Here is a 72,089-nt window from a genome sequence, read left to right as displayed (position 1 = left end):
AGGTTTGGCCATGTTCCCATTGGAAGGCTCAAGACAACACCAGTCAAGACTTTCATCTCCCCCTCCTCCTTCATCAGTTGGGTGCAGGGCCACATCCACCTGCATGAGGAAAGCCTCTGTGCTCACATTGGTCTGAGCCAAACACAAATCAGCATCTCTCCTAGAACATCATCTCACTGCAGGAGCAAAACCTGGAATTTCAAACCAACAGTAAGCGTACAGGGGAAGCAGGGGATAGGCCAAGTCCAGTTAAAGCCCTCTACCCTCATTGATGCAATCAGCAGAACTGGCTGCAGGCAAGCTCAGGAAAAGAAATGCAGAAGCATTTCAAGACAAAGCTCAATTACAAAGGCAACAAAATGGGAGAAGCTGGAAAAGCCTGTCTGCAGAGCCCTTGTACAGCCCTGTGTGCATTGTATTGAACAGCTTGCCTGTACTGACTTTTGGGATAGACAATATTAATTTTTTTTCTTTTGAACCTAACAACTCTATTAATTAATTTATATTTTATTGTTTAAAAAACTGCAAATTGCTTTAAACAGATCTGTTGTGAATTTTTTGTTGTATCCTTAACCAATAATTGAATAAGGAACGGGGCCATGTAAGGAGGAGGGGGAGAAACAGGGAATTACAGGAACAGATTAAAGAGATAGATGGGATACTGTGATTACCAGTAACCTCAGGTCTCCGATCAATGTCACATACTCCACATGGACGAAGGAAATAGAGGAATAGCAACACCATTTGTAAAACAAAGGGAAAAAAGCAGACTGGGCTGGAATGATGTTCAGGTTTTGAACCGGCCCTCTGCTGACAAAAGCTCAAGGTTAGGGTTAGAAAAAGGTCTTTTTACTGCACCCATGTTTCCAATATGGGGAGAAAAGCTCTACTCATTCCCATGCGTTGGAGAGAAAAGCAGACTAAACCTGATGATGCTTTCTGAAGCAAAGCTCAGTAACATAGCACCATCTAGTGCCAGCCGCGGAAAGCAGAGAGGAGAAACAGGCATTTCCCGAGAGAGCTGTGCTCCTTAAAGCCAGACCCTCCCTTCACATCATTTTAAACACGCGACTTCATGACAAACAGACGGGCCAAGGAAAGTCGTGGCTGAGGAACTGGAGGATGAGGCTGTGACAAGAGAAGAAGAAGAAAACTTGGGGCTATTTACAAGTTTTTTAAAAAGTAAAGGGCAAAAGTTGTAATGAGGCTGTATGAAACTTGTCTCAGGAAAAGGACTTGCATCACTGAATCTTCAGGACACTGTTTTTGAAGGAAAACTTAGATTTTTCAAAGGTGGTGCTCGGGTCATCTTTGGAGTTTGGCACCTCCGTGCTATGTAAATCGTTTGTTAGACTCACTCCCAAGCAGACCACTAAGTGATGATAAACCAAAATTATGTTTAAGATTCTTTCCACATAGAACATAAGAGAAAATTTCTGTAGGTAGAACTGTTTAAGGGGACATGCCCTTACCAGCACACGTGGCCCGAAATCCTGTCCTCCTCACTGGAGTGCAGTGAGTGTTAACACTGATTTGAATAGGACTATGATTTTTCCATTCTTCCTACATCCCATTATGGCAAGTGCCAGATGCTGATATAACTTATCCAAAGCCTCCCATCCTATGTATTGCACTTCACTAAATTCACAGGTGTACCAACTAATTAAACCTATTGGAGCTATAGGCAGCCTTAGAGAGCAGATCATAGGAAGAAAATTTACTTCTTTTCATACATGGCTTAAGTATTGCCAGCTGACTGCTGTACTTCACCTAAGTGAAGCAGAATCTTCAGAGAAGCATATTATCTACTCTATGCACAGAAATCATTACATAGCTATAAACTTGGAAAATGCAGACTTCTCCTGACAGCAAAATTCTGTTGTCTCTAAATAAGAGGACTGGGGCTCAAGGAGATAATACTTACTTCAGTCACTGAACTAAAAAGTTTGTTTTCTTGTAAGCAGCAGAATAAGGGCTGCTGAACCAGCTGGAATAGGATTTATTCCTCTGCTTATAGAGCATGCTTCCAGTATGGCTCCTAGCTCTGTCAGACCTTGGGCACCAAAAAAAAACCATTATTGATGCTAATACTTATAGTAATACTAAATTTTAAGGAAAAAAATAAACTATAATAACCAGAGACCAATAAAATGCCAGTTTTTCTTTTGCCATAGGTGAAATATATTAACAGGAGTGGAAAGCATCAGTTCTTCTTTCTTTATCTCTTATCTTTGATGGTAAAAGACTATAACAAGAAAACAAGGGAAAAAATCTAATGTGGAACTAAAGCAACATTTACCACATCATCTGATCATTGTACTTGCATGATATTTCCATTTCTCTAATCTTTAATCTTCTTGTATGTAGATTGAAAGACCTGCAGGGTAAGACTCCTTCTACATGTCAGTTAGCATCTAGCACAGTGAGATCATGATCCTCCCTCTGGCCTCTAGAAACTCATTAAATTAAAATATACAAATTATAATGGTCTACAGAATAGACTCACCAAACCATGTGGACAATACACTACTTAGTTTCTCAGCACCACCAGGTACTTTGCCAGCTTGCAGAATCGAGAGCCCTAAATAAGGTGCTTGGCTTTCACTGGCCTGGGCAGAAGCAATTAGAGTGTGAATGATGGGCCAGTGCTACCACAAAACCAGGAATTCACATGTTAGTCAGGAGGTGTTAATGAGACCCTGCAGCCCCCTCACCTCCCCAGTAAACCTGCAGCTACTTCAGATGTCTGACAAGGCATGAGTGCATGTTACCCCAGAGCATACCTACTTTGCAAGCAGGCGCAGATTTGCCCTGTGTTTATGTCTGCTCAAGCAGTGCTGTTGCTAAATCTTAAACTGAGTCTAAACAAGTGAGTCCTGAGCCCGGGTACTGCTTAAGCAGAGCAGGGCTGTTCCATAGCCCTGCAGCTTCTGCCTTGCTCAGGGCACACACGGATCTGCAAGTAGGTGTGAAGTGACTGATGAGAAATGAAAAACAGAGAACTGCACTTGTTACACCAGAAAACAGCTGTAAGGAGCACTCCTCTCTGCTCCAAATGCACAACCTTCCACTCTCTCCCCAGTAAAGCAGCTAACCAAGCCCTTTCTGATGTACCCCTGTGTCCTCACCTGCAGCCAAGAGATTTGGGTACAGCCTCACCCACACTCCTCTGGAGTTCAGGCATGCATGCCTCACATCACAGGTGTGTAGCATTTAGGGTCAGGAGGTTGTCAATACCACCAGGTTTTTAAGGAACACTTAGCTATTCCTTGGGCCAGAAAAGGGAAAAACCTCCATCTACATATTTAAAGCCTCAACTTGAAAGAGAGGAACAAATTCCTCTTCCAATGAATACTTAGATGTTTAACTGTAAAGGTTTGTGAATATTAATCATTGTGTTTAAAGCCAACTACAAGATCATTAAAGCCTTTCTAAATATGAATTTCCCATATAAGCATAGACTACTGTGGTAAGAACTTTGGTAGCCATCAAAAGGATAGACAAGCTGAGGACATACAGATACAAGGCCTCCACAAAATAATCTGTCTTTTCAAACAGTTTACATTCTAAGAAAGATTAAGAAACTGATTAGAGAACGAATGAACAGTCATACAGTGCAAGCTGTGCTCAACATGCATTGCAGAGTCAGAATTTAAGCTGTTTTCAAACCAGACACAGGAGTGTAGTTTGCCTTTTAAGTCTCTAGAACGTGTTGCCTTTCTCTAAGGGCAAGATATTGCCACTCCTGTTTTATGAGCACACCAGCTCATTCAGCTATCAAACACACCACTTTCACACAGGAACTGAAATTTGCCTTTTTCACACATTAGTATGAGGTTACAAAAAGACACCTCATAGAACAAATTAACAGAATTAGAAGTAATAATAAAACAATCAAATAATCATAATAATTCTATTATTATGCCACTTGGTCTGCCACAAAAACTCTGGGATGCAGAAAGATGTGAGCCAGTAGACATTGCCCAAGGAGTACTCCTCCCTGTTGTGCTCCCATCAGGGCTACAGTGGAAAAGGAAACCCTGCAAGCCAGCAGCAAGCAAGCTGGCAAAAGACAAAGTAGACTCCAGATTAAGAGGGTATCAGCCAAAGAAAACAGTACATGGTTCTAGCACTCCTGACTACCTGACAGTCCTCTATGACAACTACACAAACTCCTTCCAGGAGGACAGGATGATCAATTACTCAGGAGAGGCTTTTGCACTGACATCCTAATTCCAACAGAGATACTGAACTGCTCTTCCTAGATTCACAATAAGAGGTTTGAATACATGTGTTGACTGTTTACATTTTACAGCAAGAATCATTGCTTCTAAAACACAGATAACTCATAGAAAGGAGGGTGTTGTAGTTCACTGAAAGACTGACGGGACAGATAGCTGGGCAGCACACACCGCTGTGACCAGCCCTTCTCCAGCTACAGGATGAGAAACATAAAGGCACCCATACTCCTTCAGGCCTTTGCCATGTCTGGTTTCTTTGATTCCATGGATGATGTTTCAGAGCTGATCTGTGCTGAACAGCTACTCAAATACCTCAGGAGCTTTTGCAGCATTCAGGCTACACATAGGAGAAATGTGTATTTGAAGAAACGAAGCAACAGCTACTAGCAGGTGGTCCAGCAAATTGGATACTTTAATCTCAGCAACCATCTACTCCAGACTGACAGGTCTCCTTCCTTGGTTCTTCTGAGCAGTGGGGAACACCAGCTGCAGGATTCTGTTGAACTGAGATAGTACAAGCTGCTGACTAAATGTCAAAGAAGTTGTTATTTTAGAGGTCAGAGACCACTTCAGAAACTTCCAATGAAGGTACACCAGCAACAAGGACAAAGAAACTGCAAAAAACAGGGTTTTCTCTAAAGAGTGCTCAGTAAGAGGTTGTGTAGAAGAGCTGATGGCAGAAAGCAATTCTCAGTGAAAGATGGTCAGGAATACTAAGGGTGGTAGGGAGACAAAGCATAAGGAAACAGCACAGTAATGTTTAATTAGTCTGGAAAGTATTTAGGGTAAAAAAACAGAATAGAAACTCAGGTATATGGACATGCCAGCAATATCATTTTACCTGGGTTATAAATCATTATTCATGGTTTGCTAATGTCAAGAAAGCAAACTAGTAATAGTACTAGACTGGATAATCAAAGTCAACAGTCAGTTAAGGTGATATTAATTGTATTTGATGGATGAGAAGGGGCGGGAGAGTGAATAGCTGGCAGAGGGAAAATGTAAAATTTGATGCCTGCTAAATGAGGCATGATGAATAATGGTTTTTCTTGTCAAAACCACTGCTAGTTTCCCCTCAAGCTGTGTGCAGGTATTCAGGAACACGTGTCTAGTTTTAACCAGGGGTCTGATCCTTCTCCTAATAAAAGCAACAGAAATTATTATAACTGATACAAACAGGAGCTGAAAAAGACCAAGATAATGTCCTACAGCCACAAGCTGAAATTCCATCCAATTTCACAAAACATACATTCAAAGCAAAGCAAAAATAATCCAGGGAGGGTACCTATTATCTCGCATGAACAGCCAGCAGTTGTTGACAGGACTTAATAGCATTTCCCATGAAATTGGGCTTAATCTGTTTTTTGTTGAAAACTATTTCTTTCCATGTATTTATTAAGAGTAAGTAGAATCTATGACAAGATACTCCCTAACCAAAGCATTAAAAGTGGGTCTCAGCTGAATAAAATAATACAGCAGCAATGCAAGTCATTCAGATCTTAGGATAAGACTCTTCAGATAATTAAAATCACTGGTTTGTGTTTATCTTACTTGCTACATCTTTCCAGAAATTGTTCAGCTGTTAGTCTACTCTATTAATCTAAGCTGTTGTCCTGCTGCAATGTGCATGAGGCTGAACTGCACTTCTTTGGGGGGAAAGCAGTAACAGTTACATGGGTCGGCAGCATGTCTGATGTGTTCTAAACCTGCTCTCAGTTTTTATTTAATTTTAGAGAACCAGGACATTTCCTATTATTATAATAAAATGAATTTGTGGTAGGGCAACTAATAAATCATTACTCTCCTTAGTCTTGTTATGCAGAAGACAACTCTGTCCAATTATTTGGACAAGAGCCCTGGGGGTTATGTACACAGAGACTTACACCACATAACAAACCAATAAAGACACCTGAAGTCAGGAGCTGAGCAGAGATACACTATAAAAGCAGCAATGCCTGAATTCTCTCTAAACTCCCTTTCAGGTGGTTTTTCTGTATCATTCTGATGCAAACTGATGCTAGATGTTTAACAGCAGGCTGCAGAAATAATTTAGGCACAGAATAAACAAAGCAATTCCTCGGGATGGACTGTTCTGCAAGCAGAGCCACAGTCCCTTCAAGATCCCACTGAATCCAGCGAAGAAAATGCTGAGCAGCAAGGGCTGTGTAGTAAAAATAATGCAGGAAAACTATGTGGTCACCACATCAAAAATTTTAAGACAAAGATAAAAAAGAGCCTCAGCCAGTAATTCCATCGCAGAGCTTCTTCCATCTCACCCAAAGCATCTATTAATGGCCACCTCAAATGACTCTGAAACAAATGGATTCAGTGATAGTTGCTGGTGCCAGGTGCACAGAAGGAAATTAATGTTTTGAGAAATACAGAACGGGGACTTCCAGCTCACTAAATCACAGGATTGGAAGTGAGGCCACTTCACCACAGTTCAGACACAAATTCAGATTTCCCCAAATTTGGAGGGACAGAGAGCGCAAGTTCTAATTTAGACCCATCTTTAACTGGAGTTAATCTTTAGCTCATGAGCTTAAGGGTCTGTTTATGAGTCATTCTAATAGCACCTAGATGGTGTGTATACATTGCCACTGAGATCAGTGAGCAGGCCTGAAGACCTCATGGAGCTAATCCAACCGTTGCAGACAATAGAAAGAACAAACAAAGGTCACACTGGAAACAAAAAGGGACTTAAGTACACAGCAGAACTTAAATCCAGCATCTGCCTGCAATGTAAATTCAGGGGTGCCATCAGTCATGTGTTAGTGTTAACGAACTGATCTCAGGCAACCTAAGTTTGACAGCTTACCTCTCACTGTCTTTGCAGCCCTCTGACTACCCAGGCCTTTCTAGTCAGGAGAGCTCTGCTGCGCTGCTGAAGTACTCAGGAGCCCATCTCTGCTGGGTTTTTCTTGCTGCAGACATGGCTCCAGACTCTCCCTGCGCAGGTCTTGTAACCACAACTCCTTCCTCAGGCACGCACATGTCTTCGTGACTCAGGCACCCGTACAGTCACAAGCACCACCTAAATACTTCATCTTCTCCCTCCCTCAGACACAGCCTGCATAGCACCTGCTGAGATGCTCCAGCATTCACCCCACCATCAGGTGGGGTAGCAACAGTAGGTTTGCAGATGATCTGGAAGGACCTACCTCCTGTCCACCAATTACTGGGACAGATGTCAGATCAAGCTCTTGCCTGGGTGTGTGCCAGAGGAAGAGTCTGGCTTTCTGGGCAATGTTTGAGCAACAGAATAGTCAGAAGCATGTGTGGACCCACTGTCTGTAGATTGCTGCTCAGACCACACTGTCATGCATAATTCAGAGAGAAGACACTGCATGCTATTAAAGCCTTTTCTGTAACAAAGCCCGTGATGTGGAAAGTACAAGCAAACAGTTACTCATACTTACTACCCAGGTAGTAAATAATTTGTGGGTTTGATATTCTCCTCTTCTGAGGATGTTTTTGCATTGTGTCAGTCTCTTTTTTTTCCCCCTAACATATTCTACTCTTTTTTAAATCACAATGCTGTGGAAGTAAAAGCACCAGCATACCAGTGACACAAACAAACTCCACATAAGCTTGCAAGCAGATTCCTACAAATACTCCTTCAGTCCAGCCTGAAATACCCCTGCTGATCCTATGCAAAAACTTCCAGTTTTATACAACTGCCTGCTGTTGATGTGACCTTTCAAAGATGTGAGAGTTGAAGTAAATTACAGAATAGTTCAGTATGCCTCAGACAGGCACTAGGAAGAAAGCACAGACATGTGTATTGTTCAGGAGAGAGTAAAGCATTATTATATATGTGCCTTGCTGGAAACCAGCCCTTCATTTCTCTCTAACAACAGGGTCTCCTATTCTGTGCTCATTTCTGCAAGGAGCATACATTGGTTTGTTTGATAACTTCAGTGTAAGCAACAAACAAAAGAGGGAACTTTCACTTTTTCTTTGTTTTTGCCCTTTTCCCCCACAGCCTTGTGCATACATGTGAGATTTCTTCCTTCTATTGCCTAAATCGATTTTAGCATGATGCATCTTGGCATGATGCCTCTTAAACAAAGAGATGCTGAGGTTGACAGGGACCCTTTGCAGGTGATCTAGCCAACCCCCTGCTCTTCTGCAGACTTCTAATCTCTGTGATACAAGCATGCAAAAGCAGAACATGGGCAGGAGGCATTCACCCGTGCACTCTTCAAAGACTCAAAAGCCTTTCTATCCCATTAATTTTTCCTTGGATTGCCTTTTATTTATTTTTCCCACCAGACAAAAAAAAAGAAGTGTCCTTGTGGGGTACTGTGAGAAACAGGGAATGGGCCATTGCGGAAAATTCCCAGAACCACCAGGTAGGGATTGCATCTCTTTCAAAGGCAGATGCAAATGAAGCGTTAGTAAATTCAAACATCTGTTAGCACAGTCTATTGTCAATGGTAAAACCATCTAGAAGGCCGTGCTTCCACTAGGTGTCATCCCCCAGAAACTGCCACCTTTGAAGTAACTTTCTCTGTAAATGGAAACACGCCATTTGCAGCTCCCCCTCCTTCCCTTAGGGTGCTTTGATACAGCCTGTAAAACCAGCCCCCACCTAAGAGATATCCTTTACATCTGCTGGCACAAGTGTGAGCTGAGGCTCTCTGCTGTGGGGGTGTTTGGTGGGGTAAAGAAAGGAGAGTGCTCATCTGTGAAGTTTTGGAGACAACTGATGGATATTTTTCTTTTCCAGCCAAGCAAAACCTCATTAAACTGACCCGCAAACACCGCACCCGTCTGCGATAAAAAAGGAGAGAGGTGGGCAACATCACTATAAGCTGCATCTGAAAAACGGGCTGGTACAGACGGGGTGAGGCCAGGCTCTGAGACTTTCCACTCACACACAGCAGAGGGCTGTGTTGTGCTTAACAGAGCCAGGACTGACACTCAGGAAGCAGACTTACTGCAAAAAATACAACCCAAGCCCGAGCAGAAACAAATCCCATGGTCACTGTAGGATGAGGAAGAGTCAGGAAGGACCAGTATGAGCTCCTCATCTTCCCTCCTCAGAGCGCCAGAGGTGCTGCCATCACTTCTGCTCCATCCCAGTAACTCGCAGTGTAATGGGATCTTTTGGCCATGCAACCCATCTTCCCCCAAACAAGCTTCTCTCTCATTTGGTCTTGACCAGCTTTAAATCTAAACATTAATTTATTTTGCTACACACATTTATTCCAGGAGAGAGTGGTTGCTTTGCTGCTATGTATAAATCAATTGTTCATTCTTTACTGGAGAAGTACACGCAGTTCTGCTTGCTCCATCACAAAAGGGATGCATCAGCAATGGGAGAGTTTCTGGGACAAATGTTATGGATCATTAGAAACCCAGGAAAAGTATAGAGCCAGCACAATGAAACAGGGCTGTTATCTAAGAAAGAAGATGGGTACTTCAATATAGCCTTTAAAACAACACAGATACTGTGTACCTGATAAGGCACAAAATATTTTATTTCAGTGATATAACATGGGATATTCTAAGGTATACAGTATGCACTGTTGCTATAACAACATGCCAAGAGTGCTAGTGCCATAGCATTAAAACTGCAGATATTTGTGATGGAGTTTGATTCATAAGCAAGGAGACAAAAGCCTAGAAGGCTGTAGTAAGCAGAAGCCTGAGGTCAAATCACATGCTTTTGCTTTTGGGGAAAGAGAGGGAAAATAAAGATCTGCAGGATTCAAATGAAGGAAAACCAGCATTAGATGGTTCTAATGACCACTCAGCCTGAACAACTGCCTAGCATCAACACTGCTTCTCCATAATAGATTCAGTTTTGCTGCAATGACAAAAAATGGTCCATGTCAATACAAGGAAGAGCTCTCTTTCACCTCTTGTATGACTAAGCAATGAGGCTAACCTACCATCTAAGGTGCCTATTTAATGACGAGCTCTTCTGTTCCTGGCTTATCTTGGGAAAGATGAGTTTGTTCTCATTTTGCTCACAGTGGTGTGTCAATACTCTGGAGAAATGACAAGTATTGCAGTCTAGATTAATTTATTGATGAGCAACTGACTCATGTATTTTTGACAAGTAATAGTTTTGGTGTCTCCTGGAGTTTTATCAAGGGAAATCTTTCCTAGCAATAACACATGAGGCAGAACATCAACAGAGAGGAGCTCAGTCTTTATGGCACCTACCACTGAGCAGGCTCAGTACCCCATTGCTATTTTCATTCAGCCACCCAAGTGCTGAGTGACTTTGCACAGGAACCATTTGTATAGGAACCTATTTCAAGAAGAAATTGACCAATCAGGATTAGTCTCAGAGGTACAGCAACTGAACATTGGGCAACTCAGCCTGCTCCCAAATGAGTCACCAAAATCTCATCAGGGTAAATGCCAAGATACACCAGCCACAAGTCACAGCTGTCATGCTCCATTTTAAAAGATTTGTATCCTTATGAACTGTTAGTGGGATCGAAACAGAAGCATGATGATGCTAACCTTGAAACACTGTAATTAACCATTTCCACCATCATTTAGATGGCTCTGTCATGTAGCACTGTTTCAGATGACTGAATTATCTCCTGGACCAGAAAGGAGACAATTTATATATATATGGGAAAGAGCAAGAACTATCAGAAACTTAGCACCTCATCTAAGCAATATATTTTACATCTCAAGAGTTATATGAGATAAATCTAATTTAAAGGTTGTGGGTTACTGTCTCATTTTGTGTTTTCCTGTACTCCCCGTACAACCTAGGGATGGGGATTGCTCTGAATATAAACAATCTAAGTGAAGTAGATGTGTGAGAAACTGCAAAAAAGATTATACATATTTTTCCATCACCTGAAAAAACAGTGGATCTCATTCAGGAGATACAAATCAACAACCAAAGCCAAACTGAGGAAAGCATTGCCTGTTTTTTCAGACAAATATGGTCAATTCATGCAGCCTGATAAACACAGTGTTGTACTAACACAAATTATCTAATCTGGCTGTCACACAGTTTGCAGCTTTGTAATCATTCGTAACTCAGTTCATTGTCACTTTTCAATGCATGTTAATTGGCTGTAGATTATTGCATTGTATTTTATATACCTGGCTTTGTTGCAATTTCAATTAACACTGCTGACATTGTATTTTCATTATTGCTATTATGCTGACAAGGAACAAGTTTTCTATTGGCCTCCAGAACATCAGCTTTATGATAGGCTGTGAGGTTCCCCATTACTGAGATAACTGTCCCTCAATATTGAGTTCAGAAAACAGCAAACACCTAAAACCATGGAGTTTGGCCAGTACAGATTCAACCTTCTCCTTGCAATGCTGAGAGCTAACTGTATGTGCATGATGTGAGCACTGCATCCAGGCCACTCATGTGCGGCATCAGCACCCATCCCCAGGGATAGCAGAACAGACCTACAAGAGGTGGGCACTCTCTAAGCACAGTATCACCCACATCTGCTTCCGTTCTCCATGACCATCATAAAATCCAGGAGGTGCACAAGGATGTTATGAAATCACCATCACTGGTGATCTTTCAGGTTAAACAGACTTCAGGTCAGCAGATGATGCTTGCTGATCTACGCTGCAGCTGGTCCTGCACTTGGGTAGAAGATGAGTAAGGCAATGTCCAGTCTCATTGTTTCTATGGATCTCAGATTTTGCTATCCTAGCATTGACTTGACTTTCCCCCCTCCCTATTCATCAAAACAAACATCTTGTTTAGTTAAAAACTCACAGATGTGCAAAGAAGTGAGTGCTGCATTCCCTTCACAGCAGTCTGACCGGTTTTGACCATTAGTACACTGATCATTACACTGTTTCAGAGAATATGAGTAAATTTCCACACTTGTGAGCAGAGGGAAACAGAAAAGGGGCACTGCACTGGCCATTGTGCTCAAAAATCACCTCACCACCAAAAGCACTCACCACAGGGTGGAACAGTATCACATACCAGTCTGCTCTGTCCAAATACGTGGCTGGATTGCCCAAGAGTAGCTGGAATGCTTAAGATCAAGAAGACAGGTAAAATACCTGCTAGATTAGACATAAAACTACAGTGCAATTAGAGGTGTGGTAGGTGCATACCCTAACCAGACAGAGGCTTTTTCACCTACTGACACAGCAGCAGAGGTGCTCGGGGCCACTGGTCCTGGACACCCTGTCCACAGCCAGGTCCCTCCATATACACTGCCAGGAAGGCAGCACTGCCATCGGCCCCTAGCAGGGAGCCCTGTAAAACACCAAGCACCAGTCTGACCACAGTAATCCCAAAGGATCAGAAAGCCATAGCTGGTATAACTTTGCTTTAAAGATGGGCCCAGAGAACCCAAGATTGCTGCACAGTTGGGCTGTTAAGACCAAAGAAAACAGACACTAGCACAGCATTAACTGGGTACTGCTGTCATTGTGCTCTGCATAACAGGTATGACAGCAAATGAACCTACAAGAGCCTTCCATATGGAATGGGAGGCATCTCAGCTGTACAAGTCATTTGGTCTTTGTATTTCAAAGGCAACCACCGCTAGTGGCCAACAAAAAAGTGAAAACACATGCTTCTACCAGGTTTCACCACAGAGCCATGATTTACATGTGCTTTTGAAATCTACAAAAGCAGGTATTTGTTCCTTCCCCATACCAAATGCTTCTGATAACAAGAATCAACAACCTGTCTGTACAAGCCTTCCCTGACAATGAGGGGAAATTTCCATTAGCATACAAACCTGCGGGCTGGAGTAAGCACGAGGTCATCATCAGGAGTAATTTTATGGCAGACGAAGCCAGAGCAACATACTGGACTGTGGCTCACCAGCGGAGCTCCTGGGTAATCTGTAACTAGCACTCCACGTTTCTTTTCAAACCTATCTATCTACAGCTGCTGTATGGAAACAACCTCAGCAAATAAGTACAACACAAGTGTAAACCTAGATGTAGAGAAAACTCAAAGAGAGCTGGCTAAGCAAACAGGAAGAGTTGCTATTGCACAGGATATGTTAAAATTCAAACTAAATAAAATCAGTAGGGTAATAAATGCAGACACTATATTATCCATAACCTAAAATGCAGATGTCCTTGCCTCAAAAGCCTTAAGAAAGAGATAACCAGCCAAAAGCTAAGAAAATGGGATGAACCACGAAACAGACTTGTAGTATAACCAGAAAGGGCATAAATTTAAAATGGCACATGAACTGAAAGGGAAAAGACAGAGCAAAGAGGGACAACAGCAGAAGAAAAACAGGAGGACAACAGAAAAGAACAGTCTTGTCATCTTCCTAAACTCATTTTGTTTATTAAAGATTTTGACTGTGTGCAGAGCCTGTGCTTGGGTGTGCCTTGTTTGGCACTGAATTGCAATATAAACAAACTCCAGCTGCGATGCATGGAAGGTCTAGGAACAGTGGGGAGCTTAATGTCTCTAATGCCTGCTCCTAAAATGAGGCATGGGAGGCTCCAGATAAACTTTGGCATGTAACCCATTTCTGAGGGGAATTAGGAACTGGATAAATAACAATTTGTCACTGCTGTGCTCTGGATCTATTTGCAAAATGGAGGTGGTGATGAGATCAGAGCATTTCCTTCTGTGCTGTGCCCAGGCAGTCATCCTTATGCCTTCTTTTTAACTGCAAGAGCTACGGTAGATCAAAAAGAGGTGAGAGACGTGAAGGAATACTGTGTTTAACTTACCTTCAGGCCTACCCTTTTAAGCATTGCAGCTATGTCCAGATTTGACTTGAAACAAAAGCCACCTAAAGTATGGGTTTGTCCCACTGTAACATAGTAAGTTTTTTCCATGCAGATAAGCTTTCCAAAACAAAAAGTAAGTGTCTGGAAGTCAACTTTAAGTAAAGATAAACAATACTATGTTTTCAAAGCTTTCATTAAACCCACAAGCTGGAAAACAATCATAACCTTTCTGGTCTCTCTGCATCACAAGAAGGAAGCACACAGGGACCACACTCCTCCACTGTGGGGAAGCCGAGTACATTTGTGGGCACAAGCTGTCCCCACTCAGCTCCACTGCCTGAGAGCACAGAGCTTTATTTGACTCCATATTTGCCTGCTGAGGTTTTCAGAGGCAGAGATAAAAGCACAATTAAGGACGGCATATAAAACCTCTGTGCCTGAACTCACAGTCCAGAAGTGAGGATTTTTACTCTTCATCTCAGTACTACTCCTTACCTTATGTACTTCTATGCTGTTGTTTTGTTACCTAGGCTCTCATTAGTGCTTACTTACCCAAGTTTGACCACAAGTACTTACATCCATAACAAAAAGATGTCTAACCAGCCACCCTGGTATGCAGCATACCTCTCACCCTTCACAAACGTCAGGAAAACATCACTACAGGTCTGGCTCTGAGGCCAAGGGCTGGGAGCTGCAGAGGCTAGCACAGACACTGAACCATGCTTCCCAGTCTCCAAAGATTAGTTGGAGCCAGTTCTGGAAAACAAATGGGAGTTGAGGCTGATGAGGAACAGCGAGCGAGGTGGTGGTGGCAATGACTCAGATAAGAAGTAATGTCTTAAAGACAAAGGATTATTTCAGCTTCTTGAGTATAAGAAGAAACTTAAGATACCCAGAACACAGCAAAGTTGCTTTCTTTCACAGGCGTCTGGTAGGATATATCATAGTAGTACGCTCACAGAGTGCAAAAATTACTTATCAACAACAGAAACAACAACAAAATACACACACACTCTGAGATAAGCCAGTGTAAATCAGAAAGTCAGTGCCCCAGTTCCCAAAGCAAAGCATGATGCTGTGGACACCTACACACCCTCTAACACAGACTGATGGGAACAGGCCTGGCTCTTGCCCAGCATATCCAGTTAACCCATCTCCTCAGCTGCCCATTTTCCAGGCAGGCCACAGCCTTCAGAAGCAGATTCTGGGAAGCAGGAGTCAGTAATCATAGAATCATAGAACAGTTAGGGTTGGAAAGGACCTTAAGATCATCTAGTTCCAACGCCCTGCCACGGGCAGGGACACCTCACACTAAAATGCCTCATGCACAGCTCCATCTCCCTTCAGAAACACTTTGTGAACCAGAATTTGGTTTAATCCAGTTTCCTGCTGTCTTCAGCCACAGATGGTCATTGCAACTATCTACCTACTGGCTTCTAATAAAAACAACAATTAATAATCAATATTTTGTGCTACTGGTGCAATTATGAGCTTCCACTGAGTAACATGTGAACATCCAATACCAGGCAATCCCATCTTTCAGGTTATTGCCAGGTTTTCAAGACACTATCATATAAAATGGTCCTTACTTCAAGTCAGGATTGAATCATCCTATCATCCTACCAAAAGCAGGTTAAATTAAGATGTATGGATGTTCATCACCTCCAATCACTCACCAATTATGATAGAGGTTAATTCTGAAATTAAGCTTTTAATTTTCTTAATTTAATTTTGTTAATTTTTTAAATTTTGTTTCTATCTCCAAAATATAATGCATTAGGAAAATAGTTTTGGGTTTTTTTCTCCTCTTTTTTTAAGAAATACTTGGATTTCCACAGGCCAATAAGAGCCAAGAAATACATATGACAGATATGTTCACATGAAGTATCCACATTTATTCCATCCTTTAGAAATGCCTGTTCCTTGGAGTAAAGTTTTGAATACTCTTCAGCTTGAGGTTCCAGCTTTAACCCAACCTGGAACACAGTTAATATCAGCAGACAGAAAGGAGGCATGAAACTCATCCCTGGCAGTACTAAAAGCCAGGTTGGACAGGGCCTTGGGTGACATGAGCTAGCGGGATGCATCCCTGCCATGGCAGGGGAGTTGGAATCACTACATCTTAAGGTCTTTTCCAACCCAAACCATTCTGTAATTTTATTATCGGATTACCCCCTTTTCAGCCCTTCATTACATCAAAAGAGACTGTGTTTAGCACCCGTATATGTCTGCAGGAATTGAAAATTTTTGATGTTTTTCCTTCTGTTATCCCTGGTTACCTTTCACTTCCTCAGCTGCTGCCAAATTTCCCATTAAAAAGAGTGGGAATTGATCTGCAGAAGATGGTAAGCAGTGGAAACCTTTCTCCCTAATTTTGCAGAGCACGGTCCAGTCTCATCCATCACATTCTGGTGCTGATGAGTGATGATAACACCATCAGTGGTGTAGCATAGAGTTCGTAGTGCAATAAATGTGCAACCTGAGGATGAGGTAGGGTTTCATATGGCTTTGAGAGGTCTGAAACAGCATCATAAAGCTAATGGAAATGAGTCCTACTTGAACATCTCTCAAGGGAAGGCAAAGAGCTTTTTCCACCCAAATGTCTTAAGCACAGCCTAAAGTACAGTCTAAACTGTGAGAGGGTTTTTAGGCAGTCTGCCCGAGATACACTCATTACAAAGTGCAGCAAATGGACTTTCATCATAAAATGTATTTTAATTTTATTCTTCACTGAAGTTCAATGTAGTTCAATGTACCTAACTGCCCTAAATAAGAAGTAAAAAAATCTCACATGGATCTGCTCTGTGCTGCCACAGACTGAACTATACCCCATACTGTAGTCAGCTCGGGCTGTCTGCAGTTCACAGTCCCATGCAGAACAGAGCTGTTCAGCCAAGGATTTTGCATCAGCAGGTCCCTGTTGATTTGCCTTGAGGACAGAGATCTCTCATTTCAGAGCCTTCAAACAGACATCACACATTACCAGCACCAACTTCATTTTACAGAAGTATTTACTCTGAGTGCAAGGAAACACAGGTTTTTCGCAGCTATTCAGATACACTGGGTTTAGTTGGCTTAATGTTTGAATTTTAAGTACCCACTTACAGAGGGAGAACAAATAAATGGTAAATACACTACACTCACCACACAGTACAGCAAGGTTGCATGATCTCTCCTAACAGTTCAGACACACCGAGGTGAAATCACAACATTTGGCACATCAGTGACACCAATCCCGCTGACTTGAGTGTGGCTGGGATTGCCCAGCATTTTGGCCAGGCTGATTAGTACTGTAACACCAGGGTCACCTAATCCCTGCACTATCTTTCTGAGGACAACTGAGGAGGAAAGGATGAGCATTGGCTCAAGACAAGCAGAGGTCTGTCCTCCACTCACAGCTTGTTGCTATGTTATCACCATTAAGGTGTGGGGCTCATGAGGTCCAAACCAGGATGCTCCTCACCACAGCACCACAGAGTCCGCAGCCAAGGCACTGGACCTGCTGCAAGTGCACACTAAGTGAAAAGAGGAAGGAGCCAAGTGAAGGCAATGGGCTTCACCATTTCTTAGGAGCAGCTGAAGTGATAGGCTGTACCACTGCCAGCTTCATCAGTTTCAAAACGAGCTACATTTTCCCCAGTGAGAATCCAAACAAAATCTTCTAAAGTCAAAGAAGCATCACAAAATTATCATCTGCTGCTAGAATATGTACATCCTACACTCTTGTTCCTCTCTCATTACTCTGTTTCCCTTGAGTCACCAAGAAGGGGCTTTCAACAGTGAGCATCAGAAAACCACCCAGCGTTTCTGTACAAGTTGTTGGCTTTTTCAGATTCAGCCTTCCCAGCCTCAGTGTGCAAAGCTCTGCTCTCCATTTCAAAGACCAGCTCTATTGACATGCTGTGACCCTCAACTCCCTTCAGCTTCATTACCTGTATCAGGTAGCCTTGGATAGATACACTTGCATTAAATAACACTGAACTGCCTCACTTATTCAGGCTGAGATGAGCCCTACAGAGAATGTGTTTAGCTCAGGGTTTCGATCAGCATGCCCTGCTGCCCTCCCTGCAGCCAGCCCTCCTTATCTTTCACCACCACTTTCCATCCCCAGTTCTCCCCTGCTCCACAAAGAACACATCCAGCCTCTGGAGCCTTCAACCTCAGCTCTGCCCTCTCCCAGCTTCACCAACCACAAATGCTGCACACTTCTTACAGCTGCCAAGAAGGACAACATTTTGGGAAAGAAGAGTATTTTCTGCAGGTGGAGTGGGTATTACTATCTCTTCCCAAACATACTCACAGTCACTCTTTATTCCTCCTCAGACATTGCATACAAGGTGTTTGCTAAGATGCCTAAGAAGCATTCCTGGGGTGGGAGGAAGGGTGCCAATCAGCCAACCAACGGCTGCAGTGCTGACAGCCAGAAATGATCAAGATTTGTAATTGATTAGGCCACATGACCTTCTTTGCTACACATTCAGTGGCCTTATGACACATGTCCTCACTTCCTTAACAACTGATCTGCACCTCTTCCCTTCTACATCTACTCCTCCCATCCCTTGGTACAGGTCAATGTTGCATACAGGAGAGGAGCAAGGAGGTACACATCCACAGGCCATCGGGTTTGCCCTATCACATACATGTGAATGGGCAGTATTTCTTCTGGAAGGACAGGTAAGATAAAAAGAATAAAAGATTCTGCCCTTTACTTTGAGAATGCTGTGAGGTCTGGACCACATCAGGAGTTAATCTCAAAAAACACTTCATCAACCTCAGACAAAAAACAGGGAAGTGTACAGAAAACAATCTAGGTCACATTACTAAAGATGAGTATAAGACAGAGAATAGCAGGAGTGCCTAGGGACAAAATCAGGAATGGCAAGATAAAGTGAGATGTTCACTAGAAAGGGACATTAACACAAATTCTTCAGCAGCTAGAAGAGCAGGAAATTCAGAACAGAAATTCAGAAAAGAAAAATATCCAAAACTGGCACAAGTTCAAGAGAATTTTTAACCCAAAGCCCCAGTAAGAAGAATAGGTTGTGATAATTTGGCCATCCTTTGCATATTTGTTCATATAACGTTCTTTATCCTAGAATAATTAAAAAACCCAACCAACCAAACAACCACAACCAGAGGAATTAATCCCAGAGGTGTTGATGGTCATCTTGAAGAACTCACAGACAATTTCTGACAGACAAAATCTACTGCACCTTTAACCAATGGAGGAAAAACAGGAGCTGGAAATCAAAAACCTGCTATGTTGAATTACCAGAATATTTACCAGAATCAAGCATACCATCTGCAAACCCACCAAAGGTACTAAAGCAGATGAATGCTAGGGAATGAATCACACCACACCAATCTGATTTCCTTTCACAACAGAACAACAGGCCTGTGGACAGGGAAGAAGCAATCGATGTCAAAACTTGATTTCAGTAAAGGCCTTTAATGTCACCTAACATGACAATCTTGTAAGCAAGGTGCAGAAACAAAAATTAGATCAAACCACCATAGGATGGCTGCAAAAGTCATCAGACACTGTTCCTAAGGGGTAATTAGCCACAGTTTTCTGTCAAAAAGGAGAGATGCATTGAGGTGGATATTTCATGGATAACTGCATCATTTCCAACTACATTCAGTGTTTGCACCCAGAATTTGGACAATGGAATAAAACTTATTAAATCTGCACATGAGAAAGTAGGGAGAACTGCAAGTATCCTAGATGGCAAACAGAACTCAAGCTGGAAAAACACTTAGGAAAAGGAGACAAATGGAGCAGGAGCTTACATCAAGCATTACATTTTCATAGCAACATCCAACTTTGGGATAGGAGATGTCTGATGAGGTATAGCCCTAAGAGGATGGGAAAGCAATAGATATCCAGCGGAAGGCAAGTCAATATAATTCCACTGTGAAAAGGCAAATATCAGACAGGGATGTACAAACAGGATTATTTCATGTGTCTTTCAGGATGCAATTTTTCCACTTTAGTTGGCACTGATAAGGCCTCAGATGAGATAACATCCAGTTTCAGAAAAGACTTGAGGCACCTTAGCTTATAGGAGATTGTTAATTCTCTGCCTCATCCCTCCAGCCTTGAAGTATCTAAAAGCCTGCTGCAAATAGAAAAGGAACAATCAGTCATCTTTGCACACAGTGGACAGGACAGGTAGCAACAGGCTTAGATGGGAGCAGACCTGTGGTTAGAAATGAGGAAAATCTTCATAATCAGAAGGGTAACAGCCCCACCCTACAAACAGATTGCCTAGTTTGTTCCTTTATTTGTACAAGCATATGATGCATGCAAAAAGCATCTTGAAAAGACATGTAAGGACAAGAACAACCAGATCTTTTGGCTCCCAAAACTGGAGATGACCCATTGATCACAAAGACTGCCTTCTTTTCAAGGCCAAGCACTGGTTTTTGCTCTATCAGTTCCCAAAATGAACCTGTAATTCAAACAGAGCTTTGCAAAAGCACACAGCTGGGAACAGCTGGGGAGTTAGCCACTTCCAGACAGATGGATGACATTTAATTTTCACTAGTGCAAACTCCCTGCTCACTAACAGCACTCTCGGTAAAGAGTTATTCTTGGGGGGTGGCTGTTGCTTGATGGCTTTGTGGGAAGGTTGATTTGACTACAAACCTTAAACTTACAGCTTGTTTAAAAGCATAGCAGTTGTTTGATGTTTGTAATCCACTTGATATTCTGGCTTGTTATACCAGTACATCAAGCTGGTATGACAAACAGGCTAATTAAATGGAGAGCAGAGACTATTTTCACAAGCTTCACCCATACCACAGAGGTAAGCTCTAATTCTTTCAGTGCTGTCACTCAAGTCACTGAGTATTGAGTTATTGCCAGGGGGGTTGCAGGGATCAGGTAGTTACCCTGATACATCAGTTGTCAGTGGGAAACCTGTCTCATTCCCAGAGTGAAATATTCAGTCTTTCAGCTGTAAAACAAAGTTGGAAGCATTTGGGGCCAAACACATAGGGTGGATCAAGGGATACCTAGCCTGGACATGTGTTAATAATGATGTAGCAGTCTTCCTGATGCTCTCCTAAATTCATTTGGATGTGAAAGCAAGGACCGGAAGCTGGGTTCCCCTAGTTGTGTCACCATACTACTGCATTTTAGCTACCTAAGTAAAGCTGGTGTTAACCTCAGCTACCAAGGGTATCCACATCCCGTACCAGTTGGAACAGACATACTGACAAGAGAAATTAAGATCCCCATTTTGTCAGTATCTCAGAGCCCTTATAGTCCAAAGAAGCTAAAAATTACTTTAGACAAGAGTAAAAGCTCCCTTCCACTCTTTTCAACTACCACAAAAGGACATCAAATAAAGGTCTAGTCTCTGACTGAAGGCACGTAAGTGGCACTTTTTAGTGTTCTGACACCTACAAAGAAAAAAGTTCTTTACAAAGTGGGGGCTTTTCTTGAGGAAGATCCGGGACTGGAAGACAACAAAGCATTCCTTTTTAACAATTCTTCTTAACCACACATTGTGAATTCACAAAACAACATCGACAGCAATTCTATAATAACCAAAAGGAAGGAAAACAAATTACTCCACAAAAACTGACTGCAAAACCAGGCTTGTTTTCTCTGGTTTACAGTTTCAGGCCTTTCATAAGAGCAACCAGCTCCCATAAATAAGCTATCTTCAAGTTCTATGGGGAACAGCCTCAAACTAAATTAGTGGAAATTAGATTCTTCTCTCTGTTCTCTTTCAGAAACAATACTTTACTGAGAATGGAGATGAGACATTTGGATTTCTTAACAGCAGACATTCATGACTATGACATACTAAGTTTCAAGTATAAAAGTCCCCAGCTGTGGATATGGACAAGTCAATGTTTAAGCCCAGAAGACAACTTGGAACATGCATTGCAGGGGTGGGGAAGGTCATTTTAACAATGTACTAACAACAAGGCATGAGGAAATCCATGAGACACCTATTCTGAAAACAGCTCATCAGAAGGTAAATAATTCTGCTCAGTTCATAACCTGTTCAGTTTTATAGGAAACAGATTTCAAAATATTGCAGCACATGCTCCTCCTGATTCTTTTTCTAATTTCAAGCTCAGAAAAGCACTCTGTGTTCTTTAGTGTTTTCAGTCTCATTAACTATAATCTTGCTGTAAAGATCATCTTGGGACCACCTCACCATCGTCAGCTCACACATTACCTGTACTTTGTCATTCTGAGAGTTCCTAATACTTCAGGTTCTGTGTAATTCTCCTAATGCCTACTGCTTCAGTTGTTATTATGATCCATGTAAATGTTTTGGTATCACTCCTTCACCTGACTTCTTCATTAGTCTTTAAGGAACAACAGAAAAGCTGGTTCAAAACTGATTTCTAGAGATCACCTACTCCAACCTCCCACTGAAAGCAGGACTGCTGCCAGCAGTAGTTCCAATCAGGTTAGTCATGGCTTTATCTAGCCAAGTCTTGAAAACCTTCAAGGACAGAGGTTTCACAACTGCTCTAAGAAACTTGTTCCTGACTCCTAACCATCTTTGTAGCCTCTTCTGGATAGTTTCTCACCATGCTTCTGGAACAAAAGAGCCCCAGACCAGACACAGTATTGCAGCTACACCCTCAAAAGCATGAAGAGGATAATCATTTCCCTTGATCTGGTGGCCATGTTTTCCTATGCAAACAGACTGATGTATTTGTGTTGTAAACTCACTGTTGACTCACATTCAGCACATGTGACTGTAACTCCAAGGATCTCTCTCAACAAAGTGAAGATCTTCTCTTCATCAAACTGCATGAGGTTTCTATCAGCTGAATCTTGAACCCTGGCTCTATCTTTCAGCATATTAATTCCCTTCCTTATAGAGGAATGCTGTAATAATCAGGGTCTTGATATTAGTACAGATGATGTTTAGTAAAGATACTAAACATCAAACACAGTATCACCTTATAGAGTATTCCACTTTTAGCCACCTTACAAATGAACAGTGAGCAACTGATTTCAGCCCAGTGGTCCAGCCAGTTCAAGCCACCAGTCTCTTCACTTTACTCATACCTCCTCTGGTCCAAATGAAAACACTCTGTGAGATTGTGTCAAAAGCCATTCTAAAGTCAAGGTACACAAACATCCACCACTGCCCTCATCCACATAAGTCGTCATTTAATCATATAAGGCCATCTGGTTGTCTAAGCAATCCTTTTACACATCTCCTCTACAGCCTGTCCTTCTTCACACTTGTGTGCTCTTCTTCAGCCTTCTAGCTCACTAACAAGCACCTTGCTTACATAAGTAAGCCTTTTGCTTATACTCAGGGCTTTCTCTCCAAATGTTAGTTTTGAGCCAGTAACATAAGCAAAAGAATAAGCTGACAGGAGTCTGACACTTGTACTTGTTGTGGTTTAAGCTTCTCCCTCCCCATCTCTCCAGGAGCTGAACCCAGGACAGTACTCAAAATCAGACCTAGCATGCCTTTGGTAACTCTGCAGATGATCTAACAAAACAATCCTGTTATGCCAGCAAGAATATTATGCAAAAACGTCTTCCAGCATTTTGTAACCTTACCAGTATGTATTAAATAGCAACACTGGAAAATGTATTCTGAGGCATCAATTTCTTGCTATTTGAAATACACAAAGCAAGAATAACTTGAAGGAAAAACAAAGAGCAGACAACAGCTAAACATTAAAGAAGCAGGAGAGGAACACAAACTTTGACCAGAGGTTTTTTGCTTTAAATTCTTATCTGATCATACTTACTTTTTCTCCCAAGGTAGCAAGCAAACAAACTTCATAGAAAAGGCAAATATAGATCAATCATTGCTAAGACAATTTTTTCCCCAAAGAATTCTTTTGGGAGCTACGTAGTACATCTTCTCGTCATTGTGAAATATGGGCCTGAGATACACTGTCCATCTCAGATTACAGGAAGCATAAAATGCAAGCTATGACAAGACAATTCCACCTGCAGATGGGGGCAGGAATAAAAACCAGAGGTGGCAGACATGATGTTATAATTGTATGAATATTAGTGAAACGTGATCTTCTATTGGTTCCAACCATCAGATTTATCTTAGAGCAAGGAGCTCATACAGAAACATGCAGGTTTATGAAGATTTACATCCATGTACTGTCAGTTTTAATGAGAAAGCAACCAGCTACGACTATAAAGTGAATTTTGGGGCTTCTTTATTAAAGAGGTTATCCAGATAATAACAGGATTAGATAAAATACTATGGGTTTTAGTTGTTTTTCTTTCTTGTGGGAAGATAGTAATAAGCTGTTTATTAATCATACACTTCATTTCTAAGCATTAAAGACTAGAAGTTTTTGTTACTATTTATTTCAAGCAATAAAGACTAGAGGAGCCATCTATGAAATCAGTCACCTTTTTACTGTTAAAAACACCCTCAACATTATATAGCCTACTGAAACTTACTGCTGTGACAAGATTGGTACTGTACACAGCACACACCCTTAAAGGTTAAGAAAGTTGGAACAAAAAACCAAAAAGAGAGTCTTTCTTAAACCTATAAAAGTACATTTCAGCCAGTAATAGGCTGTGACAGAAAATCACTAACACAAAGGATGGCTGTTCCCTGCACAGGCACACTGCCTTTTTCCAAGATTCTCACATTTGGTGTGTAGCTGCAACTGGTAAATCCTATATCCAATTTAGTGATTACTGCTCTATGATTATCTGTCTGCAACTGGCATGTCCTATATCCAATTTAGTGATTACTGCTCCACAATTATCTGTCTAGCTTAAGACAGGTGTCAAGGCTGCAGGGTTTTCCATCAGTTTATTTCATCAAAACATCCGTTATGTAACACAAGATATAACAGTAAAGCCTTTAGGATGATTACTTAGTCCCTAATCCCAAACACCATCACTCCAAACCTCTAAATAAGTATATAAATCACTGTCACATCCTATCAGTGCTAGCAGGTACCTTTTTGGCATAAAGGTTCTCCAACCTAGATAAAAACCCATGGGTCCACACATTCCAACCACACAGCCTAAATATGCAGTTGTATTACCAGGGTAGTATTATCCCCTCTTAAAACAACTCTTTTAGCATGGTAACCATTATGTTTATATGAAATACTTTCTTTTGTCTAGTAAGTTTCAGGGCTTAGCACAGGGATCAGCTTCAGATTTTGTCCTGGGTTCAGCAGTAGCAGTCATTTTTCTCCTTCTCTGTAGCTGGTGCAGTGCTGTGTTTTTGAATTTCAGCCTAGAAACAGCGATGATAACACCAATGTTTTTAGTTGCTGCTAAGGAATGTTTAGTCTGACCAAGGACTTTCGGAGTCTCATGCTCTGCCAGGAACGAGGGGAAGCCGGCAGGAAGCAGAGACAGGACACCTGACCCAAACTAGCCAAAGAGGTATTTCATGCCACAACACGTCATGCCCACTATATAAACTGGGGGGAGTTACCCGGAAGGGTTCGATCACTGCTCGGGTTGGGCTAGGTATCAGTCAGTGGGTGGTGAGCAGTTGTATTCTCTCCCCTTGTCATTTCCCTTACCATTATTATTATTGGTGGTAGCAGCAGTAGTTTGTGCTATACTTTAGTTACCAGACTGTCCTTATCTCCAGGCCTGGGAGTTACATTCTTTCTATTCTCCTCCCCATCCTTCTGGGAGCTGCAAGGGGAGGAAGGGGGGGAATGAGAGAGCAGCTGCGTGGTTCTGAATTACCGGCTGGGCTTAAACCATGACAGATTTGAAAACAAAGCTACACTTTCTGTTTAAAGAAATAACTCCTACATTTTTCAAAACATTAGAAAAAAATTTTATAAAGTTTTGAGTTTCACAGAAACCAGAGGCTTTGTAAAAGAGTTTCCATCCCTCAGTTCACCCTGTCACTTGCTCAAACAAAATTTTCATTTCTAGTCTGTCTTTGGTATCAATTGCTCTTGTATGCACCTTCCCTTTGATTTTATATAATGACCCAATTTTAGATAGAATCTCTGTAACTCTTTTAAAAACTCCCGAAGAATGAAGAATGTCATTAAGATAGGGTCTTATCCACACAAGAAAGTAGAATCTGTACCAGACTTCAAAATGTCAAGCAGTTACATGCTTGTGGGATTACAAATCTTAGCAACAGCAAGGGAACAGGTTAAGTATAAAACAGGAGTCTGATACTTGATAGGTCTCCCTCCAAAATAAAGCATGTCTCTGTACATTCATATTATAACATCTAAACACCTGATCCATAAACAAATGCAACTTATAAATTGTACATATATATCATCATTTTATCCACTATTAAAACAAGCAGTGCCACCTACAAAATAAAGTGCTAGCCAGTGCCTTAGTTTGGTTTTGGGGTTGCTGGTTATTTTTTTTCTTTTAACACAACAAGAAGTCCACCAACAAAAAGATAAATGTTGTTATGTGTACATGCTGGATGGCTCATGGAATCCACAAGAGCACTGCAGAGGCAGAGCAGCAACACAAGCTCGGCACAGTCTGACTTTCAGCCAATGCCGCCTACCAGCTTTTATATATTGTGTTAAACATTTAGTTATAAGGTATTGCATAACATAATTCCCTGTTTTACTTAACTGTAAGTACTTGCAACATTTGAGAAAGACACCTGCTGCCATTGCAAAACTGTTGTGAAGAAAAAGCTCAACCTTAACGATGCTTTAGAAATCAGATCAGCGTTTGAATCACGTTTACATCAAGGTTTGTTCAACTCTTCTACAGGTAAACTCTCAAGGAAAGCACATATTGGTAATTTCTGTCTTCAATCATGTGAAGACTGTTTAGATGGGTTGAGGATGTTGTGATGACAGGTTACAAAAAGCAGATGGGTTTCTGCTGAAATTCCACACTGCGATCGAGATCAGATCTAGAATTTAATCTGTCCCTGTTACACAGAGAGGAAGTTGGATCCAGTTCTGGACTATGATGCCAGATTTTCTCCTTAAACCATTACACAGACACAAAGCACAGAAGACAGCAGCTCTTGTGCTCAGTGATGACTGCTGTCTAAGCCTGACCTAGCAGATCAAAAGGAGAAAACAATGCCAGCCACTCAGAAAGCTTCATGATTTTATCTTAAAAAACCAAACCAAACCAACAAACAAAAACCAAACACTGGTGTCAGGGTAACAGGTCAGCAAGAGGGGAAGAAACTGTTTTCCTACAATAGCAGTTGCAGAAACCATGGGCAAATTAGCAGGTGAAAGGAACTCTTGGCACCGAAAACATTTACTGGGGTCCCAAGTCCAGAGTATGCTGCTCTGGCATTTCAAAGGGTAGCTGCTGTCTCAACAGCTTTATGCACAGCCCACTAACCCCATGGTATCAGATATCTTCCAAGTTTTGTCTCTTCACCTCAGTAAAACCTCTATTTGTCATTAGCCAACAGCAGATACCCCTTCTTCAGTATTTATAATGCACACTTCATTACTGTATCTGAATGAAACAGGGCAACACTTTGCACCATACCAGCTACACCAATTTGCACTACTACAGTGCACATCTATAACATAAGACACATCATGACAATGTCATGCGCCTTCCACACCTATTTCTTTTTAATATTCAGTATTAACACAAATGCACAAATGGCTTTCTTGCTAGATTTTGACAAGAGTCTCACTTCAGGATTCTCTGGTGATTTCCTTCACAGGGGAGTTAAGAAACCAGAAAACAAAACAAAACAGTAACACAGGCTGTCTCTAAACTAATTACAACATAATAATTTCTGACAAGAAATAAACTGGTTTTACATATTTGTGTGCATATACATGTATTTTTTTTGTGTGTGTGTGTGTATATGTCTATAACTGATCCAGGACACACATACATACACAGATCCTGGATCTGTTTCCATCTCCAGACTGACTTTCTGCAATACTATGCCTCAGTTTCCTCTTTTGGTTAATGTAGCCCCTACTGCCAAGGTTTTTAATGATTACTTCTCCAGCACCCAGCCCTGATGCCAGCCAAGGTGCCCCTGCAGAGCTGGCTCTGGAAGGCATGGGGGTCAGACCCTATGTGGGGGTCCCTGCCAGGGCAACCAGCACAGCAAGTCATCCCACTGAGCAGGTGTCCCAGCCACACCTGCCAGCCCCAGGCAGGGGCCTGCTGATGGAGCTGGTACAATTAGTCATGCTGTTAACACAGTTAGTGTATTTCTGATCACTCAATCTAAACTCTTAAGAGCTATTGCTGTTAAAAGACTAGTATAAAGCCACTTGCAGAGTGCTTGACTTTTTCCCTCATTTCTCACAATTATTTTTTTTAACTTTATATAAATTACTAATGGCTCAGTTATTATCACCCTCTTTAAACAGAAGCATAATTGACCAGCTACCTCCACCAAATGGTATTTAAGCTGCCTTCCACCTCCAGTTTGCTCAGAAAATGCTCACATTTCTATCATATGGTAGATATGATCCCCCAGCCAACATGACAATAAAGCAGACTGCAGTGGGAAAACAATTTGGCAGCCTTGATTAATCTATTATTCAAATTTAATGATTAATTAATCCCTATCAACAAAATTACCTGAAAAAAAGATAACTTACTCTGCTTCATAATTATTACTCCTTGAACCATCTCTTCACTAAGTCAACTTTAGGGAAAGGACACGCTGCAGAAACTTTCTTCTAGAAATTCAAACTCCAGTAACATACAGTATTTTATTAATGAAAATATTCCATCTTTAACAAAGTATCCAGAATCTAAAAGAACAGCCCAAAACTATGAGATTCTTGGTTTATAATTAAAAATAGAAGTGCTGAAAAAGACTACACTGAAATTAACAAATTGAATTCAAGTATGATATCGAACAAGCCCACTCCAACATAACACAATTGGAGGTTATGGTTTCTCTTTTTTCCCCTCTCAACAAAAAAGCAAATGGCTGGTAAGTCAGTATATCAAAGCCCTTTTATAAAACCTTTCACTATTAAAAGTTATGTTTACTATTTCTAATACCACCACACAGAAGGGCTTCCCCACATACACCTAAAACCCTTTCTCAGCAGTAGATGCATATCAGTCACAGTGAGAGTTCAAAAGAAATAAACATCACAGTACCAGTTTGATCCACGGACAGCAGGAATTTATGCTACATTAGTTCAAAAAGAGTATGTTAACCTATCATTATCTCCATATATGCTTAAAATACTCACATACAAAACCGAACACACACACACACACACAAAAGCCACCACCCCAAAAACCTACTATGTTTAGATATCCAGCTATGTAATATGCGAAGGCACTTACTGGGAGCTGGGAGACTGCTACCAACTTTGGTAAAGCTAGGGCTCACCTAAAGAAGCTTACAGTTCCCAAGATGATAATGGAGTTTTTAATCAAATACATACAAAGTTCTTAAATACAGGGGGAACCCACTCTTTTCTCTTAAGTACGCACTTGAGAAAATTAAATACACCTAAAAGACAGTATCTTTATAGAACAATTTAGTTGTACAACTTGCATATAACTCCTGATTTCAATAAATCATGTTGTATAAAACATATAACAGTACCTATTATTACTGGGCCATTAAAAAAAATCATCACAATTCTTTGCTCAAGTATCTTTTATCCCTTCTTGGAAAGTTCTGAAAAAAAGCAAGCAGCATGCAGAAACACATTAACTTCTCCAAGAAAGCTCTGCATCAAAGCTCTGCTTTTAAACTTTTATTTTTTTTAAACAACAACAAAAAAACCCTGCACTTAGGAAAGTTGCCACCATCTTACAATTCAGAATACAAAACTGAAAAAAATCCCTATTAAAAAAAAGACAGGACTTCAGCCAAGTATTCAGCTACTTATTGCTGTAGTTGTAACTCAAGTCCATTTAAGCCCCTATGTTTTGGTCATTTGTAGCGAGAACATGTTTGGAACACTAGCAGCAATAGAAAACCCCTTTCAAAACTAGACAAAGTTACACTGTTGAGTGAACATTAGCAGAAACCATAACCACGGGGACATAATAAAGCATCCTGTAAAAGTACAATTGAATTGGTAGCTAGAAAAACAGGGTTGATTTAAAGGGATATCCCAAAGCCATATGTGGGCCTATGTCAGTAAAGAAAAGTACTTTCCCCGCCACTAGATAAAACCCCAGACCACAGCACTACTCCAAACATAACGAATACGGTTTTCATCCTGCCTCAATGCCTCATCTCCCCTCCCTCCTCCAACAGGTAACACACAGAAACTTGAAGTAATTACTAATTCCAAATGTAGGTGATACTCACAAATATACTGTTGAACTAAGTTTGGACAGCAAACAGTACACCTGAGTTCAGTCGTACAAACTAACTTCTGTAAATAGTGTTAGACGAATATATTCATGTCTCTAATATGAATCTAGATGTCTCTTTTTTACAAAACGCATTAATAGAAATATCCAGGCAAATACATACCATACAATAGCAAAAGCTTTAAGCCCCATTTAATAAGATGACTTTCGGATTAAAAATAGAAGGCAATTAAGATTTACTCAAAATTACAATTAAGAAAAGCTTTCACAGTGCAATATTGAAACTGTCACAAAGTTAAGAAAATACTGATATCAAAGTACAATCACAATGTTAAAGTAGACAAAACTACTATACAAGGGCCTATCCTGTAAAACTAAAAGGAATGAACACAACACAGGGGACATCTCACGTCCCTGCTCTACATATCTTGTTTGCTAGTCTTCAGAGTCATAATTGTGTCTTTCTGACGTAAGTAGAAGTCTTGTTAAAAGTAAGATCTTCATTCTTCTTCTTCGCAGACCAGATTTCAAAGCCCGATTACTTCTTGAAAATATGCTCTTCATCACTGCACAATTTCGAAGTAGTGCAATATTGCCATGATGTGCTGAGGCATGAACACATAGGCTGTGTACAGTGCCATTCCAATGATGGAAACGAGCATGGAATCTGAATTACAGCTGAGGAAAAGAGCATTTGAAATAGAAAGTGCATTAGACATCACACAGCATTAAAACTTTCCTGGTAACCACCTTACAACACTACATGGCTAAATCAGATGGGGTCAACTGTATTTAGCAATTAAAGACTGGAAGAACCACCTGAACACCAAAAAACAGAACACTGGTTTCAGCAATGAGCTGAATTACAGAATGATGCCTTGCAAGTTATCCACTGCCTTGTCAGGGACACAAGAGGATAGGACAAAGTATGGGAAGCGTGATGGAAGAACAGAAAATGGGCACTGAGAATATACAACTTCTTACATGCATCTTCCTGGGCGCTAAGCAAGTCTTGCAAAAGCCAGTGCCATTCAGCCAAGCAGAAAAAAACGTCAACCACTGGAAAAAAATAGCCCAACAAACCAAACAAAACCCACAATAATAGGAGTAGCTGTACTGAGTAAGAGGTTTTATTTGTGCATGTCCTATTCATTTTTAAGCACACAGCATTAGAGACCAACCTCAGCTTCTCAGAACAGAATGACCTAATAAATTTAATTCATGATGCACAGAGCACATCTGGTATTAAAGTTGTACTGTTAGCATAATGAAGTCAGGAAACCTCACATCCACTCCTAGCTGCCAGTGCCCCCCAGACTCTGTCACTACATTATTTGGTTCATTTCTCCACCCACATGTTGTACTCAGACCCTTTCTCTTGGGCAAGCACCTCAATTTATGTGCTGTTTGGAGGCATTTAGGAAAAAGAAACCACAGGACAAGTGAAAAGTATGAGTAACATTGTGACATGCACTTACTTCACTCACAAAGCCTCAGCATGGCTTCAAGTCATATGCTTAAGTAAACAGAGACTCATTAGAAGATCACACTGCAAAACAAGCTTCACATGAAGCTAAACAATTTTAGGATGACTACTTTATTAGCGGAACTCCTAACAGGGACCTCCTGTAAAACGCACATAGAGAAGTCAGACAACAGCTTATAATGTGTACGTACAACTGGATCTTTGTCCAGCTTTATCTACAGAATTTATGGCATCAGATTACTGAAAGATTATGCCATACAAAGTTTAAGGTTACATAATTCAAAAGTACTTGAAATTAACAATAACCTGATGATTTCATCCAACTACCTGCATTCAGTAAACTTAAGACAGGAACACTATAAAAAGCACTGGAGATTAACAAGCATGATAACACTGGACAGCAGTACTCGGTTTCCACAGGTGAAACCAGAGAAGCTCCACATCTTTGAGAAATCAAGTCACCACAGCACACATGTAACATGCTCTGTGACCGACTTCCCTGTGGCAGAGCAGAGGTATTAGTTGTGCTTATTAGAGCATACTAGCTGCTTGGTGTGTTTTTAGTCCCAGAAGATTATACAATACGAGATGCTAAAACGAAGGTCAACTCATAAATCCCTGTTTCCGTATCAGCGCTCACTCCTGATTCTGAAGCACGAGCAGCAGTGAGGCACACAGCAACAGAGCCACACACCATTAGTTCCCAAGGCCACTGCGTCCGCGCTGCACTCGTACAAACCTGGCCCTCCGACAGCGAAAGCATCCTGTGTGAGGGCACAAAACTGCTTTGCTGACCCGGGACGGCAAGTGATACTTGTGCCACTCACATTTGTAAGCTAAGTAGAAATTACTTCACTGCAACACGAGCATTTTATACTAGTCAACATGCACACACACTTTAATTTACCTAAATACTTTGCACAAGTTAAAATGCTCCATGGCTAACACAAAGAAAAAAACAACAAAACCCAAACACGTTACTAATGTAACTGCAGGGAAAGCAAAGATAAAGCTTCCTCGGTGACAAAGACACTGCACAAAGATTGCTGGAAGGTAAGATCCCCCACCCAAACAATCATGCACAGTCAGTCTATAAATACTAGAAAAGAGAGGAAGTTATCTCCATTTCTACTGCATTTACAAAGTAAAAAAAACAAAACCAAAAACTAAATCACACAACTGTAGCTTGAGCAACCACTTTTATAGAGTAAATGCAAGTTCCTTTACGAAATTGTCCAGCATCTCAGTAAAAACAGCTTCTCACTACTATTTATACCCTTATCTTTGTTGATGGTTTGGTTAATTACCCTCTTTGCCTTTCAACATTAATTGGGGATGGCTCGGGGTCATCCATATCAGACATCATTTCAAGTCAAGATCAAAACAACCACATTTAAGACAAAAATATTTGTGATGCCTTAACAACAGCCGGGAGAAGCCAACCTGTAAGCAGTCTTTAAACACATGCCTGCATGTAGGCATCTATCAAGTTCTTCCACTCCAAAAGAACCAAGCAAACTTACCAGTTGGAGAATTAAATACTCATCTAACACAAGCCATGTGATAAAGTGACATAAGCTTAAACATAAGCTTACAAGGTTTTGCAACGTGCATGTTTACTTTCCAATAAGCGAAAATACAAAATAATTAATAAAAGACAGCAGTGCTTAACGGAAAGCTTGAGATTTCAGTGCAGAAGACGCGAAAAAGTGCTACCATAACCCTAGAGAAGGAGAATTAAAGAACTTCGAGATATAAACCTATGCTCGGCGACAGGATGAGGAGCACCAGCATAATGATTACCCCCCAACGTTAGCCTGTGACCGTGAGGAGCCCTGCCTGCCAAGAGGGGACAAGCGCGGGTGCCGGGCGGAGGCTGCCGCTCCTCTGCTGGCGCCTCAGGCCAGCTGCCCCCGCCCGGCGCAGCACGGCCCCGCTCCCCTCCCGCCGACCCGCGGGCCCCAGAGAGCCCCGCCAGCGGCCAGCCGCCCTCAGCAGGGCCACGGCCCTGCCGCTCCTCCGGCACCGCACCCGCCAGTGGCCTCAAGGGGAGGGGACGGGAAGAAAGGAGAGGGCAGCCCCCGGCGAAAGGATACTGAAGACGGTGCGCTCCCAGGGCTCCAGCATGTACAGCGCGGTGATCAGCAGGTACTGGTAGTACAGCCACGACATCTGCTTCCACGCCGAGCCCAGCGCCATGGCGCGCCTCGCCCTAACCCCGCCCGCCAGCGGCCGTGCGCCGGGCCCAGGCCGAGCGGAGACGGGGCGGTGGCAGCCCGAGACCCGCCCCCAGCGCCGCGCCCCGCCCCGCGCCCGGCAGCCCCCTGAAATGGAGGCGCGGAGGCGGTGGGAGGGGACGCGTTGGCTCTGCGCTGGGGAGCGGCAGTGCGCGGAGCTGAGACCCGGCCTCCTTAACTCACACGGCTGCCGCGGAGGCCGAGCGGTCTGCCTCTGAGCCAGGCCTAGGAGACGGTGCTGCAGGCGGTTGTCCTCATCCTGTGTAATCTGATGTGCTGGGCAGTACCGAAAGCCCGGAGATTGTGCTCAGTGGGGCACAGAACGCTCAGCAGGAGTCTTCATTGGGCAACCCCCCCCCAAAAAACATGGCTGAGATAAATGAGACCATAACATCAGCCAACTCGAACCAGGTTAATCCCTTAGGAGCAGGAACAATAAGGATGCCACAGATCACCTGTTAGCTGTAACTGTTGCTAACTTGGGGCTTCCCTAGGGCACCTGGGCCAGAAAGAGGGTGTGGGATGTCCTGCCCTGGCTGCTGATCAACTTGATATGGAGAAATTCCCAGAGCCTGGCCTGGGACCGCATGATTAGAAAGCCTGTTGGCAGCCTATACTCACACTCTAGTTTGGAAGGCAGGAGATGGAAGCCCGCTGGAAAGCAGTATACACAACCTTCAGTCTCCATGACTAAGCACAGCAGGAGGCAGCAGGGCTGGCCCCCATGAAGGCCCTCATGCACCAGACATGCACATTGCAGATTAGAAACTGGTATCGATACTCACCCCGCATAGTAAATGTTTGTGATTATGTCACTGTGCCGTGTGATTCTGTTCTTGCAGCCACCCCATCCCTACCTTCAGCTGAGCCATAAGTGCAATGAGTAACAAGGAAACAGTCACAGGAGGATGCACACAGGAATTACTTACAGTTGCAAAATACAACCACGGTACTAGCAGATAACTGAAAACGTATTTTGTGTGGCAGAATCCGAAAAAGGATTTAATTCAACCAGAAGACATTTAGACACACTTTACCTATTCAGACTTACTTCAGCACAAGAAAAGAGAGCATTCACACAATAAATACCCTGCAGCAACTGGCTACAGGCATCACTGTCCCTATCCAAGACTGCTGCTGCTTGTTGCAAGTGCTGCTGGAGAAGTCTCGCGTTAGTGTTGCTGCTTGAAAATACAGTAATCGTGAAAGCCTCATTTCTGTATAAACAAGTACAAAGTTCAAGGGCAGGTGGGGTATTCAGCACAACTAAAGCATTACACCCATTCAAAGCTGCAAGAACATTATCCACATGGGTGGGGCAAATGGGCCCCAGTCCTGCCTGCTCCTGCTTCCTAACTAGAAGCTCTGCAATTCAAGTGATAAGCAAGAAGCAACAGCAAGAAAGGGATGAGAGGAAAGGCAGTATCTAGAGGCATGCCAGCTTCAAAATCTGCCCTAACCCACCAGGCCCCTTATGCCTTTTCAGTATGGCACATACTCACAAGACAGATTTGCTAGTTAGCCTCTTAAGACAGTATACTTTCCCCTCCTTTGCCTGCTCCATTCTACCCCTGCTTAGAGACTGCCATCACATACAATTCTTCCTGCTGCCACCCACATCGACATTTGAGCCCTTGAACTACATACATTCCTACATGCTCACGTTTCCAGTAGCTCAGTGCAAAGACCCTTAACCTGGAGCTACAACAGAGCCTTCACACTTCACCTGGAACAGGAAGACAACTACGCAGGGGCCAGCATGCCCCGCAGCATAAACTTAACCTACATTTGACGAAGAAGGGAACTGTTGAGGCAGCTGCTGAACACTTGGGCAAAAGGTAATCAGAGCCACAAAATTTTATTAGCATCCCAGGCACAGAGGAAGTATGTTCTTCAGGTTCCTACCTCCCAAGTTTAAATATTTCTGACAATTCCTGAAAGCACATGTAACAAATTCTTCCTAGCACTATTAAAAGCATAAAGATTTCTTTCAGACAGAGCTCAAAGTGTTAAAAAAATATCAACCTATAAAGAGGAAACATTACTTATTAATAAGAAAACCCAAGAGTTCACCTCCTGGGAGCATGCCAGAGGAAAAGAGGGAAGGGTCCATTGTTAACATTGCACTGGCATCAAAGACTAAACACAGTATCTAAATATCAAGTAGCAAAAGCTCTTTATGCTTCCCTAAAGCTGTAAATGTACTAAAGAAACAGAAAAAGCATACAAACTAGCTCTATGATCATAGATCTGACCATAAATTTCTTCTTAAAATGATCACTGTAAGGAAAAAGGACATGAGAAAGAAAAGTCCAGTATTTTCTTCATATGCATATATATGCTTAATGCTCTTAACTGCATTACTAAGCATTAATACTTGATTTAAATTATCCATGTCAGCAAACTCAATATAAGCTAAGCTTCCACTCTGTATAAATGAAAGTTTCAATTTTTGAGATCTTAATAGGCCAAAAATCCAAATATGACAATTCCTTCTTCATCAAACTTACCTGTGCACTTATTTACCAGGAATAGCAATGTAAAGAAGCCAAATACCCTGAAAGTTGTTCTCCATGTGCCACAGAAATGACCAATATAGAGAGAACCAGTTACTATACAGTATTTATTCTAACCAGCAGTTATAACACATACTGAGTTAATGAATAGTGTATATATACAAGGAATGATCATAATATACAGAACTTACATTGTATTTACAAAATTTTAAATCCCCAACGATGTAACCGCCTGACAGAGTGGAAGAATATTGCTTGCAAATGCATGCTGTGAACTGTATTCCCTTCATTAAGTTTGCACAAAGTTTAGTTGTTTGCAAATGAAAATGTACACTTAGAAGATTGTATTTAAAAAAGGCTAACATGCCTGCATTTCTAACACAGTCTTATAGCAGTGCAGGGTTTTTTACCCCCCTGCTTTTGCACATTAGCAGTGGCTAGCTAGAACATTGAAGAAGTGAAAAACTTCATCTTTATCCATTACTGCCACTTCAGTTGAGCATTCAGTACACAGTACTGGATGATACACTTCCTCCTCTTCTTGATTTGACTGTAGAGAGGTAGTTTCTTTGCTGTGCTTCATTTTCTTATTCCTTTTCTTTGACTTCTTCCTGTATTTCAGAATTTCCTCTTTATTAACAATGCAGTTCATCACAAACATGGCTCTGTATTGTGTTTTGTAAGATTCATGTCTATGGAGAAGGGGAGAAAATGCAAGTCATACCATTGGTAAAACTCTGCTTCCAAGAAATCTGTTATTGTCACTGGAAATGGGATTAAATACAGCAAGCACCATGTCAAAGAGCTGAACACCAAATAAACATGAAGTTTTGTAAACAAAAGTCACAGCTACAAAAATCATTAAAAAAATGGAATTGCAGCCATCTGTCCTGTTTTTAAAGCATTTTAAAAAACACACTGATTATTGCTGAAATAAACACCCCAGAGTACAATGGTTGATACAATTCAGAGTACCACAGAATTATGCCTTGCTATGCGTAGCTGACAGCAGGCAAAAGATCATGAAGGTGTGAGTGCAAATGACTCAACTACTGGCACCGATATCCTAAAATGTCTTGCAAGCCTGAGATTCCTTATTTATAAATGACAAGCACTGACACACCACACTTGAAATAGCATGTCTATAATGAAATATAAAATACAGTTTCAGCTGTCATCAGTGTAACAACTGTTTAACTGGAGCATGTAGCAAAATTCAGGGCTGCAGTCCAATTCAACACCACCGTCCTCGGGCTGCGGTTTTACAGCAGCCTAAGCCCACGTAACAGGTGGCTGTAGAAATCCTGTCTCGACTTTGGCTGGCTTTACTGCTTGTATAAGTCTGAGTTGAGTTATTTCAGTTTATTAAACCCACAAAAGGCCTGTCTGACACCAAAACCATATGGTTTTCTGCCAGCTTAAGAAACTGAAATACTTAACTGTAGAACAGGGTCAAGCAGTACCTAAAACCAGCAACGGGGAGAGAGAGAAACAGCACCCAGTACTTTGATGATTTTAGGCTTCTGTGAATTTCATCCTCAATAACCAAAAATACTCAGTAAATGAGAGGCACTTACTCCTCATCACACATTTGTTTCTTGTTTACTTCCAGTGCAGGAGTCCCACCTTAGCACAGGTTCACAGTATTAACTAGTTTTGCAGTGCAGTCAGATACTGGAGAGCTTCAAAACACTCTGAAGAATCTCACCTAAATGCTTACCAAGCATTTTTAAATATAACTATACACAAAACCAAACTGCTAAGACTCAAACCAAGCTAGACTATACTATCTAGATTTTGCTTTGTCTTCCCCTAAACAAGGCACTTTTACACAGAAATAACCTGGAATAATTTCACACATCTAAATGGCAAGGCAACATATTAAAAAAAAAATCAGCCTCAACTGCCTGTTTAGTCTTCATGATTATTTTTTTTTCTAAATAGTTTACATTCTCCACTATGCTGAAGTTCTTCCCTGTTCTTCCTCATATCCATGTTGCAGGTTAAACTGACGAACATTCTTACAAAATAGCATTCATCCCTAAATGTGATTCACATGTACGTGCCTTCTCTTTATTAGTGCCACCTTGCAATATGGAATCGATAAAATAAATTTATCAAATTAAGGACCCTAAAAATACTACCAGCCAAAAAAAAGACATTACAAAAAGACCCTTTGTTATTCATTAGTTACCTCTGGCAGTCCAGGCATAAGGTTGTCATGCAAGCAGGGCAATTCAAAACAGCATCACTATTCGGAACAGCTGTAGGTTTGTGTTCCTGCTGCTGTGGCACCCCTCTGTGATTACGGTACCTAGCAATTCAGGCAAGGAGGAAGTAGAGACAACAAATGACACCACATGCCCTTGCTGTCAGGCATACCAATTCAATTGTCAAGCCTTTCTTATGTTAAAATACATTAATTAATACTTGTTTCCTTCTGGACACCTTTGTCAGTAACTCAAAGCACATGAATATATAAACTAGAGAAAAACTATACCAATATCTTTTTCTTTACTTTGTAGGAAGGATTTCCTTAGGTGAGAAAAAAACATCCAGCACAAGCATTTGTGCCTAATGACCCTCTTCTCCGACAAGGTGGGCATCTCAAGGGCAGGGAACACATACTAATATTATCCTTTTCGTAAGATTTACATGGAGGATCTCACTTTTCCTGCAACAATCATTTTCTACTTCACCCTTCAAAACCCCTCAGTAAAGCAGCTTTGTGCTGTTCCTATTTTGTATGAACATTTTGTGGCTTGCTAAAAATCAAAGTTTTCCAAAACTAAACCCACAAGAATTAGCAGAAATAGAGATTAATTCAGCAGTCAAAGTGCCTTACAAACTTTTAATCCACTGCACAGTTGTTTAGACGAGATCTATTGACAAAGCTGGCCTGCAGAACTAGGAAGTCTCAAGTTTTAAAAAACTGCAACTTTTGGGGTAATTTTGAAGACTCAACTTCCATTGCATACACACAAAAATTTTATAGGCTTTTAAGTTTCACCTGCTGTAAATTCTGAATAAAAATATTTTCACTGAATGGACTTGACAGCATGAGCTTTTTCTCCATATTCACCATTTTCATTTACATTTTTCATCTTATGTTGAGCATCCTACAATTCAAATATTGATTCTCGTCTCTTACCCCCTCCTCTGCGAGTCTACCCACTCTTGGTCTCTACTGTCTTCCTCTGGGTCGTACAGCAGTTCATCATTGGAAAGAATCCGACGTTGCTGATGTTTTCTGTTTTTCCGGATGTCCTGTGCAACTGGAAAGATTTGTGCAAGCTCATGTCACATCCATCAGACGTATGATGATTCTCTACTTAAATAATCAAAATACCATTTTTTAATTTTTCTTTTTTTCATACTCGCAATAAATCTAAGGGTCTAGTTCATTCTCCTCACCCCAAAGCACTAACACACCTGACCTACATTGGGATACATACATACATCCATCATAAAGTTGCAGGAACTACACTGAGATGATATAGGCTAGTAATTCTCCCCAGAAGGCCACCTTTGGTAACAGCCCCTTAATGCCTCAAGAGGACTGTACATGACCTGAGAGTGCTACTGTAAAGATGTCGTCCTCTCTCCTTAGTCATTTACCTATTTTATCTTCATCCTCCGAATCAGAATCGAAGTAAACGTCATCATAGTATTTTGAAGTGGCTGCAGGTCCAGCCTGCCCAGAACTGGAGGATGTACCTATGTGTGAAATTAGAGAAGTGGTAAGAACAGCCCAACAAAAGGACAGCAAGTATACAGCTCAGAACCAACCTTCATTGTTAAGTTACTCTATCTAGAAGTGCTCTGCTTTATCTGGTTAAGTAATAGCTCTCCCAGTTTACTCCCACATCCTTATCATCCACATCGCATTTCATTTACAGGTGCTCTCTCAGAGCAAAGCTGCTCACTCTGAGAAGAATCTCAAGTAGAGCTCAAAGGAAAGTTTCTCCTGAGGTACACTCCCTCAGACATTGATGACACCACATGAAATATGCCTGCCTTTGCCCTATATAACCAATGGAATCCCAGACACTCCACAGATGTTCAGTTGTGTGGAAGAAATACAGCTGTGGCACACTGTTTCACAGACTTTTTTCCACTGATTAAAAGAGAAGGGCTTAGAGTTGTTAGGATCCTAGCCTGGGTGCCTTAGTTAAGTACTTAAAAAGTCAAGGGGGGATGGATCAGAATCTAAATGCTGTACAAACATTCCTCATAATTTTAAGCTCTAGGTAACAGTCATCTTTCTAAAGCACATGTGCAAACTTCTTCAGGCATTTAATGACTTAATATTATTTTGGCTAGAAAAAGCAAATGTAAAATAAATTATGTGAATGGATATTATATATTGCATTATCAGAGAATTTCTGGCTGCCCTATCCCTGGCAGTGTTCAAGGACAGGCTGGCTGGGGCTTTAAGCAACCTGGTCTAGTGGAAGGTGTCCTTGCCCACCGCAGGAGGTTGGAACTAGATGATCTTTAAGGCCCCTTTAATCCCAAACCATTCTATGAAACATTCAATTCACTGAAATGGCACCTGGTAAATATCTTCCGCAGATACAACCAGCCATTTTAAGGCTTTTCTGTAGGCTTCATACAGCACTTAGCTGTCACCACCCCCTCAAACCCACCCTTCGGCCACAAGAATAATACATTAACTTCACGCCTTAAGTGTGCCCACCTTAAGTAGACACCACTTAACTGACAATTTCACGGGCAACTGGATGTTAAGTGTGATTTACCCATTTCTGGCGATTGCCATTTGCCTTCCATAGTCCTCATGGTGGTGTTCAGTTCTGCTTCCATCTCCTTTTGGAACTCATCATCACTGGAGGATTCGCTCTCCCCAGTCAGGCACTCCCGTATCAGCTTCCGCTTCTGGTCAGGAGTGCCGTGTAAGAGCACATCCACCTCATCCTCTGAGCTACAGATATGTAAGGGTTACACACCAAGTTATTACAAACAGCTTACAACACCGAGTCACACAGAGAACGAACACCTGAACCGTGTGGCTGCACCGGGAAGCACTCATGTGTTTATAGGAAATATATTATTAAAATATTCTATTACTAGTTTTGATGCAGAACAGCTTGAGGCTGCGGCCTGCCAGGCTGCCTCAGAGGCTCCGGTCCGCGCCGGAGCAGGGAGCTGTTTACACACTGGCGGTTGCAGGGTTACAGGTGTGAACACACCGGGTTCAGGGAAGACAACCGCAGCAGGATCGTTGCGATGATCGATCCTGCCGCGACCCACGGGCGGCCCGGCCGCGCACCGCAGAGCCCGCGCCGGGGCCTGCCACCCCGCCGGGCCCGCGGCCGCTCCTCACACCCCGGCCAGGAGACGCCAGGCGACAGCGGGAAGCGGGGGCCGGCCCACACCTGCTGAGCGCTCGCTCCTCGTCGCTGGGCTCCTCCACCAGGTACGGGTCATCCTCCTCCCGCAGGCAGCTCATGGCGGCAACAAGTACCCACCCGCCGCTGAAGGCAGGCCCGGCCCCTTCCGGGGCCTCTGCCAGCTTCCGGCGGCCGAGTTCCGCCCGCACCGGCGCAGTGCCGCGGGTCAGCTGCAGCGGCTACCGGCTGCTCCCGCGGTGGGTAGCGGCAGCCCGGCCCCGTGCAGCGTTGCCTTTTGTTTTGGAGCTGCACAGCCCCGGGCCGCGTTTTAAATACGTTTCTTCAGTTACAGAGGCGGGGCTTTAAGAGACACACCCGATACCAAGAGGCTTGAAAAAGATTTAATGAGCCAGTCACACTGAACAGCGAGGACTAATCTAAAAACTGTTCCCACATCCTAATTAAAATATTTACAATTTTGTTAACTGTATGTACATTGTAATCTTTGTCCCTTATAGTCTATTTATAGATGAGTTCCTTAGGAATTATACCTGTTATATTTGGAAGATGAACAGCACAGTATTAGTGTAGTAGCGATTGCTGGAAAACATTATATATAGCAGGTGAGTTGCTAATAGCTGTTGGGCACTGGTAGTCAAAGTCTGAGGCTATGCGTACACAACTCGACGCACAAGGCAAACAGCATGTTCAGCTAAGAAACATCTCTGCCTCTGACACTCTCCGATGTGCAAGGCAGCAGGGTAATAAGCATACTACACTGTGCAGTTCACCCTGTTCAGGAAAAAAAAGCAACACATCCCCAAACCACACACCTCTATGCGGCAGTACAGGGAGTCTGTAATCACAGAGACATTGACTTACATGGATCTGCACCTCCAAACATCCCAGTCACCCAAAATTCTGCTGCTCCATAGAAGATCTACAAACCCATACGAAGCAGGAATCCCACTGTGAAGAGCAATTGATCAAGTAAAGCCTAATTTTACAACATCCTGAAATTAGACAGCAGAACAGCACCTCTTGGAAAGTGTCATGGTTCAACTAAGAGAGACAAAGCAATACAACAGATAAAAACCAGATTGATAGCTTTAAGTCCTGTTAGAATGAGATCCTTTCCAGGCACTCCTTTACTGAATACCTTCACTTCTGTTCTGAAGCAAAGCTCCTTACTTGTACCGAAGTGGGGCAGTATTACCTTTCATCAGTATCTTACTCATTTTCTGAACTCCTTTCTGCTACTTTATTTCCCCTTTCTGGAAAGAAACCCAAGAAGTTCTCTGAAAAGCCAACGAAATTCTGCGAAAGAAATTGCAGTCAGCCACCAAGCTCAAAAGAATTTTAAGTATACTGGACAGGAAAATCACAGACAAACAGATAAACCTGAGAATGCAAGTGAAAAATTACTGGGCGAGTAGTGTCAGACCAATCCAATACTTGCTCAATGGTTTTACAGGATGAATAGAGAAAAAGCTAATTAAATTAATCTGATTTACTAGAAAATATTAAGCTTACAGATGATACAATGTCTGCATAATTTTAGAAAAATCATTGATTTCATGGTTTATTTTACAATAATTGGATTAGTCTACAAGTTAAGGCAAACATACTAACGCATTTGCTTTTCTTTTTAAATCATAGTTATAAAGGTTACACAAAGTTCTCCAAAATTTCTAAGAAATGTTCACAATTGAAAAAAAAAAAATAAGTTTTCTGATATCAGTACATGGAAAAAAAATCCAAACAAACTAAGACAGTGTATACAATGCCATTATAGTAACAATATTCAAATATCTAATGGTAATATTTAGGCCATTTGAACGCTTCAAATGGTTAACTTCAGAAAGTACTTACAAAGGTAAATAAGATTGGCAGCTGTATCATAGTATTCATAACATGAACATAATTATATTGGCTATTTTCACAAAAAATGAGCATTTGGTTTCTGAACAATGAAAGCATATAATGATTAAATAAACATGAATATGTATGTATAACAAGTATGCTGTTGCTTCATATAGTCTGGAGCTACTTTCAGGTGTTTAAATCCTTTGAAAGGAGGAGCTTGCTTTATATGCACTTTGTCAAATGTTTCTCCAGGGAACTGTAAATGCCTATTTAAAGTCATGAAAACAAAATCCAGAGGAGGGCAGCCCTTGTCAGTGGGAGGATGGAGTAGCTTATGTGTCACCATTTAACACTGCCAGGCAGCTCTGCAGCAGCTGTAAGTTACCCTGTAAAAATAAAGAAAAACGTGACTACATTTCCTTACTTTTTCACACTTGTGATAAAAGAAGATGGTTTTCAAACAGCAATAACACCACTAAAGGAGAACTGACTGGCATTAAGCTTATGTAGAAATATTTGTGCAGGGAACTTTTAAAGAGTTTTTGGAACATAGAAGCATCGTGCCTCAGAATTAAATGGAGCCAATTTGAGATTCAAAAATAAGCACTTCCAAGTTTCTTCCTAAAGATCTAGTCTGATCACAAAAACTAGTGACTGCAGAACACTCTGAGCAATGAAGTTCAAAGTTACAAAATCTTCATGTTTTACATAGTAATTGCCATTGCTCTGTCACTTGAATATTATTCCCAAAGCAGAAGTCTTCGTATGTTATGTTGAATACTGAATTCACCAAGAAGCATTAACCAATTCACAGCACTCAGGATCTCCTCACTAGGAGAGGATACATCTAAGCTCATAGCTCTGTTCAAGACCAGGACCTGTTTAAAGACAGACTGATATATGGGCTCAGCCAGGTGATTTAGCCATCAAAGTTGAGTTTAGCCATCAGAGACAGAGCTCCTGAAGTGATTATCACAACATTAACTAAGCTTTATCTCTAAGGCCAAGTTCTGCCCCTTTTTTTCAGTAACCTGCAAGTCAATTTTTAATCTTATTTAAAGCATTCTGATCCTACTGTGAAAACATACAGGCTGACTTTCAGATTTCTGAATGAATTTACAGAACTGACGTGTAAAAAGATACCCTTGTCGATTAAGCATATGTGATTGACAAGTAAGCCAGGATTTATTTTCTACGAAAAACAGTTACACACCCCACCCCCCCAACCCAAAACAAAATCAACCAAACAAAAAACCCTAAAAAAACCTTAAAAAAACCAAAAAAAGGCGCCCACCCCCCAACCAGGTATTCACATTGTTTCATGCATTCATTTATGCTTAGAACACTTTATGAAATAGCTGTAGCAGACTGGTTCCCAAATCTGAAAGCTCTGTGTAAGCAACAGCGTTGGGCTGTTGACAGTGTGAAGAGTAATTCCTGTCAGGTTCAGATAAAATGCAGGAACAAAATAGTCTGAATGAAAAGTACAGGTATGATAACAGCCCAGTTATGTACACAGGAGAAATGGCTTCCTTCTAAAGTCTTTCTATCTGAAACTTCAAACAGACAAAAGCATGATATTAAACAGTATCAGTAGCTGTGATTTGCAAGGCCTTGATAAACAGTCTACGCAAGTACTAAAGAATTTGTCATTCTTACTTTTTCAGTTGAAAGCATTCTAAATGACCTGTGGTAGTGAAGGACACTTGTCCCTCAGCCCGAAAGGTAAGAAACAGTAATTCAATTCCCCATTAAGGTTCCTATAATCCAGATTAAACAATTAACTAAATTATAGGCTTCAAAGCAGAAGATTCCCAGTTGTGCCTACTGAATCCTTTTTGGTCTTATCCAGAAGACATCAGTTTCAGTTATGGCTTCAACAGCTTCTGCGAGATGAACAAGTTCAATGTATGTGAAATGCATGGGGACTTGGTGGCCCATCTTTGTTGTGCAGAGGATGCATAAATGTAAGGGCTCTGTTACTGAGGCTGATTATTGGCTGTAATGAATAAAAAGGAATACTTCAGTCTGAAGTCTTCAGTCTTCAAATGAAATACTTCAGTCTGAAGTACACCTGTGGACTATGCACAAGTTACCTATAACTAAAGCACGGCAGTGATCTTTTGGCTATCTCTTTATAGCTCAGCAGCAACAGTAAGTGCATTTGCAGTTCACAGACCACTATGTAGCACCCTAAAGAAAAGATGGAACCAGGACATCCTTTACACATTAGTAATTTCTAGACTCAGCCACACAGTCTACTGAAATTTTCCAAACAGGCACATAATTCATTTTCATTAGATCAAATATACAAAGTTCACAAGAACAACCTTCTTTAAATTAAAATAAATCAAGGAAAATAGAGGCTGTGAGCTATTACTCTTTCTGGCTGCAAAACCTGATATACTTGACTTACATCACATAGCTCAAGAAAGTCCTATAAATTCAGACTCAGAAAAGCCTTTCTTGTCAACTCAAGTCTCCTATGCTCTACATATTGCAGTTACTGGCAAAACCATTGTGACAGAAACATTCTTTTCTGGAAAGAAAGAATTACTGACAAAGCATATAGCCAAATCCCTTAGCATCCCTTATTCTATTCTTCTGTCAGTTCCAAACAGACATCTGTTGCAAGTATAGCACAATTAATTATTTTTTTTTAAAAAAGAAAAACAACAACCCACAAAGGCAAGAGCATATACACTAATATTTGTGGAAAGAGAATTTTTTATTTGAGGGAAGTGGCTATTTTACTCAGTTATAATTCATATGTCGAAAGATTCTAAAAGTATAGCCATGGCTACAAATGCTTTAAGTATATGATTATAGCCTTAACAGTTTCACGAACTATCAAACCTCCCTTCTTGAACATGAAGTCCAACACAGGAATTCCACAAAATCCAACCATTTAAAATACTGAATAGTCTTAAATGCAGCTTTTGCACTAAATATCAAAACACTTAATTATGTCTTACATTAGCTACAGATGCATGAAGTCACAAAGAAACATAAAGCTAGCAAAACAGAAGCTAAACACTACCTAGGGGGATAATCAGACAGAACAGCCATAGAAAAAGAAACATTGATCTATTTAGTATAAGTCAGAGACCAAGCAGAACCTGAAGCTGCAGTCTGACAGCTATTTTAAGTAAATCTAGGGTACAGGCTGCTGCTAAGAAGGCAGCTGTCTTTTAATTCCAGACCCTCCCAGCCAAAATTGTGTGTTCTGACAAGGGATGCTGTGAAAACAAGACTGAAAGTAAAGCTCAGAAAAAAAACAGAGCAACTTTTAGCTCCATCTTACTACACAGCTGCACACATAATAGTGCCAGCATAAGTGAAAGAAACAGAGTTATGCATCATCATCATCCTTCCTGGCAGCAGTGTGCACTTGCATCAACTTAAAGCAATGTCAACCCACAGTCTAATTTTTAGCTTTTTCAAAAGGCTGGAGCTGCAATCAGGAAAGGATAAGAAGATATTAGCAAGTATTTTATAAGGAAGTGTTATAAACATAACTGGGCAGAGAGAGTATGCTTAGTATTTGGATATATAGTGTCCTTGATTTACTAACAGCTTAATTTCCCTATCACCCTCCAGCCTTTTACAGCCATATAGCCAGACACAGCTCAGGAAATGCAAGCTGTGTCTCTGAACCTTCTGCCAGTACTTTGGTCATTCTGACTTTTTTGGTGCAGCTATCTCTGTTTTGGGATTTGTGTTCTTTCTGCGCAAACAACTTTTAACAGTAAGACATGTAGCAGCCTTCATTGTGACTTGAGTTCTTCCCAAAGACAGCCTCTCAGGTGAGTTCCAGCACCCACTGGTGCATCAGATTTCACCTCCATGCTTTCTGTGCTGGGCAACTCCAAGTCCAGAAGTTTGACTGCTTCAGAGACAGATGCCTCTGCATGACATCTAGTCTGGAGGTACTTGTTCCAGCAAAAAAAAAACAACAACAAAACACCACAATAGAAGACTTCCAGTGAAAACCTGCAGCAGCATTTTCTGTTGCCCACAGCCCCTGCTCACCAGTTAGAATTTTTGCTGGAAAGCACACTTGCACCTGAGTAACAGATAATGCTGCAAAGCCTGGGAGTGCTGTGCTTCATATGCCACTGACAAGAAAAGTGCTTCCCAGTTTGGGGTTGCTAAAACTTCACCTGCCTCCTGTAGCTACAAAAGCATGAAGACAGGGACTGCCACAGCATCAAGCAAAGTCTTCGGTCCAGAACCTTAAAAGCAGGGAGCTTTTAATTTGACTGCCTTAATTTATTACCTACATAAAAAAGTAGCTTTTTTTTTTTTTTTTTTTTGCTTCTACCAGCCCTCTTTTGACTCTACTGCAAGAGGAATTGGGTGTCTACAATTCAGGGTCACCTGGCTTCTTTTCAGTGGGAGCACTATTCATGATTTGTGCACTGCAACAACTATAAAAACTTCCTCTCTGGAACAAGGGGAAATGTTCATATTCCCCTAACACTGCTCTTCACACATCAGGGCACAATGCTACCTCAAAATAACCCACAAGTCTTTTCATATCTTCTCTGTTCCTTTCATTGAACTATCTCAGAAAGTCTCGGTCAAACCATTTTGTCCTTCAATACTCTACTGACTAATAAAAACCCATCCATAAGACTGTGTTCAAATATGCCGGTTATAGTGTTAATAATAAAACTTCCGATTATATAAAATTGAAAAATATGATCTATTGCACTTGTAAATTCTGTAATAATCCAACTCAGAATCTATAGAAACAAAAGCACAGCAACAAAAGTGATCCATCTGTTAGCAGCTTGCCCTGAATAAATATGAAACACAGAGTTGGAAAACACAGAACTTTCAAACTTAGTGAGAAACAAAGTATCATTCAACATTTGTTAACATTTCAAAAAGCGTCACTTTTAGCCCAAATGGCCTTTTATATTGTAAAGTTTTAAATATTCAAAACTGTCTAGTGAATGTTACAGTGCTCCATAACAAAGCAGGTGAAAAGGCTCAGTAAATAGAAAAAGTTCACCTTCAAAACCAGAACTACGGTTCAAAACTTCTAATATAGCCTTATATACTCCTTGTTAGTAAATTTACTAAGACAAAGATAAGTCACAGACTGAGACAGGACAGACTATCTAAAGACCTCCATCTTAAACATGAACCGTGGTGACAAATGAAGAATGGCTAAAAAAAAAATCAAGCTCTTCCAGGTAAACTAAGGACATCAGGAAGCATGTATCAAGGAAGTTGAAAGCTACAGAGATAAATCATTTTCCCTCTGCCTTCTGCAGTTATTGGCTGTCAAAATTCAAGAGCATATTGCTATGAGAATTTGACTTGTACAGAAAGTTAATACAATGATCCTTTAAGGATAATTTAGAAGATAGAGACATTGTTAAAACATTCTACTTGAGGGCACACGGGGACTTCAGAAAGGGTCAGTTACAAGAGATGAGGAAGAGTCAATTGAAGTAAGACATAAATTGTGTGGATTCATTCCCTTATTAAAGCATGATACACTAAATCAATAAAAACTGTTGCAAGTATGACTGTTAGGACTATTAATTTCACTAAAACATGTAACTGGTACATTCATGACCAGACACGGGAATTTCTGAAAGACTCAGGGCTGGGTAAAGACACCTGTTACAGAGAAGTAGGAAGGCTCAACAGTGCCAAGTATTATGAGAAGTTTTAAAACTCTAGGGAAATACAGCTGAATTTCTGATATAGCACATTATTCCTTTCTCAGATGAGCAGGGTTTAGTGTATTCCAAACCTTATTGATTACCAGCAAAATACCCATCAAGCTGAACTTATACTCACAAAGATAAAAGAAATGTCCCCAAAACAACCCTTCTTATAGTGCATTAATTTTACAAACAATGGGTTTGGCAGAATGAAGAATGACACTGCCAACACTGCTGAAAGGAGTGTGAAGAAGTAACAAATTAACTCAGCAACACTATACACTCTTAGTCTTTTCAACAGATACATTCTGAGTTAATTCCAAGCCTGGTAGTCAACACACTTTCAGATTTATTATAATAATGAGAAACGCTAAAGAACTTCCTTTTTAAAAGAAAGCCACCTCCTAGTATAGGACTGCCAAAGTAAGAGACTGTTGTCTATGAAACCAGAGCAGTTAACCTCATTTAACCAAAACCAGTAATTTCATATGAATTAGAAGAATCAAAGATACTGTGAAATTTAAGGACAGTACACACCCCTTAGGTTTTTCCCTGCAAAAATTTATTTTACTGAAAAGGCTACCTGCAACATTCCTCTTCTGTTAGCATTTTATAGTTTAAAGGCAAAAAGGTTCAAAAAACAGAGTAACACTGATATTTCCTGAGTGATCTTATACTTAATAGTTAGCCTATCCTATACACCAAGTCCGCAACACCTGAATAACAGGAGAAACCAATTCTTATCTCACAGTAAAATGGGCAAGATGGGGTTTTAAAAATAGGCAGGTATTCAAGCTTTGCCTCTATAAATATCAAAGCAGCTTGAGAAACATAAAACTGAAGCCAAAACTGTCTTCAAGGAAATGAGTTTTCCAAAGGCACCTTAAGCACACCAGTCCCTCAGAGATATTTCACCTATGTACTTCCCCACCACACCCCTTATTCAAGAAAGTTCACCTTTCTGGATGGTGCCTACCTTTGAATTCCCCTTCCTAAAAGTGAAGCACATATCACACAATAAATGTAACTGTTTTGGTTATTCAAGCATACAATATCTAAAATCAATTTAAATACTGGCCAAAAAGGATCACAATTACCTTAGCATGCTTTAATTCCAGTTCTGCTAGTTCCACCAGATTTTTTCTGAATGCTGCAACTCTTCTTGTCTTAAAGTCTATCAGTTCTGTAGAAAATAAAAATGTATTCATTAACAGTATTATGCTAGTGCCCTCAACTGCTGATAGACTTTCTTCAGGATGGATAAGTAAAGGGTGAGAGAAGGCAACAGGGAAAAAACCCAGGCACATTCCAGGCTAAAGATATTGCTATACTGTGGGATGAAAGCAAATCATGATTGCAGTTCCTCATCTCCAGCTAACCGTTTGTGGACAAAAAGCTCTTTTGAAAGAAGACTGCAATGTGGGTGCTTTTAAACATTTAATTCTCTTATTCCACATACATTGTTCTTCCAAGGCTTTATGTAAAAATCTTTCGGGAAGACACTAAGCTAAAATAAGCACGTATACTTTATGCATATACTTTTGTGGCTAACAGGATCACTCATTCTCCACTGTCTCATTTATAGGAATCATTAGTCAGATTTACAGGGTCAAACAACTCTTAAATGATAAAAACAGAAGAGCGTGGTGTTTAAGCCCTTAACAAATCTGCCACAAACATTGAGCTAGATGACTACTAATTCAAAACAATTTCAGCCTAAAAAGAAAAGAACAAGTTCTCAGGAAAAGGGCAACACGTAAATAAGGTTCCTTTTCTCTAGAGCCACTGTAAATCTGCAACTTCAGTGAAATCTCATTTCACATCTCTCCCTTTTTTATGATGTAGTAGCATTTTATCATGTTTGTGGTATCATCTCTGTGACAGACTGCTGCCTTCACAGTAGAATGCATAAAACCAAAAGGGGAATTTCAACAACACATTAAAAGATGAGGTTTGCCATTACTGCTAGCAATTACCATTTTGTATCCTATCCCATGATAAATGCCAAAAAACCCCCCCCACAACTGGTTAATAAATAATCTGCACCTAGACTTTGCTCTGCCTAATGGAGCTATAAGGAGCCAAAGGAAAATATTATTTCAGCTTCCTAAAATAAGTAAATACTGACTGAAAGATAATAGCTCTGCTTAGGAAACAGAACAGAAATTTATTCTCACTAATCATATTCGAAAATCTGTTCATTTTCAAGTCGTAACATACAATCAAAGACCACCAAGTACCTTGTTTTGCAGATTCAGAAATTTTCTCAAATTTCTGACAGCATATTTGCTGAGTAGTTTCTGCTTGCAGTACATCTTTATTTTTTGCCCTTGCTTTATCCAATGCCTTATTAGCATTTTCATAATCCACTAGTGACCTAGATCTTCTATATAAGAGATCCTACAAAAAAAAAAGCACCTAAAGGTTATATAGAGTTTACAAGAATCTACTCAAGGATTTTAGTATATACTGAATATATATATATGACAATATCAGATTAATTTTAGTCTTTCTTACTGTACTTCAGTTCCTACTGAATTATCTGCAAGTCACAGCAATGTCCATACAGAATGAGACATGCAACATTAATATTGTTTGGTCTACATCTTGTCTGACAGAGGCTAGTAGCAGATTGCTTAGATGATATTCCAAAAAGCCTAAGAAAGGGCAGTCATGGGAAATTTCACACCTTCTTAAATTAGAAACCAACTACATTTAGATTATGTCTTTGAAATACACATAGGGCCCAAGAAATAGCAGTAGCATTTTTTGTGCAACAGTTATTGCTGTGATCTTCCAACTACACACATTTTTTGTCAAATGCTTCCTGATTCTCTCATATTACTTAATTGCATTACATCAAATAACATTAAAAATGAAATTTTCTGTAGGTATAGAACATCAAATTTGGCCCATGTGTTTTTGTATCAGCACTTGCAGATCATGTGGAACATCCACTTTTAATATTAAGAAAAAAAACCTGCTTACAGTCTACAAGCAGCAAACACATGAAAAATTCACTAATAGCTCTTCCATTGTTTTTAATTACACTGCACATTTTGCCACTGATAAGTGGATCACACGGTTCCAAGCCAGTTCCAAATGGTCCCACAGTCAGCAAATGCATTGTTATTCCTTATATACAACACAGATCCAGGTTTTACACTTGAGGGATAAATTGCAGGCTAGAGGTGGCAGGATTTTAACCTACCTACTGTGTATTTCTCAAGATGATCCCTTATCTCTACCCCCTCCCCCTTTCTTTTTTTAAATAAATACTATTGCACTGAACAAAAGCCCATAAATTCACCTTAGCAGCTTGAGATTCCCTTAGGTAGTATTTCAGAAGATCAGAAAGTTTAAGGTCTTCATCAGCAGATACCCGGGCCTCTATTTTCTGGAAAAACAGTAAGTAAAAGCATCAATTTAAAAACATCCAGACCTTGGTATTCACTTGTATGATGTAAATAAACATAAAAGATACAATAATACATGACAGATTGTCTTTTTCAAAAACCAAGATGATGCATTTGTGACAGAATACTTAAAAAAATACATCATGGGAGGCAGTATTAAGATTTTGTATTAAAACATAAGTAAAAACCAACCATATAAGCAGTAACTGAAACTACCTTTCTATTTTAACAAATGCTTTCTTCCAAATTTCAACTGTATGTACCAAATACTAGAAAAACAGCAGAGAAACAAAATCTTACCTAGTACAAAGAGCTGCACAAGAAGTTGTGTTGTCTTTGAGATCAAAGGAAAACAAATTTTTAAGGCACCTTTGCAGACTAGTTGTGTAACTGTGTGTATTAAGTTCACTGGTCTCTTGGACCATTTATTTGCTTGTATTTGAAACACATTTCTATGAATCTAGAAACAGTCTGCAGGTACATTTTTAATCAAAAAGAAAACATTTTAGGTCAAAGCAAATAATTCTGTTAACTTCATTTTCTTTAAAGTATGTACTTATACAGGTACAATTGCTTGCGTTTAGGAAATGCACATATTTTTTATTTGAAAGTCTTCCTGATACATGGCATGCATCTCCTGCTCTACTAAGCCAAACAAATAAGGCAAAATAAATAAGATATTTGAAAATCTAGTTAGGAGCATCAGCAATAGTATTTTTGAGTCAAAGAACTGCAGAAACAGATCTTGGCTCCCGAAAAAAAAAGCAGCATGACAACCATTTTTTTGATTAAGGATTACATTCCTGATTTTTTTTTCTGCCATAGCAAGTTCTGCAATAACCCAGTAACAAGTACTGAAACCAATAACAAGTGCTGAAGCATTTTAAAGGAACAGCAGCTTTACTAATGTATTACATAGAAGACAGAAAAGACTGCTTAGAAATGTGTAGTAGTCTGAAGAATCCTAAAGATCAATCATCTTACAAAATGTATGACTGAAATCTTGTGCTTTTTCACTCCCTACCACACACTGCTTAAATGCTTCATATAGAAGCATCCATAAGACATCCACATATTAACGTCTACTTGACACAAGATGTCCTGCCACCTGCAGGATGTACACAAAGAATGTATCTAGAAAGGTTTCATAGTACATACCCTTGTTTTGTCAAATAACTCTGATACCTTCAGAAAAAACCTGCACAAAGGAAACAGCTTATATTACAACATTAATTTGAGCTGTCTAATTACTTTCTAGAACTCAAAATATAATCTGTATCTGGCAATAAAGTCTGTAAAGGCACTGCTCAGAACTGTAATCCACAGAACTCAAGAGAACATAATGATTTCAAATCGTAGTGCTTCAAACATCTGGGAATTGTACAACTTAAGAAAAGATAAGGGACAAAAGCATAAGCGATAGATGTTTTTTATCAAAGAATAATTGCACAGCTCCTCAGGGATTCTTTATGCTTTTGTAAATGAAACCCCAGCCACCACCAGACTGGTTAATGGTCTCATGCTATTACCAAGTGTCCTTCACTTAGACTTGAATGTGCTTTTCTGCATGCAGTAAACATGATGCACACCCGACTTGGAATTCAGGGAGGCTGAGCAACAATGTGGCACATCACTATCACAGAAGATAATACAAGGGTTCAATGTGACAGCAGACTCAATTATAGTCAAATCATAGTCAGACACAATTCCTAAAAGACCCCATCAAATCTCAGTACTATCATCAAAGTAATTGGTATGTAAGCTATCACCAGATCTGGAACTGTAACATGGTAATTCAGGTAAATTACTGAAAATAAGTTAGTTACCTTTCATACCGATCTCCTGTCTGTCATCACACTGACTTTACTAAGAGTATATATTCACAAACATCCGCATCTTTAAGCTAGTGAATTAAGTTTTACTTTCAGATACATCGAAGTTCATATTTAGGCACACCACTGAGAGATAAAATGACACACATCTGTACATAGGGACCCTCTTCTATTTTCAGAGTTCTAGTGATCTCTGCAGATCACTTTCTTTTCCAAGAAAGTTACAGTAAAGTTGCCAGAATAGCAAAACTATTTTTCAAGATGTTAGTGCAGGAAACACCCACAAAAGTCAGTGTACTCAGCCCAAGACCTGTTCTTGCTGCACATGTCAAAGCACTTAAAATGCTTAGGAAAAAAAAAATCTGGTGAGTTGGGGCTTTTTTCCTATTCTATGAGGACTTTTCCATCTCATCTGTGTTATTTTCTACAAACTGCAAAACCAGCATTTTTTTTCCAAGGAGTAAAGCAAAAATATTAAAGCAGCCTTTACAGAAAATAAATATTAGAGAAGAAAATCCCTTCATGTGTTATAACCGTAATAAATTCTGTTTTTCTCATAACAAGAGAACTACTGATCCCAGCAGGCCACCATTTAGACTGCTACTTAGCAAATTCCCGCGTAAGTTATTAACAATATCTTACTTGCATATATCTGTGGAGTCCTGTGTTCCTAATGAGTATAATGAAGAACCAATTCTATTATAGTCATCCGCCACATCTAGAAAAACAAGTAAGCACTAGTTTTACTATTTCATTCATCCTCTCTGAAAATTTTGAAGTTGCTCTCTTTCTTCAGGTAGAGATATTTTCCTAAAAGGAACATGCTATAACACAAGAGCAGAAGTAAAATTCTGATCACGTCATTTATTATGAAGAATAACTTCACACAACAAACATGGCATTCCCATCGAATTGTGAAGTCTGTAATTTATTTAGGAGTATTTAATACAATTAGTACCTGCTGGGTAAATTTATGTGCAACTTGGTTAGGTTTTACTTTGGTGGAAGATGTACAAACTCAATGGCTAAAGTCTGAATTTAAATCTGTATCTGAAGTCTAAAGCTATTAGAAAAAAATAATCACTGTCCAACAATAATGAAGAGTAAATCTGTGTGCCTGAGAGCAGTAAAGTGAATATGGACTCCTAACTACCACAATACAGTGCTATATGCATAACACTTTCTAGTGCATACCTCATTTCCAGGAAACCCTTACCTCATGAAAAAGTGATCACTGTTTGATATAACATTAGTGTTAAAGCATTTTAAACAATTAAATTAGAAGCAGGGTTCATAAAGAAGGCTGTATAACTTTACTAGTGAGGTATTACTATACAGTAATCATAAACATAAAATCTTTGCACAAATGGCTTTTTTGAAAAGCTCTTAGTATAAACGCACTGGATGATGAAAACATTAACAGATCCAAGCAATGAACAGGAAAATACATTGGCTTGTTATTTTTGAAGTTTATATGCCTTCAAGCAGAATTTGTTTTTTTTTAAATAACACAACCTTATTTTAACAGATTGAGTGGGTCTCTTGCTTCCCAATTCATTACTCCATAGATCCCAAGGGAATCACTGAAGTTGGTTACAGTGCAGAATGGTATTAGGAAGCCATTAATCTCCCCTTCTATTCCTCCCATTTAAATGTAAAAATAGATTTTCTGCTGGAAATAGGAAGCTAGTATTTGCAAGCCCTGCAGCTCTCTGTCAAGAAGATATCCACACTTACATGGGGTTTGGTGGTATTTTTTACTATATTTTTACTACAGGTTGCCCATTTCCAAAACAGGTTTCCCAGTTACTGCTCTACTCCACTAGCCAGAATTTCTAAAGGGGCCCTTTCTCTCAATTTCCAGTTTGATAGAAGTTACCAGTAAACATCCTAGGTGATCTGAGCTTTGTCACGAGTTTGATCAATCCTTTCCCATCACATCCTCTACAGCCTAATTTCTAAACATTTTCCTGGTTCTACAACCAACGTGAAACACTCTCTCACTACCTAAAGTCTGGCAGCTACCTACCACGAATGAAGTTCAGTTTTCATTTCAAGAAAGCAAACAATACACCAGAAACCACACTGGGTGGGAACTGAATGAAGACATGGGGTCCCTTAGTAATTCATTAAGCCATAAATGACTCTCCATCTCCTAACATCAAAACTAAAGCTACAGAAGACTCATTCTTCATACAACAGCAAGAGAAACATCTGAAGAGCTCTGTAAATTCTTGGTTTAATGTCTCATTCAATACCCATTTAGAGTCCTTACCAGTGAAGATTCACAAAAGGTTCGTGGCCTAGTTTTGTGTGAACTGTTGTTACCATAGATAGCAAAGATGGAATCTATGAATCAGACACAACTTTCAAGAGAGTAGGTGGAATCTAGTAGTTGTTCAATTCTGATTTATCAACACTAAAAGCTCAAAGTCAGAGGCAATAAAGGTCAGCTTCTTTCCAAGCTTCTCAAATCACTGTAATCCTAAACCAAACATAGTAATCCTAAAACAAAGACTTTCCATTTTTGCAAATAAATGCACTGTACTTTAGAGGACTATCCTGAGCTTCCAGAAATCACATTAGCTAGCACTCAGCTCAGGGAGCTAAGTGAAAAATCTTGCCTCAACAAGAAAAGGAGTCCTGCAAATCAAGCTACTGCATGTACACATTCCCATCTCCATTCTAAAAAGCTGAAAAATGGAAACCTGACTTCCCAGTCTTGAACTAATAGCCCAAATAGGAATTTGTTGCTCAGCAAGGTAATGCAATGCTTAGTGTGGCAAGAAATTGCGCTCTGATGAATGCAAGCTCATCCAGTCAAGAGCAACTTCACTGGGAGTAAAATCACACATACTGCTATATTGCAGACCTCCACATTTAAAACTAAGAATCAGACTTTGAAAAATGTTATTACTGAAAGTGTGTTTCTCTTCCAGAGGGACAACGTGAAGCATTAAGATATCTTCAGTGCTGCATCAGGCTGTTCTTACTCCATCTAGTCTATTACAACAAAAGCTAAACTTTAAAGACGTTTAACCTGATTTTCAGATTTTTTGAAGACTACATTTGGAGAAATTAATTCACTTTTTACATGCAAACCAAAACCTAAAAATTACTACTCCTCATGAACCACTTCTGTACATTTTAACCAGTGTTATTTTCACCCTGGAGAAAGAACTCACTTTTATGTGATCTTGTCATTTTATCAGATTTGGCAGAGGCATCTTTAACTCTGTTGTGATATTCTACAAGGAATGTTCTTTCATGTTCAAAGAAGTCATCCACATCCTACAAAAAACAAGAACAACTTAAAAAAACAGGATTCCACTCACTCTGTACAGAGCAACTGCAGAGTAAATTTGCATATATTGCTGTTGCTGTGACATGAAATGCAATCTATTTTTAGTGTTTGAAACACTAGTTATGTAAACTGATTTCTTCTTCATTTATTTTGTTATGATCTGAAGTTTTATTATGAATTTAATAAGAACTCAATAAAAATCCATACCAATTGTCTTAAAGGTCTAAACAGCTAAACCTGAAGTGAAGGAAACAGTTTAACTGCTAACTACCACTTTCACGACAGAAAAATATAATAAATGTCAAATACTTAATAAAAGGACATATATCTAGAAAAATGGTGGGGGAAGGGGGACAAGGGAAAGAGAGACACCCAGCTGCACAGATGCTGAAGTCACAGCAGAGACAATATGAACTTCTAGCTCAGGAACACTGATCTTGATGACATATTTCTTTCAAGTTGGTAATAGAGGTAAAATTTAATATTTTCTGTATTACAATTGGAGATAGTTTATATTTATTTTTAAAAACGTAATAGCACAGATGCTCATTACCATGGGATAGCCTACAACATGGGCTTTGAACAGCATGCTTATGAAAACCCCTGATTATTCGGACTTTGTATTTTCCTCCAAGTCATAACTCACAGTTACAGAAACTATCCAGCAGTTCTAAAACTCAAGATTTTACAGCTAGGAACTTCAGCTCCTCTAACTGGCTTGTAAATTGAAAGTTAGCACTAGGAAGAAAAGAGATCAAAATAATCTTCTGCAGAATTTATGATTGTTACAAAACCAATCTTTCCATTTTGGAAAAGTCAAAATGAAATGGAATTTTCATTAACATTCTTTTTTGGCTTTTTCAGTCTCAGTTACATTCTTCTATCTACTGGGAAAAACAGTGCCACCTTTATTGCTGCTCTTAGTTTTGAAACAGCAGAAGGATGTTACAAGGCTGGTAAAATGCACACTTGTTTTAGTAACTTCTGAGCTGCAGCAGTTGGGAAAGCTTTCTAACTACATAAAATGACAGGCCAGAACAAAAAAAGCCCAGATTATCAATTTTATATGGATTTAAAAATTGCTAAATTTTACAAACCAGGAGAAAGAGTACTGAAAGCCCTCAGATAGCTCTCAGTTATCTTGCATCCAGGTTCCTTTCCATACTCTACCTCTTAAGAATTAAGTTAGATATTGCCAGATAAATCCCTTTGATGTAGCTATGCAAAATTCTGCTTCATTAAAAAAAGGGGACAACAAAGTTAATATATTTTAAATCTTGACAAATTAAGCAGTAATCACCTTTACTCCTGAAACAATGACACCATCTGCTGATTTAACCATATTTTTAAAGAAGTCTTCAAGTTTCTCTTTCTTATTTTTCCCACGAACACTCAACTGAAAAACAAATTCATTTATCAAGTTGGATCATTTTCTGGAGGCAACAGAAGCTTTAAAAACACAATAATAAACAGATAGTCTTACACTCTGCATTAGCACCAACAAACCCATCAGAACCCCCCCAAACAACCCACAACAACAAAAAACAACATAAAACACAGCAACATTCTAGCACCTACATATATCAATGTACAAGATGTACATTTCAGTTATTAATAATACAGTATTTATCAAATGGCAGATCTTTGACTTTCTATGAAAGCATTTACTTCTCGGTGCACTGAAGATGTTGGTTTCGGTCTCAGACTCTTCCTGTCTATCTAAATTTGCTCAATTTTAGTAAACTGAGTTCCTGAAGCAGTAAGCATTTCTACATCAAAAACCAAGAGGATCCCCTGTAACATATTCTGAAGTTATGCATGTATTCAGTTGAGGCAGTCTTTCCAGTGATTTCCTCCAGCATTTAATGCTAATTTCTGCAATTTTAAAAAGCAACTAAGAACTGTTTGCAGGATATGAGCAATCACTAACTGACACTAGTCATCATGAATCCAGTAAGTCCCCATTAACTCAAAAATTAGATAGCAATTCAGTATGTAACATGCAGATACCCACAGTAGTCCAGTATCTAGAAAAACAAATTGAATAAATTTTCACCTACATCATTAACAAAAAAAGGCTCTACTTATCAGAATATTTCACTAGAAATCATCTCTAGTTTTGTTAGCAACCCCACAAAAAACAACCAACCACCCAACCCAAAACATACTGAATTATCACTAGCATTTTTGAAGCTGAAGCTAGAGCACATAGTGCATTTGGTTCCCCAGGGGACAGGAAAACGAACCCATGCAGCCTAAATGAATTTCTACCTTTTATGATACAAGTATGTCTGGAATGAAGGAACTGATGCCATTTACCCCAGGAGGTAAAGCCCTCTTAATCAATTTTCCATCCTACCATAAAAGTACATCTTGATTTCTCTTCCCAGCAATTCAGTTTTCAATACTCACATCCTGATTATATTCCAAGAATACATGGAAATTTAAATCCTTTCTCAAAATAGGATGTGCTGCCACACGACACAAAAATACTTCATGCATTGCAACTGTCTTCTTGAATATTGCCAAATACTCACTGAAAACAAGAAACAAGACAAGACATAAGAATTTAACACGAAGAGATTCAGCTTAAGGTAAGCCTAGTGAGCATCTTTAAAGGATCCTCAGTAAGGCTACAAAATTATAAGCTGACGTAGTAGAGGTTATCACTCCAGTATCTGATATATGCATAAATAAACAGTACAATGTTAATACTAGTGGGAAATCTGAAGCCTTAACACATTACAGAGAAGCTTTTAATGAAGGCGCAACAAATGCATTCTAATTGTTAGGGCTAGCTAACATAGGTTTGCTGAAAGTGTAACCTCATTTGATCATCCTTTCCCCAGCTCCCCAAAACCAAAAAAACTGACAGATTACAGTCACTAGGCACAATACAGCTGATGTACAAATTCCTTCCTCCCCATCTCCATCCCCTTGCCTATTTGCACCCTCCTTACTCATTAAAATGTTCTTGTAGTTTTGTTAGCTGTTTAGATGGAAGTCTTTCAATTCCAAGTTAAAGCACCTAGCCTTTGGGGACAAAGCTTACATGGGTGTCTTGCTTCATAGTGGTTCTAAAAGTGAAATTAAGTGTTGCGTTTGGCAGGTACAACAAAAAAAAAATCACATTTAACCATAACAATCACACAGTTGCCCAGTTGAGCCAACTCAAGATTAAAGCATTTGTAATTTAATGGGAAGGCTTTCTTATCAATACAAGTTTGCTAGAATTCATTTTGCTTTGGAAATTCAGTAAGATAGAACCTGTCTAGAAATGAGGAAGGGGCTTCTTTCCCCATTCTGAGGTCAAATGGTGAAATGATATTTAACACTTCTGCTTCCACTATGTGCAAGGAGGTTAAGATTTACATACCAGCAAACCAGCAGGGCCAGTGTTGGGAGATGTTTGATCTCAGTGAGAGTAGTAGTCATTCAGTGAAGACAAAAAAGGAGGATGCAGAGGATGGAGGTGGCAGTAGAAGAAACCCAAAGTTTTCTGTGTTATCCAACCCCTAACCAGACCACAAGAGAATCATGATCAGGGCCGCTGGAAAACCACAGATTCTTTAAAATCTATAGTGTTTTGCTAATTTCCAGTTTTCTGCATATGAAGTGTATATCTACTCTGCTATAAATTATGTTGTGTACATAACACTAGTAACAGAGCTTCTTAAGACATTTGCTCACAGCAGCTGGAGTTTGGAGAGAAAGCAGCAGTTCTAAGAGTTCTATGTACTTTTCTTGCCAATTCAGAGCTCTTGATAGCAGTAGTCTAGAAGCAGTGTAAATATACACTTGAAAACTGAAACCAATGACAGGAAAAAGATCAAAGTGAATGCATGATAAGGAAAGTGGATGAAGCAAGGAGAAACTTCACTGTGTAACTCAGAATGAAACAAAAAGCCTTAGAGCTGGTATTTCAATATGCATTACATTCACAGTAAAGGAAAATACTATTTTCAGGAAGCACATTCTCCTTGTGAAAAAAAAAAAAGAAAGAAAAAGGGAGTGCCAGAAGACAAAAAAAAATTTATTTTCCAGTAATCTTCATATTTCTTGGGGAATAGAAAGCTGGCATCCACATTTACAGTATCAACCACATCCAAAACTCCCTAGTTCAGTCAGTACACGTATAAACCTTAGTCTCATTCCGCTTATAAAACGGGGAACACCAGAACTAAGATAGAGGTTACCTCCTCCCTTTGCATATATTCTGTGAAGAAAAGGATCTAACTAGTCTTTTTCTTATAAAAGAATGCTCAAGAACAGCATGATTTTTTTTTCCTGCTTCAGAAGATCTTCCATGAAATTTCTACAATTTTCCTAATGGCTCTGATCATGATCACTAAGATAACCCTGGCTACGTAGCAACTGGATTCTCAAGCCTATAACTCGCAGAGAACCATTATAGTGAAATCAGAAACATGAAATAGTAGACAGCATTAAAAGTTGAGAGACACAGGAAAAAAAAAGAATAAAGTAGTAATCAAGTTTACATACGCCTCCAGTTCTTGTTTCATCTTGGTGAATTCTTCTTTAGTCATCGATCCTTCCCCTTCTCCAAGTTTCTGCAATTTCTCCCTTGAGGCATCAAAATCAGGCCTGGGTGGTGCTGGTGGAATCTGGAATTGAATCAATTTTCTTTTAACTGCTCTTCTTCTAAGTCAAACAAAACCCATTCAGTACAGGAACTGTGGATTGCTTGCAGCTTTCTAATATATGGCACTCTCTTTCATCACTCATTACAGCATTCATGGATAAAGTACCTCATTCATGAGTTAGACATGCTGCATTACTATACCAATTTTGGCCAAGTGTTCTTGAAGATTAAGAAAGTATTAGTTAATATTCATTAATATATTCATGGCTTCAATAGTTTAACAACTAGAGAAACTAAATAATACTTAGATACCTAGCTTTCCCATGACAATGAACTAAAACTTGAAATCATTTTTTAGTTGGTTGTGGTTCAGCTTATTTGGTAAGAATATTTCTTGTTTAAAGAAAAAAATAAAAATAAAAATAAATTCACAACTGTTTTCACATCATCTGTTTATAACCCCCCAAAACTTTAAACCAAAAAAAACATTCCATATTGTTTGCAGGCACTAGGTCTTTCTTGCAGTACTGTTGACATTAAAGATACATCTGTTGAAATAACAAAGCACACAGTAAAAAAGTCTCTATGTTAATCTTGTATTACAGTATATTAAGATTGAAAAAGAAAACACTGCATTCAAACTAATCCTCAATTGCCAAAAGAAAAGGAACACTGAACAGAGTTAAGCTATGCTTAAATTTTATGACACCACTATTTGTCCATTCCATTAACATGTTACAAATAAAAGAAAAATCTGGCATCAATGTAGTCAATTGTCTGAAACTAGCTATTGCTATACTGAAGGTCTAGTCACTTCAAATAGTTTTTCTGACTAAAAAAAGACTAGCTCAAGAATGGTATGACACATCAGACTATATTAATCATAATGTACCCCCACGTCAATCAGAAATATGTTTACCTTGTGAATCAGCAGACACGCTCTCCCCAAAACAAAATTAATACCTAACTTTCACATAAAGATGACAAAAATTACTATTTGTAACTGAAGTATGAGCAGCAGCACTCATTTTCAATAGGTAGTATTGTAAAGTGACACTTTTGGGACCTCTGCTCCCTGGAGGCCTGAAATAAACTCGAAAACACAAATTGTTCAGTTGTGTATTAAGGTTCACTGTAGTTCTAGATGGTATTGGTATTGCTTTTTTTCCCCCTTCAACTGATTTATGGTAAAATGATTCTGATCTTCATGGAAACTGAAAAAGTATAATTACTAGAGCTCAGTTGCTGTACTCTGCCATTCCAGCTAAAACAAAGGCAACATGAAACTTGTAACTAGGTTAAAAAGTAACTTGCAAAAATAATACCACCTAGTTATACAGTTCACCTATCTCCCACAATTTTAGCATGGTGGATGACAATATACTTGGATACAGATGAAACTACTCAGTCCTTAGGAGAAAAAGGCAAGAAAGTATGACAACTACATTAACTTTCCTCTAACCCTGCTTCAACCATTAATTTTGTGTAACTGCATAAAATTAAGTATTAGAGCATCTGATCTGATTTTAGAAGGAATGAACATCTGCCATTTCCATTGCATTTAAATGCAGCCACAAGTACTTTAGATACAGCCCACAGAATATAGTGCACATAAACCAAAAGAACTGTAATACTTACAATATAGCCAGCATAATCCTCATTTTCAACAAAAGAATCATGAAGCCAAATAAACTCTTCATGTTGCCGGACAACAGAAAATTCGCTTTGTTTGAAATTTGGTAAGGAACTCTAGAAAGGAAAAAGGAAGAAGAATAATGAAAAGTTTTCCATTAGTACAGGAAAAGCACCCTAAAGGAACAACAGAATATCCCTGTAAAAATAAAAATAATCCAATCATCCAAGTACTGATCTGACCAAAAGCAAAGTTCATACAACAGTAATTACCCCCACCTTTATTAGTGCAGCAGTCAATTGGAATGAGCTGCCCAAAGAGGTTATAGAGTCTCCACCTTCAGAGATATTCATAACCCAAATGGACAAGTTCTGAGCAATGAGCTCTGGTTCACCCAGTTCAGTTGTAGGAAGGAGGGAGGAGATGAGACTAAATGATCTCCAGAAATTTTATTCAACTATTTTGTGATTCTGAGATCAATAAACATGCAAATCTAAGAAAGAAAAGCCATAAAGAGCAGTAACTAAAAATTATTCTTGAATGTAATCCCATTATGAAATACATTTAAGTATCTGAAACCACAGCTAATCTAAAAAACAAAAAAACACCCCAAAAAACTACACTGAAGTATACTGAGATATATTAAAGACCCTACCTGCAATCAGGCCAACTTATAAGCATGGGAACGGCATGACAATGTAACAATACAAAAACCGGAATGTCATTTTTTTCTAAACAGTTTTTTAACCCCTCAAATTTTAGCCAACTTTAGCACTGCAGCTACACAGTCTCTTAAAACATGACATAAAGCTACCTTTTCACTTCCTCTGGATTGTGCTACATTTGTTTCAATACATAAAGAAACTTTCTCTTCTATATAAGTTGTTCAGTGTACAAACCCAAGCTTTTACCTTTGTATGAACAGTGAATTTCACTTTGTCCCTCTCACTGAGTGCATCTGAGATATCCACTTGCAGAGCAGCATCAGTCTGGAGATCTACATTTATTGCTCTAAGCTAAACAAAGAAAAAGCTATTTAGCTTAATTTTAAAAAAGTGAATTATATTTCCCATATTCTTCCCTTGAGAAAAACTCTGATCCTGCAATGCTGAACATCTATAAAAGACTGAAGATTACAAAAAAGTCAATATTAAAACATAGTTTCCAGCAGAAAAAGAAATCCAGTAGCACTCCTTATGGCACACATGACAATACAGGCAATTTCCTTTACCATACTCCTTGTTAGTAAGCTATTTTTATTCCTGTGTATCGTTAACTTGCTAGTAAGGATATGGTCAAAGTATACTTACAGACAGCAGCAAGTTCAGAAGGTGTTTTTATTTATTTCTCTCTTCATTCCCCCTACTCTCCCAAACTGACAACCTGCTGTAAATAAATGTACTTGTAAAGGTAATTATGGGAGAAAAGTGGTCCTATATTCCAAAGAAGCAAGAGCTACTAAAGACATGGTTTACTCACACTGTCTTAAGTCTTAACACTTTTCTTAACACTTAAACCTTTTGTTTAACATTTACCATGACATACTGAAAAAGCCTAAAAAAAAATATCCTGAACTTCACAGACGTAAATCTCTCTGGAAATATTTCTCTGGGGGGAAAAAAATGAAAACCCACCAAAACCCTCACACACAGAAAAAACACCCCAACACACAAACAACTAAAACTAAGATTTCAATCTCTTCAGTAACAGCATGAGTAATGGCAAAAGTGCAAGGAATACACACTTTTTTTCCACAAGACATGAAACCTGAACTGTCTCACAGAATAATTCCAAAGTCACACTGGGGAAAAAAAAAAAAAAAAGAAAAAAAGAGAGAGACAATGGTCAAATACAGAAAAATTTGAAGATGACTGAACACTGCAATGTTTGGCAGTAACTGGACAAAGGTTTCAACAGTGAATTTGGTGAAACTAACCTCATCTAGACCCCAACCAGGAATCTGAGTCCCCTCACCTTTTCATCCTCACTGTTCTAGAGCAGTCTATCCCATAACAATTTCATCATCATCATCAACAGACATTCAGAATATTGTATAAGAAGCAAGGCTAACTCTGAAATCTTCTCCAACCAGTGTCAAAAAAAAAGTTTCAATGCCATGCTCATGAGGCCTACTCCTTACTGAGACCTGTGTTTTATTCTGTGCTGCATTTTTTCTAGAAATTCTACATTACATTCTACAGCATAAAAATGCTCTGACACACAAGGATAAAGACTTTTTCATCATAGGCATTCTCAGGGCTGCATTTTGAAGTCCATACTCAAGTACAAAAAATTCTTTAAGTATCAGCAAGAGAGGACAAAGGTTACAGACAAGCAGATTTAGAAGGTAACTCTGCAAGGCACTGAACAGCACTAGGAGAGAAGCATCAACTACCACATCTTGTTTTCCACCAGTTATCTTAACCCTTATCTTAAATCACAGTGGTCAGCGCCCATTCTAGTTTTCTTGTTAACCTCGATGGTTACGTAGCAGCAACCAGACTAGCATATCTTAGAATTAATGTATTAAAGTAAAACCAAAATCATACTGTCTAGCATATTCTGCTAAGGTAGCAAAATATAACAGTTTAATAGCTGTTATACAAATAGTTACAGCTTTTCCTTACAACAAAGTTGGAAACCATTAAAACCACTGCACAGTAACATATTCGGACACGTGATTCAGGCATTGCTTTTTGTTTTATTCTTCCAAGGTTTAGGGGGTCACAGCTTCACACAAAGGCATATTATCATGCAACAATCCATCGCAGATCACTTCTCAGAGACAGAATCTCCTAGCTCCTACTGAGTTTCCAATGTGTTTACCATCTAATTTAGGAAAGAAAAATAAAATCTGACATACCAATGTCTGCCTTATGTCATGACACCACATTTTTCAGCTTGCAAAAAAGTTTTTAGTAGCCACACTGTCTGAGGTACTGTTTGTTTTTCACCGGTCCCCAGGATACATTAGCTGAATAATCTCAGCAAATAATCTGGATTATCCAAAAGGATTTTCTAGTCTAGTCACAGGTCACGAAAGTTTCTATTCAAATGCACCTTTTTTTCCACCTTTTTTAAAAAGTGGTACAACACAAAATTCTAAGTTTCAGTGCAACAGCTGTTCGAGTTTGTCACTAGCGTGTATGCAATCTCTAGCGCAGTGCACCCTGGCCATATGCACTACTCATAACTCCAGAAACAACATGCTTACCAGTGCTGAGAAAATTAGAACCAAAACATGAGAACTTAATTCATGACATACAACTGTAAAGGACTATTTGATTCGTACTAGTTAAGTTTGTAACAGTTTTGAAGAGTTTAATCATATGTTAGATTATGCTGTGTAGCCTGACTGCCAACAGGGAACCTTTTCATCTGCAATGGTAATGAAGCATTTACGAAAGGTGTCAAAGGCAATCAGAAAGTTGAAAGACTTTATATGTATTCATGTGACACAACGGTTCACATTGTATTACCGGCAATTAAATTCACAAACAACATCATCACACAACAAACTTAAGCAATCTCTTTATCACTACATCCACAAGAAAACCGCCACCATGGTTTTCTAGTCACAAAGAATAGAAAATTAGGAAAAAAAATGTTACAAAACCCAATTTGGATGAAAAAACTGATCTGGATGAAAACTGAAATGGAAGTACCTTAAATTCAGGAAAAAATGGAGGTGGGATACAGTCCCTTTGCATCTTGCCCCTCTCTCCCAATCTAATACATACAACACACAGTAATTTTATGCTTAGATACATACTCTACACCCATGCTGAACAACTTGCAAAACAATAGCTAACTTGATTTAGGTGCTTTACACTTTCCTATGCAATACCAAGAAAGTCCCAGTTTCATTCCAAGTCTTGAAAACACGGAAAGCCAAGGGCTAAGCAGTGTTAGAGTACTAAAAGAACTTAATGCAGGGAGAGGATTTAGCTCTTGCTCAAGCATCAATTATACTTCAAATGGTAACGGAAGGAAGCTGGTGGATACAAGGGAAACAATCAAACCCTACATTCCTAGGTAATGTCATCCATTAACAACAGTAACTTCTGTACTCTAAGTTCTTTCAAAACTCTTAAAAGAAAAAGGACTCTTCCTTCAATGGGTTCCTTACAGGCAGATAAATACACAAGGCAAAGAAACAAACAATACTTTTACAACAAGAGATTACAGTCTTCACAGCATTAACTTCCTAGCAGACCTGTTCCAAGGGGTAGCTCATTTTTCCTGAATGACTAGACAAGAGCATTAGCCAAGTCGGCTTAAGTTTACATCTATATAAAATACACAGGACAATACCAGTAGGGCAACACTATACCACCTTTCAAAGCATGTATTGTTTACAGTAGAGAGAGCATAAAAAAACTCAGTAGGAACAGAGTTACTCCAAGCGAACTCAGTAGTATCTTCCTAAGTGAGATTCAGAAAAGCAACTCCAACAAGTTCATTTTATGCAGACCATTTATAGTAAGCTCCTTCTACAGACCACCCACTGCTACTTCCTCAAAGATGATTCTCAGTGCTCTGACAATTCTCCAGAAAAGGCTCCATATGGTAGCATACAATTGTTTGAGAATTACTGTTCTATGTGGCATCAGCATAATTTCCAGCCCACCTTCTATCCCACTGCCCCACATTAAACTTAACACAACTGTAGCTGACCAAAACGGTTCTGAAGAATTAGAAGCATATGATCGTAGCAATATCTGAATTCTAGAGAGGAAAGAATACTTGTTCTCAAAACTAAAAGCTCTATTACTCTAACCAAAATCTGCCATCCATGCCTTCAAATAAAGGCATGACCTGCTCCTTTTTTAATTGCAAACAGAAAAAGGCAACAAATTCGAATGAGGGAAACACTTTGAGGAGCTGCTTGTTTTTACTCCTGCTAAGAAAAATAAAAATTTACCGTTCTGAAGATTAAAGCACAGCAACTCCATTCATTAAAGGACTGACAGTATTGCTTTTGATTAGACTTTCTGTATCAAAATCATGCAAATACCCTGTGTTTTAACACACTGTTCTCATTTAATTCTTCAGTGCTGGATGAAGATGGGGGAGGGGAAGGAAAATGAAGAGCTGCACTTGGCCAACTGAGATGATGTAAGTTGTCCAACAGCACAAACAAGACTGCTAAGAGATTTCTTAAGGCTCTCACAGTAACTTGTGACCTCTGAATACCTGTAGCCTTAGAGGGAAAACTAACAACCCACCAAACAAACAAACAGATCTGCATTGTTATGTTCTACCTGCACCTTCAGGTAAAAAGACAACCTAACTGTGCACTTCAGTGTCTGTTCCTATACACCGGGGATGACCTATGTAAAATACCACTCCATAAATAACAAGTTCTTCAGTCCTTGTTCTGAAGATGCTCAAAGGACAACAATTTCCACTTTCTCTCTTTTTCATTCAGTATTCTTACTAAGTAGCTGTATAATTAAAGACAAAAGCTCTACAGTGGCCTGAACTGGCATCACACAATACCTGAATTCCTTTTTTAGTTTCTGGCCGTAAGCTGAACACAAAACACACTGAATTCCTACCACATATATACAGTCAAAAATGCTTAATACTTAACATTATATTTGATGTTCGAGTATGGCGTGCCTGACAACAGGATATACCAACATAGTGTTTTTTCAGATTTTGTATTTTTAGCAACTAGATGCAGCCACTTTTAATAACCAGCAACAGCCTAGGCAACCCAGAAGCTGCTCTCCTACCTTGCTCAGTCATTCTTTCTTAAGATTCTAACCAATAGGGGCAATCAGTCTGAGTAAGTTACACTAGATTAGCTGATTTGTTGCTTAAATAAGGCAGGCAAGTTAAAGAAAGATGGATGCAGCAGCTGGAAGAGAAATGAAGGCCAGAAACAGCAGGGCAGAGAAAAGGTTTTCTCAGTAAGGAACATAATCGTGGCATCCTGTCCCAATGACATAACTTCTTTCCAATAAAGCATTTATTATGCGGCGTGTGGCTGTAAATGTCCCATTGTTATCTATGGGAGAGCCTTTAGGGCCTAAAGAGAGAAGAGAGGGAAGGGCTATTTCACACAGGCCCTGGCTCTCGAATAAAGATGGAACCTGGTGCTCTCCACCAGGCTGGTCAGCCTGGTCAGGAGCACTGGACAACCTGGGGTTGTGCAGAGGGAGAAGGCCCACATCAGAGCAGGGAAGGACACAGGGAGGGGACGTGAATCTCCAGCAGACACAACATCCCCTCCCAAGCTAGCCCCACAGAAGCACGGAAGAACTGCCCTTCCAAAACTTGGGTGACAGAACAATGAAAATTCACGGCAGGACACACGGACACAGTCCCAGAAGGAGGCCGTGCTATCCCCACGTCCGCAGACCCCGGGAGACACACACCCCGCGCTCGGCTGCCTGCCTCCGCCAAGCATCCCGCCTCCCTCCGGGTACCCAACAGGGGGCTCGGGCCGGGGAGCAGCGGCTGGACCCCGGGGGAAGGAGCCAACCCACCCTCCCCCCTTCCAGCCCCCAGGTGCCGGGGTCCCCAACGCTTCCCCGCGGCACTTACACCTCGGTCCTCCTCCGAGAGGAAATCTGGGCCGTCGTCCGAGCCTTCCTGCTGGGGGCGAAGAGGAGGAGGAGGCGGAGCGGGCCGGGGGGACGCGGAGGGGCACGGCCAGCAGCGGGACGGTGCGGGGGGAGACAAAGCGCACAGGTTAGCGACCCGGCCGCCCGCGCCCGCCCCGCCCCGGCACCGCGGCCGCCCCGAGACCCACCATCATGGCTGCCCGCCGCGCTGCGCGCCCGCCGGCCCTCCCCCGACAGCCCGCCCGCGGCCCGGCGGCGAGGCGAGGCGGGGCGGGGCGGGGCTGCGGAGAGCTGCACCTCTCGCGAGGGAGCGGCGCTCCCCGGCGTGCGCCGACTGCAGGCGGCTGCCGGGGACAGGGCGCGGGGCCTTGTGGCGGCGAGGGGAAAACGGGGGGGCCTGGCTGCCGCCCCGGGGTTCTCGTTCGATCCGCTGCAGTCAGCGGCGGGTCTGGGGCTGCGTGGTGGCTGTGGCGGCCACCGAGACCCTGGCCTTCAGAGTGCGTGGATGGTTCCCGTGTGCGGTGTGCAGAGCGGAGAACGGCTTTGTTCGTGTGTACAAACCCCGACTGCTTTGCACACCGAGAGCAAGTGTGCAGAACCCCTGAATATGTGCATAACAAGCAGAACTCTGCTGCCATCCCTGAGCTGTATGCATAACCGATGGCTTCCGTGCTGTCCTGCTTTTCTGTCCATCAATCATCCCTGTGAGAGATGGGCTTCCCAGCACCAGCCCTTCACCCCATGCATATTTACAAGCATGTGTGTGAAACGGACTGTGCAGTTACACGGTGCTAGAAATTTAAGTGATTTATAATACGCCTTGAATCTATGGGTAGTTACGCGCCTAAGGCTGATGATGCCTTTCATTCAGGCTAAGAAACAGCCACTAAATGTCACTTCTAATGACTGTGGAAAACATCAGCATCCGCAGACTACACAGGACATAAGGTGGAGGGCAGGGAGTCCAAGCCCCGGACAGCATTTTTCTGTGAATCAGAGCTAGAACAGCCGAGAAATGGCCTCAGGGTGAGGTTTAATGATCAGCATAAACTGATGTAAGCGTCTGCCGTTGCTGAGAGATGGCAGCAGGTGTGGACAACTCGCACTCCCGCGGGCATACAGTAGACAGGCAAGGGCATCGGTCCAGCTGCACATTAATCCTGCAACAAATGATTAGTTTACATCAGTCAGGTCCATAATCCAGCCAAGCCCATAGTTGTACAAGTACTAGTGGGACAACAGGACCACCGCCTGCCACAGTGGCTCCATGGATTTATATGGGATCTGGAAACCACACCTTGAGAAACGCTACTCATGCAGCCTCAAGATAAGAGAAGGGAAAGCTTTCTCAGCGTTGTGCTGCTTAGAAGTGGGCTTTGGAATTCAGAAATGGAAATTGCCTCTTGGAAATTGTTCTTGGTACAGCTGTGGAAAGAGGC

At 40.3% G+C, this 72,089-nt stretch overlaps 3 protein-coding genes across 5 annotated transcripts; all 3 read right to left on the bottom strand.

Moving 5' to 3' along the window:
* Nucleotides 1-28,554: 28,554 nt before the first annotated feature.
* Nucleotides 28,555-33,894, bottom strand: SPTSSA (serine palmitoyltransferase small subunit A). Its single transcript, XM_005149300.3, has 2 exons — nucleotides 33,730-33,894; nucleotides 28,555-30,814 (listed from the first exon to the last, which is right to left on the bottom strand). Exons 1-2 carry the CDS (start codon nucleotides 33,830-33,832, stop codon nucleotides 30,711-30,713), a joined length of 207 nt encoding a protein of 68 aa, XP_005149357.1. The 5' UTR covers nucleotides 33,833-33,894; the 3' UTR covers nucleotides 28,555-30,710.
* Nucleotides 33,895-36,479: 2,585 nt separating this feature from the next.
* Nucleotides 36,480-41,930, bottom strand: EAPP (E2F associated phosphoprotein). 2 transcript variants are annotated; one of them, XR_004080591.2, is made up of 7 exons: nucleotides 41,783-41,930; nucleotides 41,147-41,328; nucleotides 40,005-40,103; nucleotides 39,538-39,661; nucleotides 38,581-38,700; nucleotides 36,710-37,078; nucleotides 36,480-36,650 (listed from the first exon to the last, which is right to left on the bottom strand). XR_004080591.2 is itself a non-coding variant. In XM_005149301.4 (6 exons), exons 1-6 carry the CDS (start codon nucleotides 41,854-41,856, stop codon nucleotides 36,814-36,816), a joined length of 864 nt encoding a protein of 287 aa, XP_005149358.1. In that variant the 5' UTR covers nucleotides 41,857-41,930; the 3' UTR covers nucleotides 36,480-36,813. The 2 variants fall into 2 exon arrangements, 1 of the variants encoding a protein (XP_005149358.1); XM_005149301.4 differs by having other exon boundaries at nucleotides 36,480-37,078.
* Nucleotides 41,931-42,116: 186 nt separating this feature from the next.
* SNX6 (sorting nexin 6) lies at nucleotides 42,117-70,904 on the bottom strand. 2 transcript variants are annotated; one of them, XM_034061829.1, is made up of 14 exons: nucleotides 70,839-70,904; nucleotides 70,631-70,678; nucleotides 64,987-65,091; nucleotides 64,081-64,191; nucleotides 62,343-62,464; nucleotides 60,252-60,375; nucleotides 59,140-59,235; nucleotides 57,721-57,826; nucleotides 55,178-55,253; nucleotides 53,862-53,901; nucleotides 52,598-52,684; nucleotides 51,528-51,687; nucleotides 50,385-50,470; nucleotides 42,117-43,989 (listed from the first exon to the last, which is right to left on the bottom strand). In XM_034061829.1, the coding sequence occupies exons 1-14, from the start codon at nucleotides 70,842-70,844 to the stop codon at nucleotides 43,936-43,938; spliced, it is 1,221 nt and encodes a 406-aa protein (XP_033917720.1). In that variant the 5' UTR covers nucleotides 70,845-70,904; the 3' UTR covers nucleotides 42,117-43,935. The 2 variants fall into 2 exon arrangements, with proteins under 2 accessions (XP_033917720.1, XP_033917719.1); XM_034061828.1 differs by having other exon boundaries at nucleotides 70,631-70,681; nucleotides 70,839-70,877.
* Between the last annotated feature and the right edge of the window lie 1,185 nt (nucleotides 70,905-72,089).

Source organism: Melopsittacus undulatus, chromosome 4 (assembly GCF_012275295.1).
Source record: "Melopsittacus undulatus isolate bMelUnd1 chromosome 4, bMelUnd1.mat.Z, whole genome shotgun sequence".
NCBI classification, from domain to species: Eukaryota; Metazoa; Chordata; class Aves; order Psittaciformes; family Psittaculidae; genus Melopsittacus; species Melopsittacus undulatus.
Note: the sequence above shows the minus strand (reverse complement) of the source record. Positions and strands in the feature narration are given on the sequence as shown.

Bases quoted from the DNA above. Each gene is read 5' to 3' on its own strand.
- EAPP (XM_005149301.4), bottom strand. From the start codon at position 41,856: ATGAGCTGCCTGCGGGAGGAGGATGACCCGTACCTGGTGGAGGAGCCC. The intron at 40,104-41,146 runs GTAAATCACACT...TTTCACACATAG, and splicing joins ATGGCAATCGCCAGAAATGG to GTACATCCTCCAGTTCTGGG. The intron at 38,701-39,537 runs GTAAGAGACGAG...CTGAATTGCTAG, and splicing joins GTAGACTCGCAGAGGAGGGG to GTACCGTAATCACAGAGGGG.
- SNX6 (XM_034061828.1), bottom strand. The intron at 52,685-53,861 runs GTATGTACTATG...CTGTTTTTCCAG, and splicing joins AGTTATTTGACAAAACAAGG to AAAATAGAGGCCCGGGTATC. The intron at 43,990-50,384 runs GTAATTGTGATC...TTATTTTTACAG, and splicing joins TGGAATTAAAGCATGCTAAG to GGTAACTTACAGCTGCTGCA.
- SPTSSA (XM_005149300.3), bottom strand. From the start codon at position 33,832: ATGGCGCTGGGCTCGGCGTGGAAGCAGATGTCGTGGCTGTACTACCAG. The intron at 30,815-33,729 runs GTATCCTTTCGC...GCTGTAATTCAG, and splicing joins CTGGGAGCGCACCGTCTTCA to ATTCCATGCTCGTTTCCATC.